Here is a 72,089-nt window from a genome sequence, read left to right as displayed (position 1 = left end):
CTGTCCAGCCCCCATATATAACCTAGGAATCTCGTACGAGAAAATCGACGAAAACCCGTACAAATCCGTAGATAAATACCCAAGTTAACTAGTAAACTTGGGCTAACTCTCAAATCTAGAACACGAAAATAGGTATCGTAACCCACTCTGATACCAAATAAATTGGTATCAGATTATTTCGAAAATCCAACACAAAAAAACTTGACTCGCCACAACTAAAAATACGAAAAATCAAGCATCAGAAACTTGGCTCTGATACCAAATAAATTGTCACGCCCCGGGGGAGTCCCTGCCAAAAGAAATTTCGGTAGCATCTCCCCTGTACGAGTGACAATCTGAGACATACCTACAAATCCTCTGGGCCACACAAACCTCGGCCAATATAGCCGAAATATATATATATAGCACTCACGCAGATTAATAGTAACAACTAAACCTAAGCAACGATAAGGAAATCATCTCAAATATCTTACTCAACTATACCCATAAAACTCAAATCTTATATCCTACTCAACTATACCCATAAAACTCAAATCACCACATACATCCAAACCTACCTCTTCTGCCGTTCGGGCAGGCATGTAGGAAGATATACCAAATGAAAACCCATCGATAATAAAGGATCGTTCAAGATCTAAAGTGACAAAAAGATACAAGTCTGAAAATATAGACGATAACATAATAAGAAAACCAAAGAAAAGATCCAAAACGAAAATCCTCACAATCTGGAGGGGGAACTAGCGACTAGAAATTCTCTGGACAACCTCAACCTGAAATAGTAATATCAACGGGGCGAGTCAACTCATTAACGGGTAACTACTGACATACATAGTAATAAATAACAACTAATAATAAATATGTGTACAGTCTCCTAGATATATATCATATAAAAAAATGTAAAACTGTAAGGAGCAGAAGTATCTGTACTAACCAGGACCTGGGTATAGGGATAACAAGGTCATCAGACCGAGAGTATCATAAATCCTGTATGAAAGTCAAACATAAGCATCCACCAAATATACAACATATAAAGTGCAGCAAACACAAGCAATAAATGCAGTCAATGCATATGATATGTTGGTGCGGGAAGCATCTGACGATCGAACCCAAGTTTTGATAATGGCAAATGAGTCAAAGTTAAGCTTATTTGTGATCTAACATGTCTGATGGAGATTGCAGGAAAGTCCTAAGTGTTCTTAGGCAAAAGTTCTAGCTGCGGTTAGGCAAGGTGAAAATCCTAAGGGGTGGTAACCTTAGATCTTAGGGGGTGGTAATCCTAGGTGAAGGAAAACCTTAAGGGGCGGCAACCTTAGGTCCTAGGGGGTGGTAACCCTAGGTGGAGGAAAACCCTAAGGGGCGGCAACCTTAGGTCCTAGTGGGTGGTAACTCTAGGTGGAGGAAAATCCTACGGGGGAGGGGGGGTAACCTTAGGTCCTAGGGGGTGGTAACCTTAGGTGGAGAAAAACCCTAGGGGGCGGTAACCCTAGGTCCTAGGGGGTGGTAACCCTAGGCAGAAAGTCCAGTCGGTCTGGAGGACCGGACCGGCATCAGGTAATCTCTCCTGAGGGGAGTAGGTGAGGACGCGTTCCCCGCAGAGGGAACAGTAGGCGTCGGGTCGACCTAGAGTTTCCAGTCGGAAATATGAAGTCACACCCAGACAGTCTGATGACTGTTGATCACTTGATTTATAATGTTTATATTTGTTTTAACTTTGTCTTGCAGGGTATGTTGGTGTTGCGGAACTAACGTGTCTTGTAGGTACAAAAGAAACAAACTAAGCCTCAGATGAATAGTGTCTGAGGCGCCTCCATGGAGCTTGGAGGCGCCTCGGGTGCAAAATAGAAGTTGGCTGCGAAGAGGAGATGGAGGCGCCTTGGAGCAGGGCTTGGAGGCATCTTGGACTGGCCATGGAGGCGCCTCAAGCAGGATAAGCGATGAAGGTTTCTGCGCTGATCCACGCGGCTGACTCGGGAGGCTTGGAGGTGCCTTGGATGGTGTTGGAGGCACCTCCAGTAGTGCATAAAAGGGGTGTTCGAGCAGCAGTGAAAATCATCAATTCTAAAGTGCTTCTACTACAACGTGCTGCTCCAAAAGACGCCTTGAAGTGCTGCTATAAGTCCCCGACGACCCGGAGCTCCGAGATTTCAATTCTGTCGTCGGTAGAATTTTTATTATTACTGCACTCATTGTAATACATATTTGTACTATCTTTGCGCGATATAGTTGTTGCCCACAGAAAGCGATGAACAATCGCGGGCCTTGGAGTAGGAGTCGCCCTAGGCTCCGAACCAAGTAAAACCTTGGTGTTCTCTTGTGTGTTTGTTGTCTTTCTTTTATTTCCGCTGTGCGTAATTCTTGATCGTTTTACAAATCCAACGTGTGAAAGCCACGAGCGCTATTTACCCCCCTAGCGCATCTCGATCCAACAATTGGTATCAGAGAGGGGTAATTTTGATTTGGTGTAACTACCAATCAAGCATTCTTTTCGTGGTGTTTTTCCAATTTTTGGAGTCGATTGGAATTAGCATAATTGCTACATTCTGATCTAGTTCTTTTCGTAATCGTATTCCTTTCTCGAAGCTGATGCAACACCACTCGAGAACGTAATTTATTCTTATTTCCATACCACACTACTAATCCAGGACCAAGTCCTGAGACATCTTTTTATTTTTTGTTGTGCATATCCTTTAAATGGACCAACAAGAAGGCTACAGCATTGTCCGTCCCCCGCTCTTCACCGGAGAAGACTTCGGCTACTGGAAGGGCAGGATGGAAATCTTCCTGAAGATCCAGTTCGAGATGTGGATGATCGTCAAGACCGGGTTTGAACTGCCGACTAACAGAGACGGCAAACCAATACCCTGCGAAGACTGGGATCTAGCATTAATCAAGAAGGTGGAAGCAAATGCCAAAGTAACGTGCACCCTCCAGTGCGGATTGACGAAGAAGGAGTTAAACCACGTCAGCCCATTCTCGAGCGCCATGGAGCTATGGGAGAAGCTGATCGAGCTTCACGAAGGGACCTCCGATACCAAAGTAAGCAAGCGCGATTTGTTATTCAAATAATTGTATAACTTAAAAATGCAGGAAGGTGAAACAACCAGCCAGATCCACGCCCGGATACAAGACCTACTCAACGGACTTCATGCGATCGGACAGAAGGTAGATAACTGGGACATCATCAGGTATTCCTTAAATGCTTTTCCGAGGAACACCTTGTGGGTAGGTAGATGCTTACAAGGTTTCTAAGGACTTTTTTTTTATATTAAATTAGATGAGTTATTCTCCAAATTTAAGTTGCATGAGCAGGTTAATGCACGTCCGGCCGAGAAAGGGTTGGCTTTGGTTGCAGGTACAGGAAGAGCGGGCGAATCTAAAACAAAACGCATAACTGAACCAAAGTCAGAAGAAGAACCAGATTCAGACGAGGACGACGATGAGCTCACAACCAAAATAGTCAACCTGGTGAAGAAACTCTACAAAAAGAAGGGCTTCAACAAAAAGGATGTCAGAAAGGTCATCCAGTCCAAAGAAGCCCAACCAAGCTCAAAAGTGAAATTCGAGGTGACATGCTACTGGTGCAATCAGAAGGGGCATATCAAGGTGAACTGTCCAAACCAGAAGGATCCGAAGAAGCCAAGAAGGAAGAAGGCCTTGAAGGTGACTTGGGAAGAGTCTTCTTCCGAGGAGTCTGACGACGAAGAACTCGAGCAGGCAAGCTTCCTCGCGTTGACGGCCCGGGACTACACCAATGAATCTGAAAGCGAGGATGAATCGGAAGCTGAGTCTGAGAGAAGCCACAGATCTGTATCCGTTTCTGAAGGGCCAAACCCCTCTGTAAGTACGAATCATCTTTACAGTTTAATTAATTATTTAATGTGTAAAAGTAGCTAAGTCCAATGTTCAGATCAAGCCACTTCTAAAGGAGGAAACATCCCTCAGAGAAGCGACTAATACCGAATCTTTGACTGAATCTGTTCAGACTGGAACCTCAACTCAAGTCCAAAAGCTTGAGGAAGAGAATTCTAGCCTGAAAATTCAAATCAAAGATTTGAAGACCGCATTGGAATGGTTTACACTGGGTTCCAAGAATCTTGACTTGATTCTTGGAAAACAAAAGGCCGTATACAATCGATCCAGACTAGGATTTAAAGCTAAAAAGAAATTTCGTTCATATCTATCGCTTATTAATAGACCAAATAGTAAGATGGTCCCATCATGGGTACCCAAGTCCAACCTGGTCAATCAAGTTGGACTTGGTCAATATTGGGTTCCCAAGGATCAAGTACATTACCTTGATAGACCATATCGAGGCTATGATCCAAGGGGAGCCAAAAGAAAAACTATATTAATAAAAAGATAAACCATTAAAAGAACATAATTAAATTAATTAAAAATTAAATTAAATTAAATTAAAACTCAAATCTATAAAATTAAATAAAAATCTATATGAAATTATCAATAATGTAGGGGGAGACTATGGGATAACAGCCACCTCCAAAATTTACCTACCCGGCAGGGTAACCCAAACCAAGATAAGCTACCCGGCAATGAATTTATTGTAACGATCCAATTTTCCTCATTTTAAGTTCTAAAAGTCCATAAAAATATTTGGAAATACTTTTAAAATATTCTAGAGATTTTTAGGAATTTTTAGAGTATTTTTACGTAATTTTTGGAGGTCGTTTAGTAGGTTTACAAAAAGAAAGAAGTTTTGACCAAAAATCGTTGAAGGTGAGACTCGAACCCAAGACCTCCGGCCGAACCCGACCTAACTAGACGCGGCCAACCAACTGAGCTGCGCTCGTTTTGTTAACCAAGTACGAAGCGAGATGTATATAAGTTGTAGTTAATAACAGAAATGCCCTAAGTATTATAAGATGGGTTATTTCCTTCTCCCGAACCCTAACCTCTCGATCCCTCTCCTCCTCTCTCGCGAATGGCGGCGGCGACTTCACAGCTCGGGCGGAAAATAGAGACGAGGGTAGGGCATCATCTCCGGTGGCCGGCGAGGGTGTTCTCCGAGGGATTCTTCACGCTGTGGTGATCCTCTTGTCGAGGAGAGATTGTGGGCACGAGGAAGAGCCGGAATCCAAGCTATCCGAACCCTAGAACCTCCTTCTCGGTTGTAAGTGCAAGAACAAGGGGTAAGTACTACTCACCTGCGGTAGGATTGTTTCGGAATTTCCTATTAATTTTGGTTCCGAATTTTCAGAGAAGGTAGTGGAGTTAGGGTTTGCTGCCATGTTTTGCTTGTTCGGTTTCCTCCTTGTTTGTTGAGATGCCTTTCTCGGATTTTGCCATTGTACAGAATCATATGCTCCAATCTGTTAAGATTTGCTGTACCGAGTTTTTGATAAACTAGGGTTGCTGTGCAAATTTTTATGATCCGGGTTTTGCTAAGAATATAGTAATTCAATGATCCAGTTCCTTAACTGAACTATTCTAGTGACAGCTGGAATAACCAATTTCATGATCTAGTTCCTTAACGATTTCATGATCTATGATTCTGTGTACTAGATGGTAGCTTACAGTAGTCATAGTAGCTGAATTCCTATGATCTAGTTCCTTATCAGTAGCTTTTCTTTGCTATTTCTGTGTGTGTACAGTCCTACAATGCCATTATTTGAACACCAGTAACTTCTATTTGTTATCATGTGCACGAGTACAGTCTTCAATGCTATTAGTGGAACAAAGGTAGCTTTTATTTGCTATTAGTTGGACATGTACAGCTTTTTATTGAGATTAGTGGAGCAGCAGTAGCATTCACTGCCACTTAATGAACATGCACAACTTAGTATACTAGTAAGTTTGGATAGATTATTTGTTACTGTTTTAAGGGCAAGAATAACCTTGTTATAACAGTTCAAAGTTAGTTCATTTTGCCCTATTTTACAGCATGGTTAGTAAGCTTAAAGTTGCTTTCTTTGCTCTATTTTATAGCATGGTTAGTAGGCTTGAAGTTGCTTTCTTAGCTCTATTTTATAGGATGATTAGTAAGATTAGATTAGCTTTCTTTGCTCTTATCACAGCATGTTTTGAAAGTTCAAACTAGCTCTCTTTTGCTCTATTCTATAGCATGATTAGTAAGATCAAATTAGTCTTCCTTTGCTCTATTTGTAGCATGATTAGTAAGATTAGATTAGCTTTCTTTGCTCTTATCACAGCATGTTTTAAAAGTTCAAACTAGCTCTCTTTTGCCCTATTCTATAGCGTGATTAGTAAGTTCAGATGTGCTTTCTTTTCCTTTATTTACAGCATGTTAGAAGTTCAGATTTTGCTTTTCTCTTGCCTTGTTGATAACATGCTTAGAGAGAGTTCAGATTTGCTTTCCCTTATGTTATTTTTATATAGCGTGCTTGGTTAGTTGTAATCCTATATTTGTTAGATATATCTATAGGATTCTAATAGGCTCCAATAAAGAATTATAAGAAGCATGAGTAAAGAAGAAGGCTAAAGTCTAGTTAAAAAGAGATAACAAGTAAATTAAAGTAAGAGGCTAGTACCCGACTTCCGAGGTTGTCGTTAAACAAATCCAGGTGACCAATTCCGAGGTCTTGGCCCTGGTAAGACCGAGGTCTTTATACTCATAGGGCTGGAGGCTTGCTACCCCAGTCACTATTAGAGAGCGCGCAAAACAAAGATGGTACTAAGCCTGGGCCCAAAGAAGAAAAGAAGAACAAGAAGAAGAAAGTGAAAGAGAAATTAAAAGATTAATTTCTAGCATAAGAAAAGAAAAAAAGAAAAGAAGAAGAAAGTAAAAGAGAAATTAAAAGATTAATTTCTGGTATAAAGATATAAGAAAATGAAACAAGTTTTATGCTTAGAATCAATAAAAGTTTAGTTCTTTAATTCTAAGCTTACAGTAGTTGTTTCATTACTTTCCTGTCAGTTAGTGAGCATGTTTAGTATTCAGTTTTATTTCTGTATACCATGAGTACATGCAGCTTTGCTTTTAACATTTCAGTTTTAGTATTGTTGCATTCTTTTTATGCACTTCGATGTTTTTGTGAGATAGATTAGTACTTACTAAGCGTTTTCGCTTATAGATCTTTTGTTTTTTTTCCTCCTACCGCAGATAAAGGAAAAGCTAAGATAGGAAAGGAAGGCGACAGGATGGTGGTGGTGATGAAGGTGTGTGATGTCTGGACTGTGGAGAGATCCAGAAGTAGCTGGCAAACTTGTCTAGACTTTCTTTTAGTCCTCTGTTGATGTTGTATTACATTTGGGATTGTAGTTGAGTTTATTTCCGCATGTCTAGCTAGTCTCTTTTATTATTTGTGGAGTGTTGTAGTCATTGCTATTGCTAGAGTAGTTTCTTTGTTTTTATTGTGATTTTTATTACTGTGTGGTTGTGGAAAATATGTTCCAGCCGTCTGTGGCTGCGTATACCATGTTTGTATTATAGATTTGGTCACCGGTACAGGGGAGACTCTGCCGAAATTTTTCGGTAGGGTTTCCATGTGATATTTAATCATACCGGTTAAGTAGAGTTAGTAGTTAAGTAACGGTCATCTTTAGAGAGTAGTAGTAGTAAGAAGGGTGGTCGTTACAATTATAACTAATTAGAAAGGGAACAAGTTTAACTTGACCTATGGTACTGGTGAAATTTTGGATGATAGTACGTTAGGGAAGTTTAGTTTATGCATGTCTAGGAAGATATGCCTTCGGCCTGGTGTATTTGGCTAAGTGAAACTAACCGAAGCTACCATTTATGAATCCTAACCAGTTAAACCAAAGTTTTGTATTAAATTCAGTGGATAGGACTATTTGAAAAACCTCGAAGGCATGGTTACTTTAATGATGTCCAAGTGACTCACCATAGCCCAGAAGTTTATCCAAAAAATACATATTTGTTGAGCCCAAAACTAAACCTGAATCTAACACAAAGTTAACCCAAACCCTATAATTAGACTCAACTCATCTCACAAAATTATAGGATTCCCTGATTTGAAATTTAGATCAGGTGAGATGACTAAGGATTAAAAATTTAAAATCAGATTAAATTAATAATTAAAAATTAAAAATCAAATTAATAATTAAAAATTAAAAAAAAACTAAATTAAATGAAATAATTCAAAATTAAATTAATAATTAAAAATTAAATCAAATTAATAATTAAAAACTAAATCAAATTAATAATTAAAAACTAAATCAAATTGATAATTAAATCAAAATAATAATTAATAATTAAATTAAATTAATAATTAAAAAATTAAGGAGTCAACTTTATCAAACTATCTGTTCCATTAAATATATTCCAATTCAAATACTTTCTGTGTAGGAATTGGATCAATGGAAGTTGGATAGTGGATGCTCCAGACATATGACTGGAGATAGATTGAAGTTCACAAAGCTCAAATTAAAAGGATTAGGATCAATTGCATTCGGCAACAACGGTAAACTAAAGGTAATCGGAAGAGGTAACATCGAACTCAGTTCCGATTTTATTATATAAAAAGTGTTATTAGTTGAAAATTTTAACTTTAACTTACTCAGCATCAATCAATTATGTGATAATGGTTACTCAGTAAACTTTACCAAATCTGAGTGTATAGTTAAATATGTTGAGAACCCTGAAATCATTCTTAAGGGCATTAGGAGAAATAACGTTTATACAATTAACCTACCAACATTCTCAATAAAGTATTTTCTGACACAACAAGAGGAAACTGAGTTGTGGCACAGGAGACTGGGTCACACTCATGCAAGACTCATTTCAAAAATGAATCAAAATGGTCTAGTTAGAGGTCTGCCCAAACTAAAGTTTATTGAAAATTCAACTTGTGATGCTTGTCAACAAGGTAAACAAACCAAGTCAAACCATAAGCTAACTAATCTAAACAGATCTACCTCAATACTTGAGCTCCTTCACCTACACTTGTTTGATTCACACAGAGCCAAGTCACTAAGAAAAAACCAATATTGCTTAGTAATAATCGATGACTACTCAAGATTTACTTGGGTAAAATTCATAAAAACCAAAGATGAAACTTTTGAAGTATTCAAAATCTTTTGTAAGCTAATAGAAAATGAAAAAGATACTCAGATAAAAAGAATAAGAAGTGATCATGGAGGAGAATTTGAAAATTATAAGTTTATTGAATTTTATGAAATTAATGGATATCAACATGAATATTCTTGCCCTAGAATCCCCCAACAAAATGGTCTAGAAGAACGTAAAAACAGAACCCTATAAGAGGCCGCTAGAACCATGTTAAATGAATACAATTTATCGAATCAATTTTGGGCTGAAGCAATTAACACAGCCTGTTATATACAAAATAGAATTTTAATTAACAAATTTCAGAATAAAACACCCTATGAAATATACTATAATAAAATTCCTAACTTAAACTATTTAAAAGTATTCGGGTGTAAAGTCTTCATTTTAAACACTAAAGACTACTTAGGGAAATTTTCATCAAAAACAACCCCAGGAATAATTTTAGGGTACTCAACAACCAATAGAGCATATAGAGTCTATAACAAAAATACCCTAAAAGTTGAAGAAACAATGAATGTAATATTTGATGAATAAAATAAACTATCCGATATAAGAAATGAAAATAATAATACAAAAAATATTAACTCAAGAAATGCAGAAGATGATGACAGAATTCAACCTGAACCTAATGAATCTGAAGAACCAATTCCTAACCCAAGTGTAAGACCAACAATAACAAGAATCAATCACCCATCTGACCAAATTTTGGGTGATCCAACCCCAGGAGTCAGAACTAGGTCATCTTACAGGAACCTAAGCCAAATAGCCCTGATTTCTAAAATTGAACCAAAAACTGTAGATGAGACCTTTTGGGTAGAGTCCAAGAGTAAAACCATGAGGGCTTAGGCCTAAAGTGGATAATATCATACAATTATGGAGATATCTAAATTCTTTTTGATCCTACAATTGGCCCTACCAGACCCAGACTGGATTTTAGCGATGTAGGAAGAGTTAGCCCAATTTGAAAGAAATCATGTCTGGGAATTAGTACCTAAACCCATTAACAAAATAATAATAGATACTAAATGGGTTTTTAGGAACAAATTAGATGATCAGGGTAATATAATTAGAAACAAAGCTAGATTAGTAGCCAAAGGGTTCAACCAAGTAGAAGAGTTAGACTATGATAAGACCTATGCCCCTGTAGCCAGACTTGAATCCATTAGGATGTTGTTGGCCTATGCAGCGCACAAAGGATTCAAGCTAATACCAAATGGACGTGAAATCCACATTTCTAAATGGATTTATTAAAGAAGAGGTAAATGTAGGTCAACCCCCAAGATTTGAGGACTTAAAACATCCAAGTCATATCTTTAGACTGAAAAAGGCACTATATGGATTAAAACAAGCTCCTAGGGCTTGGTATGAACAGTTGTCTAATTATTTATTAGAAAAAGGATTTCACCAAGGTTAGGTAGATCCAATCCTTTTTGTGAAAACCTTAGAAAAAGACCTCTTCATAGGCCAAATTTATGTAGATGATATAATATTTGGATCAACAAATTCAAAATTTTTAAAAGAATTTACAAACCTAATGGAAAATGAATTTGAAATGAGTTTAGTAGGAGAACTTAATTTTTTCTTAGGTTTACAAATAAAGCAAACAAAAGATGGAATTCACATCTTCCAAACCAAATATGCTAAAGAGTTAATTAAAAAGTTTGGAATGAAAAACTCAAAAAATATTAATACACCTATGGCCACTAATATCAAAATTGACTCAGACCTAGAAGGTAAACCAGTAGACTTGAAATACTATTGAAGTGCGATAGGAAGTCTACTGTACCTAACTGCAAGTCAACCAGACATTCTTTTTGTAGTAGATATGTGCGCAAGATATCAATCTTGTGCAAAAGAGTCACATCTAACTTATGTTAAAAAATACTTAGGTATATTAAGGGAACCCTAAATGTAGGACCATGGTACCCTAGGACTTGTACCCTTGATCTAACTGGCTATTCTGATTCAGACTATGTCGGGTACAAACTAGATAGAAAAAGTACAAGTGGTAGCTGTCAATTTCTAGGTCAGAGCCTAGTAAGTTGGTCAAGAAGAAAGCAACACTGTGTTGCCCTATCTACCACTGAAGCTGAGTACATAGCCCTAGGAGAATGTGTATCTCAATTATTATGGATGATGCATACCCTAAAGGACTACCAACTAGAATATCATAACACTAAAATTTCAATTGACAACATAAGTTCAATTAATTTAACCAAGAATCCAATTCACCACTCAAAAACTAAACACATAGAAGTAAAACACCATTTTGTAAGGGATCATGTAGCTAGGGGTGATAATGTACTTAACTATGTTGAGTCCAAATCAAACCTAGCCGATATATTCATAAAGCCCTTACCTGAACTTGAGTTCAGTGTACTTAGAAGACAAATAGGAATGTGTTTAGTAGAATAGAACTTATTTTTGTCAAATCAACTTGCTTTTATTGTTTTTCAAAATTCTAGGAAAAATAATGCTTTCAAAATTCCAATTTTATTAGACTTTCTAAATTTGGACTTAGCTTAGGGCTTACCTTTAGATATCATGTTCCCCTAGATTTAGCTAAAGCATCTCACAAGCACACTAGGCTTACCTTGTTTGTGGTTGAAGAACTTAGAACAGTGAGATGCATAGGGTACGGCCTAGACTTCAGAATGCTTATTTCTGTGCATCGCAGTAAGTCTGGGAGTTAAATACCAAAATTTACATTAATCAAGTTAAGTCATCTAGACCTAGACAAATCTAACTGGATCAATTGACTTAAACTTGACTAACCAAGTGAAAGTTGTTGCCCTCTAGGTAATCAGCTAGTAGCTAAATGGTTAGACATGCGGTCACGAGGATTAAGTGATAAATTTTAACATTTTTAAGTTACTCATGCTTGGACTTTAGGACTTCTTGAACTTATGTGAAAATGGCCTTAGTTGCAACTTTACAAGCTTATGTTGTCTCAAAAACTTTTTAACTTTGTCTTTTTCGAAGACCTTTCAAAATCCAAATTTTCAAACTACTTTACCAAATATTTCAAAAATTGATAAATATCATTTACAAGGTTTCCAAATTTAACTAAGTGTTTTAAAGTTTTTTGCTAAGTACTTTCAAAATTCAATTCTTTTTGCAAAAAGCTTTCTAAACTAAGTATCTTTTACTTCTTTCAAAACTTAGCTAAATATTGTTTTAATTAAGCTAAGTATTTTTTTGAAAATTTTTTTGTCTTTTAAAAAGGCTTTAAGAATTTAACAAAAGATTTCGTCAAAGCCTTTCAAATTTAGTATTTTACAAGCTTACCTAGCTTGTTAAACCTTTCAATATTTTTTCAAATTTAGCTGAGTTACTTTTCAAAGTCAAAATAATTTTACTTGGCTAAAGTCATCTTTCAAACTTAATCAAGAATATTAATTTCTACAAGTTAAAGGTTTCACTTAGCTATAAGTTTTACAATAATATTTTCTAAATATTTTTTGAAAAGTTAAAAACAAGCTAAGGCCATTAATCACTGTTCCTTCTTACTCCCTTGTTTGTTTTGATATATGGAAAAGGGGGAGAGTAGGGAAAATTCAAGGGAAAATTCAAAATTCAATTCACAAAATTTAAAAAGAGCTCTCTTATTAAGGGGGAGCCTTAAAAGTTTAAGTATGTTTTAGCTTAAGTTATGCTTGTTTGCTTAAGCTTGTTTATGTTTCTTACTTAAACTTTGAAGATCGTTTATGCATCTATTTTACTTAACTTTGAATTTCAGTTGCCATAATAAAAAAGGGGGAGATTATTGGTGCGGGAAGCATCCGACGATCGAACCCAAGTTTTGATAATGGCAAAGGAGTCAAAGTTAAGCTTATTTGTGATCTAACATGTCTGATGGAGATTGCAGGAAAGTCCTAAGTGTTCTTAGGCAAAAGTCCTAGCCGCGATTAGGCAAGGTGAAAATCCTAAGAGATGGTAACCTTAGGTCCTAGGGGATGGTAACCCTAGGTGAAGGAACTAGAGGGTGGTAACCCTAGGTGGAGGAAAACCCTAAGGGGCGGCAACCTTAGGTCATAGGGGGTGGTAACCCTAGGTGGAGGAAAATCCTAAGGGGGGTAACCTTAGGTCCTAGGGGTGGTAACCCTTGGTGGAGAAAAACCCTAAGGGGGGGGGGGGTAACCTTAGGTCCTAGGGGGTGGTAACCCTAGGTGGAGAAAAACCCTACGGGGCGGTAACCTTAGGTCCTAGGGGGTGGTAACCCTAGCCAGAAAGTGTAACGCCCGCCCCTTTAACTACACTCCTGCCTAGTGAGGGTGGGGTTACTTTCTTACCCTTAGACTTAGTAAACTTAAAACATTCATACTTACATACAACGGAAGCATATCTATGTTTGCCTAGAATCATATTAAGCATAGAAGCATGAAATAACATGGTTCAACTTCAATAGTCATAGTGTTCCTTTCTAACACGTGCATAGGGAATCATAAAAGACATCACATAACATAACATATTATTCTAAATTCATTTCAGCAGGTCCTTTTATTTCTTTAGCCAGGTCACCATCACACATCTCTTGCCCCTTCCTCTTGCTCCCCTAGTTTATCCATCATTTACCTTTATCTGTGGTACAACGAAAAGTATCTGTAAGCACTCAAGGCTTAGTGAGATCCTTTCCTACTCACAAAAACCAATATATCATTTAAAACCATCATATCATACATCATGGAATAGATGACACTCATATCATATAATTAAAACATATCATATCATGGCATGAATTCCAATAATATCGTAACATAAAGTGAACAACATATCATGGCATAAATCTTATCATGATATAAGCAACATCATATCATAGCATAAATCATATCATAACATAAGTAATTATCATATCATAGTATAAATCATATCATAACATAAGAAATCATCATATCATAGCATAAATCATATCATAACATAAGTAATCATCATATCATGGCATAGGTCATATCATAGCATAGGAAATCATCACATCATGGTATAGATCATATTATAACATAAGTGTTCATCATAGCATAAGTGAAAACATCATGACATTTCTTTTCATAACATCAAGGTATCATATCATAGCATAACTGTAAGCATCATTTCACATCATTTCGTAAGCATGGATGCAAGATGTCCTTTAAAACATGGGTAATGTCATGTGCAATATGCCTTTCAAAACATGATTTATGTCATGGGTGAGATGTCTTAAACAATATCATATAGTACTTGAAAATAATCTCAACATGAAAGAGGCCCGGCTTAGTACCACATACATACATAATGCACGCATCCTAAGTAGACCCAAGGTAGCTAGTCTTGAACCTACTAGGAAACTAGGCCCGTAGCTCGGCCTAGGGGCACGTAAGGAGCCCACCCTTTACTAGGCCCGTAATTCGACCTAGGGGCGCATAAGGAGCCCACCCTTTTGGTACAAGCCATTCAAAGTAAAGTACATGTCATATCATATCTTTATCATATCATAACATATCCGTGTCATTCTTAACATATCCTATTTGTGTCATTCATAGCATATCATGTTCATGTCATTCATAGCATATCATGTACATGTCATTCATAACATATCATGTTCATGTCATTCATAGCATATCATGTACATGTTATTCATAACATATCAAGTTCATGTCATTCATAGCATATCATGTTCATATCATTCATGTCATTCATAAGGTATGCATAAATGGGCACATAGCCATGCATACTTGGGCACATAGCCATCATACTTGTCTTGGGCACATAGCCATCATATTTGGGCACATAGCCATTATAGGTATCATTCTCATGCATGGTTCATAAGCGTATTTAAACTAGCAATATAATACACCATGGAAGGAAAAAGAAAACATAATCATGCATGGATCACAAGTTGACTTCTTCTAATTCATATCATGGCAAGGAAAGTACATATTGGGTCATAATTTAGTTTAAATCCACAACCCACTAAGGGTGGTCGAAACATACATAGGCTCATTTAGGTTACATGAAATCATACAAGCATATGAACCCACATTCATTTCTATAACATTTATCATAAGGAATATCATAAGCATATTTGATTTAGGTTCTATGCTTCCTAGGGTTTTAAATCCATCTTGGCCGAAACATACAAGGTCCAAAACTTAGTTACAAATAGCATGTAAACATGTGGATCCTAATCAATTTCCATGCATTTATCATAGGCATTCACATGAGCATATTAGGTTAAAGTTCAAGCTTCCTAAGTTCACCAAGTGTAAGTGGCCGAATGCTACAAAAGCATAGGTTCTAAGCATATGAGTACCCTATAAATTTCATAGCATATCATAGATAAAAACATAAACATGTTAGGGTTGAATTTAGGCTTGCCTAAGCCCTACATTGCATATTGGCCGAAAGTTCATCATATGATAACCTAACTCTAAACAACATGGAATCTCAAGTGCATTATGTTATCTTCATATCTTTTCATAAGATAAAACATAAACAAGCTAGATTTGAGGTTGAGCCTCCTTAAGGTATTTAATCCCTTCATGGCCGAAACCTTAAGGTAGGGTTCTGCTAGTTCTAAGCAACCTAAAAGTATAAAATATCAAGAGAACATTCATAATATCTTAAGGAAAACTTCATACTTGATACTTCTTCTAGAATTCACAAGCATGTGAGTACTTATAAATTTTCATAGCATATCATAGGGAGGAACATAAACATGTTAGGGTTGAAATTTAGGCTTGCCTAAGCCTTATATTTTATGTTGGCCGAAAGTTTATCATGTGAAACCTAACCCTAAGCAACATGAAATCTTAAGTGCATTATGGTATTCTCATATCTTTTCATAAGGTAAAACATGAGCAAGCTAGATTTGAGGTTGAGCTTCCTTAAGGTATTAAATCCATTCATGGCCGAAACCTTAAGGCAGGATCTTACTAGTTCCAAGCAACATTCAAGTATAAACATCAAGGAAAACATTCATATAACATCATAGAAGAGATCATAGGCATGTTAGTTTTTAAATTGAGCTTCCCTAGGTTTTAAGACTCTTCATGGCCGAACCCTAAGGTAGGATATTACCTAACTCCAAGCCTTGTACAAGCATGAAATATCAAGGTCATATTCATAGCATGTCATGAGGAAAAACTTAAACATATTGGTTTTGATTTTAAGCTTCCATAAACTTTACAAGTATCATGACCAAAATTTCTAAAGGAAACTCTAGGTTGTAAATTCATCTAAACTCGAATAAAAATCATATAACAACTTGTACCACAGGTGAGGGGATACTCACATCCTCTTGCTTGGTCTTTTCCTAAAAGAAAGTACCCTTTGTGAAAAGAAGGAAGAGAGCTTCTCCTCCTAGTGTTCCTTTGTGCTTCTCTTGCTTGTAGGAGGTAGATCTTGAGGGTTCCTTCTTGAGGTTTAGTTTTCTTAGGTAGAAAACTTTAGTTGGATTTTCAGGAAAGAAGAGAGGATGCTCTAGGTCACGGCAATGGTGAGGGAAGGGAAGAAAAAATGAAATCCCTTCTGGTTTTTCCTCTTATGCTAGGTGGAAGTAAGAAGCAAAAAGAGACTTTGCTTTCCCCTATTCTTAACTCATCTTTTATTCTCTTAATGATGAAGAAATGTCTTCATTCATCCCCTTACTTCCTCTCCTCTCCTTCCCTCTTGGATCTTCACGAAAATGGGAAAGAGTGAGGAAGGAAAAGACAACTTGTCTTGCTTCTTAATCAAGAGAAGGAGGAAGAAAGCTACTTGATGTTTTCTTGCTTCCTTCTCTTAATCATGGTGTTATCTTTATCTACAATATCCATTCTTTATTCAACAATAACTCATGATGGTCTAGTGGTAATTCCAAAATCCTTAGCTTAAGAAGGTTCAAGGTTCATTCCTTGACCAATTCTCTTTTATATATATATATATTTTTGGTTCCATCTTGTCTTCTTTTATTCTAAGAGAAAATCTTCACATACTTAGCTTAAGAAATTCGTGGGTGTTACAGAAAGTCCAGTCGGTTTGGAGGACCGGACTGACATAAGGTAATCTCTCCTAAGGGGAGTAGGTGAGGACGCATTCCCCGCAGAGGGAACAGTAGGCATCGGGTCGACCTAGGGTTTCTGGTCAGAGATCTAAAGTCAGACCCGGGCAGTCTGATGACTGTCGATCACTTGATTTATAATGTTTATATATGTTCTAACTTTGCCTTGCAGGGTATGTTGGTGTTGCAGAACTAACGTGTCTTGTAGGTACAAAAGAAACAAACTAAGCCTCGGATGAACAGTGTCCAAGGCGCCTCCATGGAGCTTGGAGGCGCCTCGGGTGCAAAATAGAAGTTGGCTGCGAAGAGGAGATAGAGGCGCCTTGGAGAAGGGCTTGGAGGCGTCTTGGACTGGCCATGGAGGCGCCTCAAGCAGGATAAGTGACGAAGGTTTCTGCGCTGATCCACGCGGCTGACTCGGGAGGTTTGGAGGCGCCTTGGATGGTGTTGGAGGCGCCTCCAGCAATGCATAAAAGGGGTGTTCTAGCAGCAGTGAAAATCATCAATTCTAAAGTGCTTCTACTACAATGTGCTACTCCAAAAGACGTCTTGAAGTGCTGCTACAAGTCCCCGATGACCCGGAGCTCCGAGATTTCAATTCTGTAGTCGGTAGAATTTTTATTATTACTGCACTTATTATAATACATATTTGTACTATCTTTACGTGATATAGTTGTTGCCCATAGAAAGCGATCAATGATCGCGAGCCTTGGAGTAGGAGTCGCCCTAGGCTCCGAACAAAGTAAAACCTTGGTGTTCTCTTGTGTGTTTGTTGTCTTTCTTTTATTTCCGCTGTGCGTAATTCTTGATCGTTTTATGAATCCGACGTGTGAAAGTCACGAGTGCTATTCACCCCCCTTCTAGCGCATCTCGATCCAACATGATGGAACATGTCCTGGTCACCCCTGACATCAGTCAGTCATCTCACACACGATGGTGAGACTGAGTGGGTAGGGTTGTGACAACCGTGCACTCTGCCATCACTGCTCCTGAGTGACCGAGTGGATGAGATGCTGTCGGAGTACACCTATCCTCCTTACCCTAAATCATAAGTGGGGGAGCTCAATGCTCTCATCTCCCTGAGCCAGTTCAGAGGAGGGATCCCTGTCCTGCTACGACACTGTGCCACACTACCCATGAATGGACCAGCGGAGCCCTTGACAAAGCAACCTGCTGCAACACACCCTACCTGATAAAAACCACTAACCCATCAGTGGTTGTGTGTGCAGATCCATGTAACTGGCGATGTGCTCAACAATAATGGAGCCAACAATCACACAGCATGCAATCATGCGAGATGATGCATGACACTAAGGATGGAAATATCCTGATCCTATCGACCTCTACATAATGTGTACCAAAACGGTATATGGATCAAATAAAGTATCCTAGGTACACAAGTCAGGTAAAATAAATCAATGTCCTGAACATAATCAGGCATGGTATGACATTACCTTAAGGACATAAATAATCGAAGGAACATGAATTCAAAAGCAGGTAATAAATACAGCATGCTCAAGTAATAGATAATGACATATCAATGCAGAAATGAACATAAATATTACTACTCGGTAAATATTACTATGCATATCAAACGATAATATCTTAAAAGATAAGTCAAAGTACCCGCCTCCAATAAGAGGATCGTATCCGAAATAGATCCCTCGTTGAGACACCATCTCGAATCAAAGTCTTGTAATATCAAGCATATAATTTTAGCTAATTCCAAATGTAACTAGCTAAACTAAATAAATCGGATCTAACCAGAAGCTTAGATTAAATCCAATATTTTAACCTAATTAATTATAACTCCATGTTCAATTAGGTTTAGTTTCCTTAACCCTAATTATTCCATTTAGATTTAAATCTATATTTAAATCAACCTAAATTAAATAAATTCTAGTAGAATTCATGCTTAACGTTTCCAAGCTTCAACCTACGTATGCAACAGCAAATGAAACAATTCCTCTACTCTTACCTCAACACCAAACCTCTTAATTTAGAGATCTTACCTTCACGTTACCACTGATCTCTGTTTGGAATTGCTGCCTTTTGCAAGGATGCTGGCCCAAATAGTGTAGTTTGGGAATTTGGCTGATGGTTCACGTCAAAGCAAAGGAGAAGTCCAGCATCGACCCTAGAGCTAGGGAATCAGCCAGAGCAAAGGAGCTAGTGGCAGTGGGTATCCACCAAAGGCCAATCTCCTTGACAGAACTACAATAATAGAATGCATCATTCTGCTTAACCTCCCTAAACAACATACGAAATCAGATCAAAGCTACATCTAATACCAAGTATTTCTTACCAAGACCAACTTCGTAACCTCCTCCACAAAGGCAATGTGGTGGTGAACCAGAGCACAGAGTAGCGAGCAGCGGTGAGAGAAGATCGGCTGGTGCCGCGATGAAGAGACACCAAGAGTCGGCGATCTAAGGCACAGAGGGAAGTTCGGCTGGAGGAAATCAGCATCGGGGATGGCTAGGGCAGAGAGAAGGTGGCACTGAGGCGTGAGATCGGCAGAGATGAGAAAGGTGGAGGTTAGGGCATAGACCTGCGGTGGCTGAGATCTTTGCGACGAGTAGGTGATCGATCGGCGCCAGCGCTCGGCCTCATCTCGTCGCCGCAATCACGGCTCGAGCAAGGAGAAGGGTGGCGGTGGAGACAGCTAACTCGTGAGGAAGAGGAAAGGGGAGGACAGGAAGGGACACGAGTGGCGGCGGTAGTGGCGCGTCGGTTGGGGAAGAGAAGGAAGTGGCGGAGACAGGGAAGAAGGAGGGAAAGAAGCAGAAAAAGATGCAAAATCCTCGCCCACGGCTTTAAACCGCGAGGAAGAAGAAACCGTCGCGTGCAGCGCCAGTTAGGAAAAGGAGGAGATGACGTTGAGAAAAGTGGGAGGCTAGGGCACGTGGGAGGAGAAAAAAAATTAAACTTTTCCTCGTTTAAATGGGGTATCCTAAACAGGCTTTCCCGGAGCCCAATATTTGATCCCCTTAAACTTGTCATACGAGCTCCAAAAAATTCCCAGAAAATTTAAAAAAATTTCAAAAAAATTTCCTTATGGTTATTTGCCATTTTTTCAGTATTTTACAGAAAACATCTTTCCTTAATGGAAATTTGCTCGAGGATGTGTATATGACACAACTCGAAGGTTTCACATCTGTCAACAAGAATAAAGTATGCAAGCTTCAACAGTTCATTTATGGACTAAAGCAAGCATCCAGGAGTTGGAATATCCGTCTTGATGAGGCGATCAAACAGTTTGATTTCTCACAAAATCCAGATGAACCTTATGTGTATCAAAAGGTTAGTAGGAGTATAGTCATATTCTTAATATTATATGTTGATGATATATTGCTTATAGGAAACGATTTCTCCGTTCTACAGTCAATTAAAGTTTGGTGGTCCAATACGTTCTCCATCAAAGACATGGGAGAAGAAACTTACATCCTCAGGATGAAAATCTATAGAGATAGATCGAAAAGGTTGCTTGGTCTTTCACAATCGGCATATATAAATAGAATGCTAAAACAATTTAGCATGTCTGAATCCAAGAAAGGTTTCATACCTATGAGGCATGAAATTCAACTTTCAATGTCTATGTGCTCACTCACAGAAGACGAGAGGATTTGCATGGATAAGATACCTTATGTGTCCGTAATAGGATCTATTATGTATGTTATGTTATGTACAAGACCCGATGTATCATATGCTCTGAGTGTTACGAGCAGATACCAGTCTGATCCAGGAATGGATCATTGGTTGGCTGTCAAGATGATCCTTAAGTACTTTAGAAGAACTAAGGATATGTTCTTAGTTTATGAAGATGGTGATATAATCATACGTGGATATACAGATACTAGTTTTCAGACGGACAAGGATGACTCCAAGTCCCAGTCTGGATTCATATTCATATAAATAGAGCGCAGTTAGTTGGAAAAGTTCCAAGTAAGGCACTGTTGCAGATTCTACCTGTGATGCGAAAAACATTGTAGCTTCAGAAGTAGCAAAGTAAGCAGTTTGAATCAAGAAGTTCATTACTAAACTTGGAGTGGTTCCATTCATTGTTGAAACATTACCTGTTTACTTCGACAACACTGGAGTCATTGTGCAAGCAAAGGAACCGAGGTCTCATCAGCGATTAAAACATGTGCTTCGTCATTATCATCTGATTAGGGAGATCATTAGTAGGAAAGAAATACAACTCGAGAAAATTTCCACTAAAAGGAATCTAGCAGATCCTTTGACAAAGGCACAATCATGTCGAAGCATGATCAGGCTCTAATTCCACTATTGGGATATGCCCGATGCGGTGTGTGCTAAAACATGTTTCATAAACATACGCAACAAAAAATAAAATAATAATAATTCCTAAATTATTATATCCCACGCATCACATGCATACAAGGATACAACATGTCAAATATGATCGCATAATTAAATATTTACGGAAAGTAAATTTACGCTAGGTGTACCTTACGGATGACTTGTAACGAGAAGGGCATCAACCGTAACGATGTTGTCAAACCTCGCCTCTATTCGTATCCACACCGAGCTCTGCAAGACAACTCCTTGAGTACAAGCCTCTCCTTCGGAAGTTACTAGCCACGAGCGAAGAAGAGAGATCAAGAGGAAGAGGAAGAGAAACACACAAGGATGAGATTTCTTCCTTGTGGTGGTCATTGCAACAAAGGGAAGGGCCCCCCTTATTGGTGGTGGCAAAGAGAGAGGGGAGAGGGAGAGGAGAAGAGAAATTGGGTTAAGGTTTTCTAAAAACTTTACAAGCCAATTAATAATCTCATGTGTATAATTTTCTCTCAACCATATCAATATATATCCCTCATTAATGAGTTGGATTAGAAAGCCCAAATCCAACTCATTATTCCTTAATAAAAAATTAGTTCATTAATCCCTTGATTTGGTTCATAACTAAACCAAGTTGGTTCATGACTAATTCATGATTAAACCAAATATAGTCCAACTCTTCCATAAGAGATGTGACCCATCCGTGCTTCCATTGCAACAAATATTTCGATATTTGTCTTATGTATGGTCCAACCAAACATTTATCTATTGATCTAAGAATCCTATTATTTAACTTGTTTTACGTCTTTTAGAGACACGTTAGTGCGTGTGACCGAATAAGTTCCTGGTTTATCTTGGTCATCCATAATTAACTACTTAATTATAGAACGATCATGAGTGACACTTATAGTATATCATGATCCCCAATTAGCTGAAAAATTATAGTTGATCTTAGAATTAATTCTAAACCCTTTAGCAGCTACAGTGAATCATGTCTCATTTCTTTCACTCGTCTTATACCCACTTGGTTTAGGACATGGTCTATGTGTCTTGTCCTCACTAGGCTGACTACATCACACCTAGCCCAAGTAATAATTTCCTTATTCTACGGATTCAAATTACTCATACATGTATACAAGAGTCTCACACTCTTAACATGTGATGCTTTGGCAAAAAACTTTGAGTAATAATCCTAACGCGTGGCCATAGGGTATATGTCTCTTCGCAAGGAGCGGTGAATCCTCCGTGGGCTATCTAAATACCTTCGGGCACTTCAACTTAAACACAATCATCCCGAGTTCACACCTCAATGAGATGCTTGCTTAAGATGTCAAAGTATAAGTCTACATGACCAAGCTAACTTGTATACCTCAAGTCGAAGGAAACTTGCACTCGTGCTACAGTAAAAACTTCACAAACATGTATAAATAAATATATATATATATATATATATATATATAGAGAGAGAGAGAGAGGGGGGAACCATATAAAGTCTTACAACGAGTCACTCAATGAACTAGTTATCATAACCAACATCCACGTTTAACTCTCAACATCCAAATGTTTCCAGCCAGTGAGAAAACGGCTATTTGGCCGAACCAAGGAATATAACCCGTGCTAGTCTTACAGAATTGATGATGTCTGAATGCATCAATTCGATAACTAGGGAAATTTTAATATACTTATAAGTACACATGTAGAGATAATCACTAGTTTCGATCCAATCATAAATTCTCTTATGCTATGAATTATATTACGGACATTTAATAGATGAGTTTAAGACAATCAAATATATAATATGCACTCAAATAGTGAATCTATACTTATCAAATAAATAGAAAAAAATCGTAAGGCGATTGTCTTAGGGCATCTCTCAAATTCTAACAACTGGCGACCGGCACAGCCGTCAGCTGATTGTTAGCAGCCAACACAGCCACCAGCATGCGAATGGCGACCAGCAAAGCCGCTAGCCGCGTGTTGGCGATTGGCGGAGTTCGGGAAGGGGAGAAAAGGGCTTGGGAAGGAGAGAACTTATCCGAAGATCACCGAAGAGGAGAGATCGTGCCAGGATCGTCGAAAAGGAGAAAGACGAGCACACGAGAGGAGAAGAGCCAATGCCCTAATTTTATTTTTCAAAATTACCGATGGAATTTAATTTCTGTCAAGAATCTCCAACGGAAATTAGATTCCATCGAAAATTCTGTTATGTTTCCCGATAATAAATGATTTCCATTATTTTATAAACGGAAATTTAATTCCATTGAAAATATTATCGACACAAATTTAATTTCTTCGGTAATATTCCAATATTACCGATGGAAATAAATTTCCATCGGTAATATTTCCGATGGAATTAAATTTTCATCGATAAAATAATAGAAACTAATTATTATCGAAAGATTTTCGATGAAATCTAATTTCCGTTGAAGATTCATGATAGAAATAAGATTTCGCCGGTATATTCCATCAATAAAGCTGATTACTTTTTTAGTGACTATTAGGATCATTATATAACTCTCAAAATATTTCAAAATTATATCAATTTTAAGAATTCATAATTCTCTATCTAAATTATGAAATTTATGTATGGTATAGTTACACTAAATTGGATGTAAGAAATATAATAAATTTGATTCGAAATATTTCTGATACTTCAATAAAAATTTTACTTTAAGAATCTCCTAAAAACTCAGATCTAAAATAGTATTTAAAATACTATTTTATTTATATTTTAGCGTTGTTCTAGAGAGCAACCAATAGAATATTTAGGGTTTGTCAAAAGGTCTTTTTTTATTGAAAAATAAATAATATTTTAGCGATGATAAAAATAATAAAAAATGATTGTTAGGACTATAAAAGAGAGAGGGGCTGGGCGTCTCTTGGGCGAAATTGGGTGGGTTGTGACCTCTCCGCCGATTCTACCCAACGCCCCTCTCCTCGCCGTCGTGGTTATCGCCGGCGGCGTGAAAACTGATGGCTAACCGCCAGCTCTCTAGCACCCTTAAGAACTTAAAGGTGAGACCTCGATATCTTCCTCCACCTCCACCACCAAGCTCTCTCTCTACCTCTTTCACATCCCTTCCACAAAATAATGGGTCTATTTTCTCGTGTTCCCAGTTCATGCAACGGGCATCCCTCAAGGAGGATAAGGTCAAGGAAGTTGAGAAGGATAAGCCCTTGGCAAACTTCGACGTTGTCCCGGCCCCTGCCAGAAGATGGTGCGCTTCACTATGCAATTTTAGGGGGTTCCCTTGCTTGTTATATATATATATATATATATATATATATATATATATATATATATATATATATATATATATATATATATATATATATATATATATATTGCGTATGAATTGATCTTATTAGGCTTGTATTGGAGTATTTTATCGCTGGGATGTCAAATTGTGCTTCTTTTTAGGCTTTGTTTTTTTGCGCACTCGCCAGACTTATGTTGTTACAGTAGCTGATATATTTATGCTTTTTTATTCTTCACCATCTGGAAGAACCTTACCGTGTATATTTATCCTTTAGGGCTTTTTTTGTAGCCGTATCAACATGTTAAGGGCGTCTCATTTGTGGGCTTTTCATGGGAATATAGACTTGGCTGCTTCCTGAACTAAGAATCATGAGCATCGATTCTAATATGGTTTGAGTGGGTGATGCTGCATTTCAGCTGACATTACTGTATGTTGATAGTCTTTAGAGCTCATCTTATGGACCGATAATTGAATTTTGAATATCTAGTTCAAATTAACAATGCTGGTCTTTGGTCAAGGGTATATGAGATGGGTAATCACATGCCAGAGCTGCCTGAACAGAAAAAGGGAAAATTATCCCTTTTCTTCTCCTGGCTAATCAGTGAGCAGTGAGGTGCATTTGCAATTATTATGATGTTGCCTAGTCATGAAACATGTTTGAATCATTTATCTCTTGTTGCCTTGTTGGATTCAGTTTCACATGGCCGATCAAATTTTTTACAAAGGAATGACCGAATGAGCAAGAACATTGGTTCATTAGCCTGAATATTAGGTATGAATTTGAGACATTAGAGTTCTAGAAATAATAGTATGATGTCTATTACCATTTAGAAAAATGACTCAGTTAAGTTTTGTTTCTGAGATTGAAGAGGGCTGAGAGCAGTTCTAGTATACCATAATTCCACTGGTGATATTGGCTTAAATAAAGCTTGGTGGTGGTTAAAGGTTCATTTAGCTGACTCAGATTGTGATGATATTGTAGCTTCTTTTGTAACAAAACTGATCCAATAATTGCTCATGATACAAGAGGTGTCGAGCTTTTCATCAAGCAGAACTGTATTATAGTTATTCCTCTATAATTATTGAAGTATTCCTTCATGAATAAAATATCAGTAGACAATAAACAAAACAGTGACATTACAATTATGTTTTTCCTTTTCAAATTTCAAGTTAGTGACATATACTTTTATATTATGCATGCATGATGTAGTATATTGACTGACTTTTGTCTATAAATTTATGCATGCATGATGGTAGCAGTTTAATTTTGGTGAAAAAATAGCATAATAGGGAAAAGAATGTGAAAATAAGTTAGTGTCCTCCCCAGATAACGTAAGCTATGACCTTGCATCTCTCATTGCAGAAAATGATAGTTACATCACCCAGGAACTTTCCCCGTCTGTGAAAATTTTATGCTACTTTAAGTTCATTTGGTCGTCTATGATTAGACATTAGACAAGATTGTAGCACCTTGTACTTTTGACTAAACTGGAGCTAGACTTACCTGTCAGTATTTGATGTCATCTCCTCTTCCCATCTACTATATCTTGCAAGGTTTTGATGGATGAAGTTCAAGTTTTGATGCAAATAATGGCTAATAATTAATTTATTATAGCAAAAGGTAATTACGCTCATCCCAAGTGCCCCTCACAGTATGTCCCCAGGTTATGTGAATGGTGGTAAATCACAGGGTCAACTTATAGCCGAGTTGGTCAAAGTGAGAGGATTTTTTTTTCCTAGGCATGTGCCGCTGGAAATTGATCCCTTGCCCCATTGTAACAAGTCTAGCACCCTCTAGCCAACTAGGCTAATAATTAACTTATGATGATAGTTTGAGTGGCTCGCAAGGATTCCCATCACACTAATTCATTTACTTAAGCTTTTCATAATTCTTATGTCATTGGATGGAGATGATGCAATCGTTTGGGCATGTTACATTGCTGAAAATTTTAATAATGTCTTGTTGGTTAATGTTGCTTTAATTTTATTGAAGTAACTCTCACTATTAGTGTATGCTAGTTGTGCTGGCAAAGTTAGTGAAACGACTTGCTATTTAAGTATGGATAAGTGTAACATATGATATTAGTTATTTTATAATATGTTTCATTTATGAAATGAAATTGACACAATATAATAGTTGGAGAGTAGAATAGAATAGGAAGAGAATAACACTATCCTTCTTAGTTTGGTTTGCTTTTGTGCATGGAATTGATGCTCTGTTCTCATTCTCATGTGTTCCCATTCCCATGTCTGGTAAGATCAAAATGTAACTTTAGGTCATATCAGAATAAATATTTCTGAGACTGACAAAAGGAATAGATAAGTATTTCTAAAACGATAAAAGAGATAGCTGAACACTATTATGAAGGAATAACAGTTCTGTCGGAACTGGTATTTGTCTCATCTCCTAGTTAGATGCAGGAGGCTAGGAATAATTATTCTTTTAGAATTCATCAATAATGAAATGATTAAACATGCTTTCAGATAATGTGACTTATGGCATTATAATAGCTAGTTGTATATTATTCCAATTCATTAGTTAACTATATATTTCCATCATACTTTGATTATAGTCATTCTAACCTTTTTGTTTGTTTAATTCTGGTCGCTCTAAGGTATTTATGCTCTCTAGTCTTCAGGACTTACTATATTTACTTATTCATTTCTGAGGTTGAGTTATCCATATTTTTGATGTACCGTCATCCTCTTTATTTAACATTTTGAAGATCCACTTCTACTTCATATTTCTTCCCACAGCATTGTTATAATGGAAGGTGATCCTCATCCAGGAGCTTTAAAAGGTCGGATGTCCTTTCAGAGTTTCAATCCCTCAATAGATGTGAGTTACAGTATATATATAAACATGTTGTCAAGTTCTAGGCCTTTCACTACCTTGCTTAAAGGTTTTCTCTTTGCAGAAACTAAATGAAGAGGCTGCAAATAACCAACAAAATGTTGCTACTGCTTCAAATAGCTATGGAGATTCATCTAGGTTTTAATCTTGGTCTTTCCATTTCATACTTCTCAGTTCTGCATTTGCTATTTTTTTGTCAACTATTTCATTGTCTTTTTTTTTCTGCTGTGTCTTTGGTAAAATTATTAATAAGGACCTAGAAATTTGTTTGCTAGAAGTCTCTGTAAAACTTCTTTCAATTTATTTGTGTAATGTTCAATCAGAACAAACAGTGCTCAGAATATCTCCATGAACGAAGGAATTCATAGGCTCTGGTGCTCACGGATATTTTGATTTTACATCATGCATTTGTAATGAAGCTTCAAACATAACAGAGTCGGATAGCCGTTCGAAGTCGTAAAATGAACTCCAGTCATTTTTACTCATCGAAAATAATTTAGGACATGTAGTATGGATGGTATCCTCCGATTGAGTACCATTGAGATTCATGCTCATAAGATTTGCATTCTTTTATACTGATGGTCAAGACTCAGGATCTAATTGAATTTTAAACTCTTTTTTTTCCATCCGGACTTGAGATCGGCATTTGATGGTGCTTTTTTTGTTTCTCTATGAATAAAATCAGTAGCTTCGTGTTTTTTTGCTGATGCAGAGTAGGTGAAGCCACGGCCATAGGCTCCAGGGAGCCGAGAATAGGAAGATCAAACAATGGTTCAGACGTTGGCCTCAAGAGGAAGCAACCTGAAGTGGATAGCGACAACACAACTCCTGAGGAGATGCTTACAATCTATAGTGACCAAGGTAAACAGTCATCCTCTAACAATAGAACAGGTTCTCTTAAGCAACAGAAACGGGGAAAACTTGACTGGAATGTTCTAAGACCCCCCAAAATATGATCAATAGGGTTAGCACATACATTCAAATGTATTTGTTTATTTCTCCCCCCATTGGCTGTCGTTTGTTATTTTTTTCCATAGTTTCAGTGTACTCATTTGTAACAAAATTTAGTAGCAACATGGATCTGACATCGGCGAGCTTCTCTACAATTTGGATGAGGCGGTAGTTTATTTCGTGTTCAGACATTGTTAAAAACTTAAAATTCTGTTGTGTTCTCATATGGAAGTGTTGTATGGTTTGCTCGAGCTTTAAATCTGTCGATCCCGTGGATAAATGTGCATCGATCCTTGACGTTTACAAGTCTTTTGATCTATTAACGTGAATCTATTTGATAAACATGTACAATAAGCATACTTATCGAAGGATAACATTGATGATCACTGGTTGAGGAAACATTCTAAACATGCTACGGAGAGAGGACGAACAAATCATCTTTTACCATATTTATCCATGACAGTGTCAATGGGGCGTCCGGGATTGATCCAAGCACGGAATCATCTTTAAAAAAAATCATATTCATCGAGACCAAATTATGCATGAATAAAGATATTGCCTACCACAATTCAAATATGAATTTACCTTTGCCCAATTAAAAAAACTAAAACTAAGATGATCCAAATGACGACAATTCGAATATGATTTGCACACGGTTCTCGTTCTCCTTCATGAGCCATCAGTGAAATACTCTCGCACCTTATTACTGCTCAAAATCATGTGTCAAGGATAGTTGAACAAGAAAAACTTTAAGCAGTGGTGCATTCCGCTGTCCATATAATTCTAGATAAAAAAGAAACTAACAGATTCCAATCCATTCAACACCAAACTGATGGGCATTAAACTCCACGGGTTGCATCTGGATTTCAGAGAGGAATTCAAACGTGATGACCGTCTTTAAAAGTGTAATAAACTGTATATGACAATCCACGAAAGCTGCGTCCGGCAAAAACATTATTGCATTAGTCAGGATACTGTTATTGCTCTATCCAACATAAAATTGGAAAAATCATATGCCTTTAAAACGTCATTGCACTTAATCGTGAACACAAGCAATGGTCAAGGAATTTATACCAAAAACAGGCTAAATGATGCAAAAAGACCCTCCTGAAGTAATGCTCCATGACCTCCAAAATCTTCTTCATCTACTTTTAGTACATACGTGTAATAGCCATATATAATGCTGGTTGATAGCACCATAAATCTGCAGAAAGTAGAGGTAAGTTAAGAGATTCACTAGATAAGAGAAAAAAATGGTAATATATCACTGCTAGAGGTGGTTGAGGCATAATTCTATTTGCCTATAGATGTGGAAAAAAAATCCATGTTTTAAGGAATGAAGGAATATGCATGAAAACGAAACTAGTAGCTAGGTCAATAGCCCAATGCAAGTTAGTAAACTAAATTGAAGCAGTACATTTTACCTGGTGTGGATGGATATACTGATTGCCACATATTATGATTGCCGCATCGGTTCCATATAAAGATGTAATCATTGCTATTAACAGGAGTGCACAAAAAAAATCAACATATCTGATCCGAAACTGAAGACCATACTTAACCAACTTGTGATTTTTTAAGGTTTTTGGGATACAAAATATTATTTTGAGTTCATGGATGGATTTGGGTTTTGTACTAAAACTGGAAGGAAAAAAAAACAACCCCAACTAGTATTTAATTATTACATAAGACATTTAAGTATAAAATCATATACAATGTAGTTACTTCTTATTAAGTAAGATTAATAAATAAATAAATAAATGACTCATGTATTGATTGTAGCTCACCCACATTGTAAAAGTTCTAAGCTTTTACATAATTTTGCAAGTATAAAATCCAAAAAAAAAATTCTGGAATCCCAAAAAACTCCAAATCCCTGACCCAACATGAAAATTTAAGATTCAGATTTTTTTTTTAATAAAATTGCATCCATGTTCGAATTAGGGAACTTTGTTATCCGCCAAGCGACATCAGGATGGGTCAGAATTTTCTTAAAACCTGAGCAAACCCGACTCGTGCCAACTCATAGTTAACTCTGTTTATTAGCTATTGCTGCAGCTATATTAATCTGTTTTATTTCCACTGAATTTAGTAAAATCAGTCTCGCTGAGTAATCGAGGTTACCCGAGATAAACTTCTATACTAATTTATATGGAAAACTAAGATTAGCATTCACTTGATATACAATTGCTTAAATATGCACGGTAAAAAAGTTATTGGAATAAGAACGACTATTCAAACAATATAATTAACATTCATAAATACTAAAGAAATGAATAGTACTATGTTTTTGGGTTTGGCACATTCATGTCAGTTTTGGATTTTTATTCTCATTTTCTTAGAGCTTTTTATAATTTATAATTGGTAATTCAAATTAGGGTTTGACAGAGTTAAATCTAATTAGGTTGATATTAGATTAAGAATCAATCAAGTTTTCTTGAATTTTCACAATTTTAAAGTATTTTTTAGATGAATATCAAAACCTAAAACATGATCAGACCCAAGAGAAGAAGGTTCAGTAATAGAAGTGCTCAACTATCTCCCTTGTCCGAATTAAATAAGAATTATCTTCTTGATGACATTTCTCTATTTCTCATTTGAATATTACAAATGATATATTTTTGTTTTTTTTTAAGTTGGCAGCAGATATCTAGTTTATGCTGACTAATTCTGAAGGTGACCGGTTCCGCCCCACAAATGTTTTCCACTGACCACTAGGATAAATCAGGATAAATCGAGAAGCGCTCGCAACGAGCGGCCCATCAGCCTATCGTTCTAAGGTCAACCGCCTATTAAGGTAAATTCATCCATTAATTCGTCAAAGTTAGGACTCGATTCTTAGATGTCTGGAAACTAAGAAAGTGTTATGCCACTACACCATTGCCTCGGGGGCTTTTACTGACAGATCATCTTGACCCACAAATGACACATTCTTGATTCATACAGCCAATCCTATCGATGATGATGATGCAGAGTTCAAAACCAACATTTGTGAGTACTAGCTGCACCTAAATAACTACTTACTCTCCAAATCCGTTTCAAGGCTCTCTTTGAGTACTTACTTCTCATATGTTAAAAAGTGTCCATAACTATGTAACCATCTAAATGGATAGAATATGCAGGTAGGTCACAATGTTAAGCAAACCTAAATCTGAACCAAGTCTGATTACAAATAATACTACAGAGCCTGAACCCAATTACAAATATAATATGAATACCCGAATGTGATGCAATAATAGGATTGGGGAATTCACATATATTCCACTACTGTCATCCTTAGAAAAGAATGAACTATTTGTGGGTTGGGGAAGAGTGAACTAAATATCGTTAGATCTACCAAAAACTGTTAATAAAAGGCTAATAGAGCGAGAACAAAAAAGGCTTCATAGACAAATACAGTAGGAAAGTTGAAATTTTCAATTGCAGAAAACCAAAGCAAGCCATTCTGGGGGTGGGTAATGGCAGAACTTACGCTACAATCCAGAAAGCCCCAATCAAAGGTACTGCGCCGCAGAACAACCCGCAGGAAAGACCCAATCCCTGCCGGATCCAATGCAGCGTATCCCCCAAATTATCCTATAACAACAACAACAACAACAACAACAACAAAAAGAAGCACATAGTTAAGGATCGATCTAGACCAGATCTGACGAAAGACAACCCTAAATTTCACGCGATTAGTTAGTTTCTCGAAGCCAAAAAGAAGGGAACCATTCGACGGCAAGTCGGCCTGGATACCTTATCCCACGAAGCCTGGGGATCGAGCAATTTGAGGAATTTAGAGGATGGAGTATGGCCGTTCTGTAATTCCTGCGAAGAAGCCTTGTTCGATTTCGTCTTCTTCATGATCAAGAAAAAGGTGGCCTTCTCGCCTGGATCGGATCTCCGGGGATATGGCAAGCCCCCCTAGGGCTTGCTTTAGCTTGACCGAAAGATTCTACTCGAACGGCGATATTCTCAAGGCGGCGAGTTCTTCGATCACGTACGTTAAATACAGGTAAAATAATGATTAGAAGCAAATTTGATTTTTTTTTACAGGAAATTGTTTTAAACCTCCGTACAAATTTCAACATTTGTATTCATTTCCCTTATCAATATAAATTTATGATCAAATTAATTTATTTATTTCAACTTTCTAATCCTGATAAATTATCATATTACCCTCATTTAAATTTAAAATGCACAACTGCTCCTTTATTTTTCAACATCTGACGCATCATTCTTCGAATTCGTGACTCCAAACCTTGGCAACGCATCCTGCCTCTGCAACTCAAAACCTCGCGACACACTCCACCTCCGCGACTCTAAACCATCGACAATGCACTCCCCAACTTCATCCCTAAACCATCTCCATCAACGTTAAAAGCAAAAATCAGAGAGACGGCAGAACTCGACTAAACCATCTTAAACCCTTGAATCATCGGTAAATAAAATTTGTGTGCCTTCGATTTCGACTAATTTGTTATTCCTCTGCGAAAAGTTGAAGCTTTAGTTCATGGGTGTTTTAGTTCATGAGTGCGTTAATTCATGAGGGCTTTAGTTCATAGGTGTTTTAATTCATGAGTGCATTAGTTCATGAGGGCTTTAGTTCATGAGTGTTTTCAATAAAATTAGATTTAAGTGTCCGCATTGTAATTTTATGAATGAGTTTGTATTGCATATTCTTCAATTCAAGGAACGTGAGGTATGTATAAATTTGGTAGTGATTATCAATAAACTGAGTAATGTACTCAATTTAAGCACTCTGATGTCCAAAATCTACAAGGTTGTACTTTAGGATATGAAAGGATAAATTGTTATAATTATTGGTGTTGTCCATTCTACTGACTCGAATAAAATTAGTTTTGATGTTCTAATTGTATTTTTATAAGTGTGTTTGTGTTTTATTTTCTTCAATTGAAAAATTGAAAGATATATGTTAGTTTTAGGTATTGATTATCAATAAACTGAATAATATACTCAATTTAAGCGCTTTAATGCCCAAAATATTTAGGATTTGTATTTTAGGGTATGAATGGGTAAATAGTTCAAATTTTTGATGTTGTCCAATCTGCTAGCTAGAATAAAATTAGTTTTGATGATTGTAATTTTATGACTGTATTTGTGTTTTATCTTCTTCAATTGAATAATTGAAAGATATATGTTACGTTTGTGTATTAATTAGCAAAAAATCGAATAATATACTCAATTTAAGTGATTTGATGCTCATATTTTTCATGATTTGTACTTTATGGCATGAATTATAAATTGTTCTTATTGTTTAAGTGTGGTTGATTTTGTCTATTTGAATAAAAATGGATTCTAGATTTCTAATTGCAACATGTTTTATGAACATGTTTGTATTTTATCTTCTTCAATTGAATGATTGAATGAGATATGTGATTGTTGTGTAGTGATTATCAATAAACTATAGTTTATGGATGATTGTCTTTGATGCCCATATTTTTCAAGAATTGTAATTTATGGTATGAATTGTTAAATAATTTATTTTTATGCACAAATGGGAAAGAAAACCAGAGCTATAAAATTAAAGGAGGTTAAGGGGAAATTTGTGGAGATGAGCAAGAGCAACAAATAATCATGTTCATGTTGTTCACCGACATATTTCAAAGCTGTATTGGATGAAGTGTTACCTAATCTGGGTAATAAGCAAAAAAGAGAGGATCAAAAACACTCCACTTGCTCCATGGCTCGAGATTTTTGAGATATCAATTAGTAGCATTAGAATAGATTTAGTACTAAATAGATTCCAGCAGTTTTGGCGTTCTTTCTTATTTGGTGACAACATTGTAGTTCCATTCACATTGACCAAGTTTTACATCATCCTTGATTTGCCCCATATGGGGCAATATATTGATTTGGATGTCAGCATGGAGTCCAAATTTGTAGCTTGACTATTTGAAGGAAAAGTCGGCAATGTAAATAGGACTACAATTCATGATAAAATGCTTGTATTAGCTAGATCAGAGAAGGATTCTAAAGTGGATGGTTTTTCTAGGCTGTTTATTTATCTTATATTTAATTATGTTATTTTTTCTGTTGGTAACTATTTCACTCCTCGATTTATTATGTCATACATTGATAACCTAACGAGGTTCTTTGATTACTCGTAGGGAGATGCAGCATACAGATTTGTGTGCCACCAACTTATTTTACATACCGGTAATGGCAATAGGTTGGAAGGAAGCAAAAAGTATGTAGATGGTTGTACTATTAGCCTAATGGTGAGTTTTTAATCTTTGAAGTGTGATTGTGATATATTTCATATTATTGTAATAATATCTTTGTGAATTTAGGTTTGGTTATATGAAAGAATACCTTCATTTGGACAAGCACAGTCTTTATGACGTTTTCCCCGGTTGTTTCATTGGGAAAAGAGTAAGATTTCCATCCAACGTGATATTGCAGAGAAATTATTTACCAACATTGATTTAAGCAAGGTAAGTTACTATATTTTTAGTATGTTTTTTCTAAATATGATTGTATAACTGATGTTTTTTTTATAATTATGAAAATGTATTGGATATAGTAGCATTTCCAAATGAGGAGATTATGCTAAGTGACAAACAAGGAATTTCTTTGGTAAATATAAAAATAATAAAATTATTTATGTTAAATAATGATGTGAAATTATTTATGTTAAATAATGATGATAAGATTTTTTTTTGACTACATTACTCTTATTTTGATGGTAAAAGCATTGTGTGAGATGTCATGAATTAGCTAATAAGAAGATGCTGACTGAACTAAGCTGTGAAGAAAAGAGTAATGATAATGTGGAGGCAGAACCAGTTAGTGAAAAAATAGATTGTGAGAAAGAAAATTTTAATTTTGAAGAGAATAAGAATATTGAAGTTGAAGTCGGTGGTGATACTGAACTTGTCGAGTTATTTGAGTTGAATGTGGAAGTGAATGAAGATCTAACTCCTAACTTGGATGATAATGTTGATTTGATGGTAAAAGATGTTATTTCTCAATTGAATAAAGAAAACACTGGATTGGTAGGATCTGATGGTGATAGATTAGAAGTAGAAAAGAATAGTGGTTCAAGTGAAGAGTATGTTTCTGGTAGTGACGTTGCTACTTCAAAAATAGAGAAGATCAGTCTTTTTCAATCTTCTATTGTAGATACTGTGAGGACTAGGATTGATCGTGTGGCAAAAAGAAAAGCGTCAATGTTTGTGACTCCCCCTAGCTCAACACCAAAATGAAGGAGGAAGGGAATAAAACAGCTAGATGGAATATAACATAGAATGATTATTTTGAAGTCTAATAGTGTTTGTGTGTTATTATATATTGTTGCTAAACATGTATGAATTTTAACTTATATTACTAAATATGTTGCCACATAGATAGAATCCATCGTAGATGTTGAGAAGGATAGCAAGAATCCTACTAAGAATAAAATGGATCCATATATAAGGAGAGGTGATTTCTGTGGCAATGAAAAAGGATTAGAAGAAGAGAGAAATGTGTTGATAGAATTTCTATCTAGAGATGAATTGAAGTAAGTTTAATTTGAAGATGTTAAATTTTTTCTTAACACTTCTTTCTCAATATTTGCAATGGAAATAATTTTTCTATCCATGTAGTATTGTCATTTGGCTTCTTGAGCTTGACTGGACATATATTCTGTCCTTTTTTGTTTGGTAAGCTTGTTGATAGTCAAATCATAAACGTTTACATGAGGATTATGAAAAAACAAAGTCTGACTTATGGATTTGAGATATACTGTATGGATGCTACTGTACAAGTTTGTAGCACAGTTGATATTTAATTGTACTTCTTATTAGATTAAGATGGATTAAGATAACATTTGTACTCTTGTTTTAAATATCTAGCAAGAAGTGTTGTTGCATTTGGAGGTATATGGAAAATAGAAGCAGTTACATAACATGGAATATAAACCTTTTCTTGCCAGGTTGACATGGACCACCAGGGGAAGACTATAGGATCTAAATGAAGATATATTTACAAGATACATATATATAATTTTCCCTATTAATGATAGGTGGCATTGGTATCTGTTGATTTTTGAAGCATCTGAAGGAAAATTCAAACTATGGAATTCAAACCATGATTTCTTTTTAGCTGGGACAACCAGAGTATATGTGAGTTTGACAATATTCTACTCCAATAAATCTTAAGATCGAGTATTAAAGCATTTTCTATTTTGTAGGCACAGTTTTTGGCTAGTTGCATTGCTCATCTTTCAAGTTTAGCCATAGGCAATCAGGAGGTGATTAGAGCAGATTATCGTCATCAAGGTGTCACTCTTGATTGTGGTATCTATGCAGGTCAAGTGTCTATCCTGTGACACTGATGATTTTTGGAGGTTTGCCAATGATGTGAAGATGAACAATTATCGGGCGCATGTTGCATCAATGATATTATCAGATGATAATGAATTGTTGAAAAAAAAATATTTGGCTATTTTTTTCTTCCTTTGTGTTGTTTATGGAAAAACAAATGTGCTAGCTAATTTTTCTCGTACTGTTGGTTTTTATGCTGTAATAATGACAAACATAATGGTTTTTATTCTGTAGAAATTCTATTAAGTGATGACAACCTGAGCACACAATTTATAGGTATAAAAGGTCAAACATCTAGTATACCTCCTGTAACAACTGTCTGACTAAGACCCTCCTTAAAGCACGGGTGTTACTTTTCTCTTTCTCTTTTGTTTTTTTATACCTTCTAAGGACATTGTTATTTGCACCTCGCTTGATTCAGAAATCTAGTCTAAACCTGTTGAGGGGTCTGGGTCGTGTGGCCTTGACAGGTTTTGTGCTCTCAACTGACACAGGGCACGGTCGTGTAAGGAGTCGCACGACCGTGTCACCTAGAAGCGCACGACCGTGTGAGGATCACACGGCCGTGTCCCCTTGACAGAGGGGAGGAGGTGCACGGCCGTGTGAATCTACACGGTCATGTCACCTCGACCGAGAGGGAGAGAGACACGTTCGTGTGTTCTCACACGGCCATGTAGCCTTGGCCGAGAGGAGGAGGTGCACGACCGTGTGTTTTCACACGGCCGTGTCACCTTGGCCGAGAGGAGGCAGCACAAGGCCGTGCGAATCCGCACAGTCGTGACACGGGTCGTGCGGAAGACCCCCTTTCTCCACTAGAAAAGCTCGTTCTCCTCTTATTCACTTTTTCTTGCCATTCAAAATTCATTCCAACCAATTAGTGCCAGTATCTTAAGTAAAGCGGAGTAAAGAAACAAAATCAAAGTTCTACATGTTCCCCAAAATAACCAAATCTCGGATCTCTTTCCATTGTTCCACCACACACACGCACACCCCCAAGCACCGCTCCTGCTGCCTCCTCCTACTCGAGCTTTCCTTTACCTTTATCTGCAGTATAAGGAAATGCAAATCTATAAGCGGATGCTTAGTAAGTACCGTCTACTCACAAAATAATGCATTAAAAGATATCATGCTTTCCAAATTGCTTGTGGAAACACAAAACATGCACTTGTCCATAAATCACCATGTACTACATAACTCGGAAATATGTATATAGCATGCATTTTAAAATCAGTTTATCATGCACAATATCCACTTAAAACAATGCAATGAAAACATAAAATTTGCTGTGCTATAGAGATCAGACCTTGCACTCTCTAACTCAAGTTCTCAACTTAATAATGTTTTCTCTTTACGAAATCAATGAGCTTTGAAAACTTTATCTTACATACTAGTAAAAATAATAATCAACTTGCTTTGGGCCCGACATTGTACCACTTGGTATGCATCCTTAATAAGATCCGAAGTAGCTAATCCCGAACACATTAAGGTACTACTAGGCAGTCTAGGAGCCTAGGGGCGATCTAGGAGCCCACCCATGGACCTTGTGTCCGGTACATGCCTTTCTAAAGTAAAATACTTTCCTTTACCTTTAATTTATTGTACTTGCATGTGCTTGGCATTTAACTAAACACCTTATGTGCGCTTATTTCCCCCTTACTTATAGGGAAGCACTTTAGGCGCTTGATTATACTTCTTAGTCCCAAAACTTAATGGGAAGCAAATCAAGATAATCTAAACATGATCTTAATCCCAAAACTTTTAGGGGCATCACATATATCATAGCATCTATCTTTTCTTTACATGCAATAAACATCTCATAACATGCATCTTCCTTTACATGCTTAAAACGTATCATTCTAAGTAACATCGAAGCAACTTATACTGCAGGTGAGAGATACTTACTTGCTTTCGCTAGATCTAGATCTTACTATTCGAGATGTGGAGAAGACAACCTCTCTCGTACGCTTTAATCTCCAAGGTACCCTTCCCGCGCGAACTACCTCCTTGGGGAATGCCTTCCCTTTGGTTTCTCCCCTTGAAAAGCCTTAAGACTTGACACCCTAGGGTTCTTGGCCGGACTTGCAAGGGGGAAAGAGGGAATTCGGCTAGAGAGGAAAAGAGGGAGATCAAATCTAGGTTTTGATCTCATCCCTCCCCTTTTATACTAAGTGGAAGTTGAAACATCTCTTCATCCAAAATCTGCTTATAAGGAATTGTTTCCTATTACCAATGTGATGCTTTACCACCACCCTAATGGCAACTTTAACCAATCATAAATAAGAGGTGTTGGGTTCAATCCTAACCCAAGGCTATTTATTAATCTATTTTTATTTCTTTTATCTCTTCTTCTACTTCTTTTTGCTGTATTTAAATAGAAGAATTTTTATGGGTGTTACAATCCCCCATACCTTATAAAAAGTTCATCCCCGAACTTAAAACAGTTGTGGATACTTCTGTCTCATGTCATCCTCGCGTTCCCATGTTGCTTCTTCATACTATTGACTTTGCCACAACACTTTTACTAACGGTATCTTTTTGTTCCTCATCTTCTTAACTTCTCGAACTATTATCTGAATAGGTCGACTTTCAAAATTGAGATCCTCTTGAACTTGTACCGTCTGCGGCTCAATCACTTGATTTGCATCGGGAACATGCTTCTTCAGCATTGAGACATGAAAGACATTATGAATAGCTGACATTTCCTGCGGTAGTTCCAGCTCATAAGCTACCTTGCCAACTCTTTTGGTGATCATGTATGGCCCCACATACCGTGGACTCAACTTTCCTTTCTTCCCAAACCGCATCACTCCTTTCATAGGAGCTACTTTGAGAAATACTGAATCCCCAACCTCAAATTCTAGCGGTCTACGGCGCACATCCGCATAGCTTTTCTTCCGCTCTGAGCGGTTTCTATTCTCTGACGAATGTTCTGAATAGCTTTGGTGGTGTCTTCGATGAGGTCTGCCTGGAGTCACATTTCCTTCTTTTCACCACCTTCATACCAACAAATAGGAGATCTACATCTCCTCCCATATAGAGCCTCATAGGGTGCCATTCCGATAGTAGCTTGATAGCTATTATTGTATGCGAATTCTGCTAAGCATAGGTATCGACACCAGCTCCCCTTGAAATCTAAGGCACAAGCCCGTAGCATATCCTCTAAAACTTGGTTCACCCGTTCTGTTTGCCCATCAGTTTGAGGATGAAAGGTAGTGCTAAACCGCAGCTTAGTGCCAAGAGCTCTCTGAACACACTCCCAGAAGTGTGAAGTAAAACGACCATCTCTATCAGAAATTATGGTTTTAGGAACTCCATGTAATCTAATAACCTCTTTCATATACAATTGTGCTAACTGCTCAATAGAGTAGGATGTTCTGATTGCTAGGAAATGAGTAGACTTGGTCAATCTGTCTACTATTACCCAGAGAGCATCATAACCGTTCGTAGTTCTGGGTAATCCTACTATAAAATCCATAGATATATCCTCACACTTCCACTCTGGGATCTGGATAGGCTGCAGAACTCCGCCTGATCTCTGATGTTCTGCTTTAACCCGTTGACATGTCAAACAGGTACTGATGTATCTAGCAACATCTCTCTTCATTCCCGACCACCAGAAGCGTTCCCTTAAATCTTGGTACATCTTGGTGGAACTAGGATGCATCGCATAGGGTGTTCTATAGGCTTCCTCTAGAATTTTCTTTCGCAGTTCTTCTTGATTAGGGACACAAAGACGATTACCATAATATAGCATTCCACGGTCAGATATTCGAAACTCCCCATTTTCTCCTTCTTGTATTCCCTGCTTGATCTTCTGAATATTAGGATCTTCATCCTGCCCTTTCTGTATATCGTCAAGCAAGGTTGACACTAGTGTCAAAGTGGAGAGCTGCCCTGTAATAATTTCTAGCCTAAAATTTACTACTTCGTTCCGTAGAGGTTGGGACATGGCAGATAAGGACAATAAAGTTGCGCAAGATTTTCTACTTAGCGCATCTGTCACCTTGTTCGCCTTCCCTGGATGGTAGAGGATTTCACAATCATAGTCTTTGACTAACTCAATCCATCTCCGTTGTCTCATGTTTAGGTCTTTCTGAGTGAAGAAATACTTCAGGCTCTGGTGATCGGTGTAAATCTTGCTCCGTATAAATAATGCCTCCAGATTTTAAGAGCGAAGGCTACTGTTGCTAACTCAAGGTCATGAGTAAGATAGTTCTTCTCATAATCCTTGAGTTGCCTCGAGGCATAAGCGATGACCTTGCCATTCTGGATTAGTACAGCTCCGAGTCCCAATTTAGAAGCGTCGCTATACATATCGAAGCTCTCGCCATTTTCTGGAAGAGTTAGGATTGGAGCACTGGTCAGTCTCCTTTTTAGGTCAATGAAACTCTTCTCACAATCCTATGTCCACTCAAATTTTCTATTCTTTCTGGTAAGTGTTGTCAGTGGAGAGGCAATCCTTGAGAAGTTCTCAACGAATTTCCTATAATAGCCTGCTAATCCAAGGAAACTTCTGATTTCACTGACATTCCTGGGTCTATTCCAGTTACTTACGACTTCTATTTTTGTCGGGTCTACCATGACCCCATCCTTGGAAATAATGTGACCTAGGAAGGACACTTGATCGAGTCAAAACTTGCACTTGGAGAACTTCACGTACAACTGTCTCTGCTGAAGAATCTATAACACTGTCTTCAGATGTTCAGCATGTTCTTCCTGACTTTTGGAGTATATAAGAATATCGTTTATAAAGACGATTACAAACATATCCAAATACGCTTTGAACACTCTGTTCATCAGATCCATAAATGTAGCCGGAGCGTTCGTCACTCCAAAAGTTATGACTGCAAACTCGTAATGTCCATACCTCATTCGGAATGTCGTCTTCGGTACATCATCTGCCCTCACTTTCACTTGATGATATCCGGACCGCAAATCTATCTTGGAAAAGACTGTGACTCCCTTTAACTTGTCAAATAGATCATCAATCCTCGGTAAGGGATACCTGTTCTTGATGTTGGATCGTGAAAGTCGATAGAGGGGGGAGGGTTGAATATCGAAAAAAATTTCAAGTATGAGTGCGCAGCGGAAAACAAAAAGAGAGAGCATGGCTAACACAGTCGATTTACTTAGTTCGGAGCCTTTATCGACTCCTACTCCAAGGCCCGCACATAAGGGTGCTTTCGTTGGGCAATCACTAATTAATTCAAAAGATTATTACAAGACTAAGTACAGAATTAATTAGGAAAGAAAGAACCGACAATAGAATAAAAATTAAAAACAAACTCGCACTTGTCGGAGAACTTTTTGCAGCATCGCAAGAGCACAAGAGAGTAGATTCTGAGTTGTTGTTGGAGCTTCAGCCTTGACCCTCCTTATATAGGAGGTTCGGGGCGCCTAGAACCTTCAGGGCGCCTCGACCATGACGTAGCCGAGCCAACCAGTGAACTCCACGTGGCACAACGACGTTAGGGATAAAATTCCTCCTCAGGGCGCCCGGGTACCTCCCGGGCGCTCGAACCCTGTTTTCCAGCAGATTCCTTCCTGCAAGAAAAACGTTAGTCCGAGACACTCATATCTCTTGCAAAACAGATTATTAGCACAGTTCATAATTCAAAATAGAAATAGTATGACTTAGATTCCTTCTTTCCGAGAACGGAGTCTAGTCACGATCTCGACTTAGAGTTCCGAAATGATTCTAAGTTGGATCGACGCCTAAGTTCCCTTCCTGAGAACGCGTCCTCACAGTCACTCCCCTCCAGTGACTTACCTTCACTTACCTGCCAGACGTCCGGTCAGCCCTTCGACCCGTCTGGACTTCGCGCCAGCTATCCGGTCAGCCCGTCGACCTAGCTGGACTTCGTGCCAAACGTCCGGTCAGCCCGTCGACCCGTTTGGACTTCGTGCTAGCTATCCGGTCGACCCGTTGACCTAGCTGGGCTTCGTGCCAGACATCCGTTCAGCCCGTCGACCTGTTTGGGCTTCTCCTGCACACTCGGTCAGAGTGTTAGATCAACAACAAAACTAACTTAACCTATTTTTTCATTCATCAAAACCTAGGTCAGACCGTTAGTGCTAACCGCACCAACAATCTCCCCCTTTTTGATGGAATGACAACTTGGTTAAGTTGGTATAAAATGCAAGTAAAACAAGCATTAACAGGTTTTTAAGTTAGTTTTCATTTTCAATTTTGTTTTAGCTAACTTAACCACCTAACCCTCCCCCTTTGGCATTCATCAAATGTAAACATGGATCAAATAAACATAAATACAAAAATATTGCAAAAAGAATGCAAACACAAATCAGATCGATTCAGGGGAGTTTAAATAATTAGAAATTTTGCTTTAAAGAGTTTCTCTTTTCTTTTTCAAAATAGCTAAGAAAGATAACTTAGAAATAGTAATTTTTAACTTTTCCAAAATAGCTAAGTTTTGAAAAATGACTAAGTTAGAAAGATAACTAATTTAGCAGCATATCTTAGTAGTAAGTTTGCAGATTAATTTTCAAACGATAACTATTGCAATCATAAATTTAAAAAAGCTAATTTTTCTAGTATAAGTTTAACGTTAACCAAAAAAATCCAAACTTCCAAACATAAGTTTATATGTTTCAAAAATTTTCAAAATAGACTTGAACTTGAGATATTTTTCAAACATAAATTCTATAAGGATAATTTTACAAAAGTAAAATTTTCAAAACCAAGTAAAATTCAATGTTCAAAATCTAATTTTTCAAAGTTAAGTTTATGAAATCTAATTTGCAAAATTAAGTTTTTATTTTCTTAAATTAATTCTCAACATTAAGTTTGAAAAATCGTAATTTCAAACTAGGTTTGTAACATTCGATTTTCAAAACCAAGTTTATAACATATAATTTTCAACGCCAAGTTAAAAAAATTTAACATAAAACTTAGTTTTTCAAATGTTAGGTTTCATAAACACATTTCTAAAACATTTTTAGAAGAGTTATTGCTCCCCCTGAACTTGACATTATTAAATCTGTCTAACCGGTTAGTTACTTACTGACTATTCAGAAGATAACAACTTTCACTTGGTTAGTCAAGTTAAGTCTAAGCATCAATTAATGTTTGACTATACTGATTGACTTAATTTGATTAATATCTGTTTGGTATTTAACGCTCAGACTTATATCGATGCACTGACATAAGCATCTTAAGTCCAGGTAATCTGCCTATGCATCTCACCCCTTTCTATGTTTGGCAATCACAAACGAGGGAGTCCTACGGTGTTGGTGAGATGCTCAAGTACTAGCCCTAGGGGAACATGATTTCTAAGGAATTATTCTAGTTTAACCTTTTTGAAATTCTAAAAATAGGAGGTTTTGAAATCATAAAAGCGTTTTACCTTAGAATTTGAAAAATAACCGTTTTTGAAAACAATTTTTAAAATTTCTAATCTATTAGGAACATCCCTAATTTTCTACGTAGATTGCCAAATTCACTTTCAGGGAGGGGTTTAGTAAATATGTCATCTAAATTGGACTTTGACTCAATGTATTTGAGTTCAATGTCTCCTTTAGTGACATGATCCCTGATAAAGTGATGTCTAATTTCAATGTGTTTGGTTCTAGAATAATGCACTAGATTTTTTGTTAAATTAATTGAACTAATATTGTCAATTAACAATTTTACATTTGTAAGGTTTAAGTTAAAATCTTTTAACGTGTGCATCATCCATAATAATTGTGCAACGCATTCTCCTATGGCTATATATTCTGACTCAGTTGTAGATAGCGCAACATAGTGTTGCTTTCTACTAAATCAGTTAACAAGTGATGGACCTAGTAGTTGACAACCCCCACTTGTGCTTTTGCGGTCTAACTTGCACCCAGCATAATCTGAGTCAGAATACCCTATTAATTCAAAATTATTAGTTTTAGGATACCAACTACCTACATTTGTTGTTCCTTTAAAGTACCTAAAGATTCTTTTAACCTAAGTTAAATGTGATTCCTTAGCGCAGGTTTGGTATCTAGCACACATACTAACTGCAAATAAAATATCAGGTCGACTTGCAGTTAAGTACAATAGGCTCCTTATGGCGCTCCTATAATATTTTAAGTCAACCGATTTTCCATTTGGGTCATTGTCTAGGATTGTGTTCACAGCCATATGCGTTTTTATTTGTTTAGTATTTTCCATTCCAAATTTTTTAAGTAATTCTTTAGTATATTTTTGTTGATAAATATAGTTTCCTTCATTTGTTTGTTTGATTTGTAATCCTAAAAAATAAGTTAGTTTTCCTACTAAACTCATTTCAAATTCTTGTTCCATTAGACTTGTGAATTCATCTAAAAATTCTGAATTTGTTGACCCAAAGATGATATCCTATGAAAATATCATTTTGTATTAACTTAACGAATAGGGTTGGGTCAATTTGACCTTGGTTGAACCCTTTATAAATTAGGTAAGAAGTTAGTCTTTCATACCATGCCCTGGGGGCTTGCTTAAGTCCATATAAAGCCTTCTTTAATTTAAAGACATAATCAGGGTGTTCTAGATTTTCAAACCCAGGCGGTTGTCCTACATAGACTTCTTCTTTTATTAGTCCATTTAGGAAGGCTGACTTAACGTCCATTTGGTACAGTCTAAACCCTTTGTGGGTTGCATAACTAAGTAATATTCTAATGGACTCTAGTCTAGCCACTGGGGCATATGTTTCATCATAGTCAAGTCCTTCTACTTGACTGAACCCTTTAGCAACCAGTCTAGCTTTATTTCTTGTGATTTCCCCATTTTCACTTAATTTATTTCTAAATACCCATTTTGTTTCTATTATCTTTTTATTTTTGGGTGGTGGCATTAAATCCCAAACTTCATTTCTTTCAAATTGGGCTAGTTCTTCTTGTATGACAATTACCTAGTCTGGGTCAAGTAATGATTCAGCCACTATTTTGGGTTCAATTTTTAAAATTAATAAAATTTGACTTAGGTTTCTAAAGGATGACCTAGTCTGAACCCTTAGATCTGGGTCACTAATTATTTGACTAGTTGGATGATTTGGGTTGACTCTAATGGTTCTGGGAGGTTGACTCTCTTGATGTTCTTCTTCCTCTTCGTGATCTAGAAATTGATTGGTTCCCTCAGAATTAGTATTTTCTTGAACAAATTCAATTGGTTGAAGTTGGGTTTGTTCTTGGTTTTGTTTGGATTCTTCAAATTTTACATTAGTAGTTTCTTCAATTTTTAAGGTAACCTTGTTATAAACTCTGTAACCTCTACTATTTAGGGAGTATCCTACATAAATTCCATTCTCTACTTTAGATGTGAATTTTCCTAAGTGTTCTCTTGTATTTAAGATGAAGGCTGGGCACCCAAATACTTTAAAGTATTTTATATTGGGTTGTCTATTATAATAGAGTTCAAAACAGGTTTTATTATATATTTTGTTTAGTGTTGTTCTATTTTGCACGTAACAGACTGTACTAACAACTTCTGCCCAAAAGTACTTAGGTAGGTTGTATTCATTCAGCATTGTTCTAGATGCTTCAAGCAGAGTTCTATTCTTTCTTTCTACAATTCCATTTTGTCGGGGAGTTTTAAAGCATGAGAATTTGTGATGATAGCCGTTGTCGAGACAAAATTTATTAAAGTTATGATTTTTAAATTCTCCCCCATTGTCACTTCTAATTCTTTTGATTTTAAGGTCTTTTTCATTCTCAACTTGTTTACAAAAGTTTGTAAATATTTCAAAAGTTTCATCTTTATTTTTTAAGAATTTGACCCAAGTGAACCTAGAATAGTCATCTATTATTACTAGACAATATAAACTACCGTTTATCGATTTGACCCCATGGGAGTCAAACAGGTCTAGATGTAAAAGTTCTAATATTGAATTAGTTTGAGAATGATTGATTGGTTTGTGGGTAGATTTTATTTGTTTGCCTTGTTGACAAGCATTACATATGGCTGAGTCTAAGTTAGGTAATTTTGGTAAGCCTCTAACTAATCCATTTAATTTGCTTATATTTCTAAAATTTGTGTGTGACATTCTTCTATGTCATAACCAAGTTTCTTCTTTTTGTGTTAAATAATATTTAACTGAAGAAGTGGTTAAGTTAATTGCATAGATGTTGTCTTTCCTAAATCCTTTTAGGTTTATCTTAGGATTTTCTAGGTGCTTGATTGAACATTCTGAAGCTAAGAACCTAACTTTGTATCCTGTGTCACACAATTGGCTAATACTAAGAAGATTGTACTTGAAATTTTCAACCAGTAGCACATTTGTAATAATAAAGTCAGTTTTTAGCTCAATATTACCTATACCAATTACCTTGAGTTTGCCATTGTTTCTAAAGGTAACTGTTCCTAGACTTTTGTAAGTGAGTTGGGTGAACTTGGTGTGATCTCCAGTCATATGCTTGGAGCAACCACTGTCCAAAATCCACCTAGTTTCCTACAATACGTAGGAATTAAGGTTATTCTAATTTTAGTCTTCTAGAATAATTTTCAAGGTTGATTATTTTATGTAAGAAGTTAATTTTCAAGCAAACAGAATTTAAGTTTAATTTTTAAGTTTTTTTTTTAAAATTAAGTTTAAAATAAAATAAAATTTTAAGTTTTAAAAACAATTAAGTTTAATTTTAAAATAATTTTTTAAGTTAAAAAAAAATAAGTTTAATTTTAAAATAATTTTTTAAGTTTTATAAAAAAATTTAAAATAAACTTTTAAGTTAAAAAAATAAGTTTAATTTTAAAATAAATTTTTAAGTTAAAAAAATAAGTTTAATTTTAAGATAACTTTTTAAGTTTAAAATAAATTTTTAAGTTTAAAAAAATTAAGTTTTAAGTTTAAAAAAATTAGTTTAATTTTAAAATAAATTTTTAAGTTTAAAAAAAATTTAATTTATTTTTAAAAAAATTAGTTTAAAATAAATTTAAAAGTTTAAAAAAATAAGTTTAATTTTAAAATAAATTTTTAAGTTTAAAAAAATAAGTTTAATTTTAAAATAACTTTTTAAGTTTAAAAAATAAGTTTAATTTTAATTTTGATTTTAATATTTTAATTTAATATAATATATTAAATTTAATTTTAATTGAATTTAATATTTTAATATTTTAATTTTAATTTAATTTAATATTTCAAATTTAATATTAATTGAATTTAATATTTTAATATTTTAATTTAATTTAATTTAATATTTTAATTTTAATTTAGTATTTTAATATTTTATTTTTAATTTAATTTTAATTTAATATTTTAATATTTTAATTTAATATTTTAATATTTTAATTTTAATTAAATTAAATTTTAATTTAATTTAAAATTTTAATCGAGTCCTTAATCATCTCACCCGATTTATGTTTTCAATCAGGGAATCCTATAATTTTGTGAGATGAATTTGTTTCAATTTTAGGGTTTAATTTAACTTTGTGTTAGATTCAGGTTTGGCTTTGGGTCCAACAAATAGGCATTCTTTGGATAAACTTCTGGGCTATGGTGAGTCACTTGGACATCATTAGAGTAACCATGCATTCGAGGTTTTCCAAATAGTCCTATCCACTGGACTTAGTACTAAACCTTGGTCTAACTGGTTAGGATCCATAAATGGTAGCTTCGGTCAGTTCCACTTAGCCAAATGCACCAGGTCGAAGCCGTATCTTCTTAGACATGCATAGACTAAGCTTCCCTAATGTACTATCATCCAAAACTTCACCAGTACCATGGGTCAAGTTAAACTTGAACCTTTTCTAATTACTCTTTATTACCCTGCCGGGTAGATTGGTTTGGGTTACCCTTCCGGGTAGGTTAGTTTTGGAGGTGTCAGCTATTCTGGAGCCTCCCCCTGAATTATTGCCCTTTATTTTTGGTTTTTAATTCTCGGTTTATGTCTATTTCTTTTATAGATATTTAACTTCATGGTATTCTAAATTTTGGTGGGTTTTAAAATGTTTAGTTTTTGAATTATCTGATTTTATATAGTATATTTTTTCTTTAGGTATGTAGTATTGGTCCTACTTGCGTGGTTAAGCACTCTTTCGGAACCCAAGCTTTTCTTGTTGGTTTGTGTTGGGCTATTAATGAATTAAATGTTTTATTTGAACTTGCCTTATAGCCAAGTCCGGTTTTGTTGTAAGTTGCTTTTTGATTATTTAAGATTAGATCTAAGTTCTTAGATCTTGTTGTAAATTTTTTGAACATATCTTTTAATTTGTTAATTTCTAATTTTAGTGTCAAATTTTCCTCCTCAAGTGTTAGATCTTGAGTTGGATTATTATTTGTAATTTGTTCCTTGAGGTTTTGATTCTCCTCAAGGAGCAATTTATTTTCATTTTCTAATTTAACTAATTTACTATTTAAGCAAGAAATAGTTTTAAAGAACTTTTTATTTAACTTTAGGTATACCTCTTCGGGACCTTCGGAAATGAGTACGGACTCGTGGCTCGATTCGGGTTCAGACTCGTCTTCCGATTCGTCCTCCGACTCTACTTCGCGGGCCATCAACGCGAGGTAACTCTGGTTCTTCTGAACTTCGTCCTCCGATTCTTCCGAAGACGAGTCGTCCCACGTTGCTTTGAGGGCCTTCTTTTTGGTAGCTTCGTTTTGTCATTCTTCAATCTCGGACACTCGTTCTTGTAGTGCCCCTTCTTGTTGCATCCGAAGCACGTCACGGTCCTCGGTTCGGTTGGAGAACTGATCTTTTGTAGATCCTTTTTGCTGAAGCTCTTCTTCCTCCTGGTGAACATTTTCCTTACTAGGTTCACCAGGTACTCTTCGTCTTCAGAATCCTGATCAGAATCTTCTTCAGGTTCAGGCTTGTTCTTCTTTTCTTTGGAGGAACCTGCAAATAAAGCAATACCTTTCTCAGCCCTAGCGTTAATTTGCTCGTGTAATTCTAATTCGCAAAATAGTTCATCTAATTTTAATTTCGATAAATTTTTAGAAATTTTGTAGGCATCCACGATAGATGCCCACAAAGAGTTACGCGGAAAAGCGTTTAACGCGTACCTTATTAGATCCCTGTTTTCCATCTGGTGGCCTATCGCGTGGAGCTCGTTGAGGATGTCCTTGATCCTCGCGTGAAGATGGCTTGCCGTTTCTCCTTCTTGCATTTTTATATTAAAAATTCTATTTAATAGCAAATCTCGTTTCGTTACCTTGCGTCGCTGGTTCCTTCATGCAGCTCGATCAACTTGTCCCACAGTTCTTTTGCGTTCTGGTGCAGTCCTATCCGGTTCAGCTCTTCCCTTGTTAGTCCGCATTGTAGCGTGTTGATTACCTTGTTCTTCGTCGATGCTTTCTTCTTTTTATGTCCGAAGTCCACTGTTCCGGATCTAGTGGATTTCCAGAGTTGTCGACTGGTGTTTTTTAGGCTTTTGTGACGCTGAGCCATTGGTCGAAGTCCGTCTTCAGGTAGACTTCCATCCTTTTTTTTCAGTACAAAAAGTCATCCCCGTTGAATAGGGGAGGACGTACCGTACTGAAACCTTCGATCTGAGACATGATGACCCTGCACACAATAAAGCAACGACAAACAAAATCCCAAGACTTGGTCTTGGATTAGTAGTGCAGGAAGAATTAAGAAAAAAGAACTAAATTGGTGTTGCACCAATTTAGATTTAATTGTAATGAAAAAAATTTCTAAAAAGGTAATAATACCAGTTTGGAATTATGCGAAAAATTGAAAGCCGAAAACGAATAAAAGAAAAGTTTCACCCCCTTGTCTGATTGGTGGTTCCACCAAATCAGAGCGGTACCTGCTCTGATACCACTTGTTGGATCGTGAAAGTCGATAGAGGGGGAGGGTGAATATCAAAAAAAATTTCAAGTATGAGTGCGCAGCAGAAAACAAAAAGAGAGAGCACGACTAACACAATCGATTTACTTGGTTCAGAGCCTTTATCGACTCCTACTCCAAGGCCCGCACATAAGGGTGCTTTCGTTGGGCAATCACTAATTAATTCGAAGGATTATTACAAGACTAAGTACAGAATTAATTAGGAAAGAAAGAACCGACAATAGTGTCACGCCCCCAAAGGAGTTCCTGCCAGACAAAAATCCGACAGCATCTCCCCTGTACTGGTGACAATATGAAGTATCACTACAAACAAAATATACATCAGCCACATGCGGCTGGAATATTTATATACACAACCACGCAGTTATAATAACAGCTCACTCGGCTGGAATGAAACAATTACAACCACGCAGTTATATATAAAACAGCCCACACGGCTGTACTAAAACACAGTGGAAAAAAACGAAGGAAAGCCCACACAACACAAATAAATACAATGCATGCCGGCACTGCTTAAACACAAATACAACACCAAAACCACAAGATAGCCACATGGCTACACATAAATACAATGCCAAAAATAATAAAAAGATATACAAAAGAAAACAAGCGCGGTCTTCGGATGTGACGTAGGACTCGGCAGACAGGATACTCCGAGCTACCTGAAAACATAAATGTATACATGCGGTGGTGAGTATAGGTAACTCAGCGGGTACTAGATAAGATAGTGCATGGTCCATAAACAAACATGGAGATCACAAGTATACAGTCTCAGTAGGGAATAAGAACATGATCATACTATCATAATCAATGCATCTGAACATACCTGACATAATAACCTGACATAAAAACTGTACAAACCACAACTAACATAATGACAGATACATACCCAATCTGGAATCGACACATGGTACAATGATCAGTAAACTCACCGGATCTGCAACAGATATACCCGTGACACCTGTGCAATATAAGTACGACTGCATATACATGTAAAATAAATGACATGTATGCAGTATGACAATCAAATGCAACAACCATATCTCAATCAAATGCAACAACGACAATCACATGCAACTAGTATCTACTAGGCATGTATGCAAATGCAGATGCACCGCGCATCAAATGCAAGAATAATAACTGCGAATGCATGCTCCATGGTCACCCCCGCCACCTCTCCAGACACCACGACCCCTGTATGGCCGAGAGGCTTGGGTCTGTGATGACTGTACTACCCTCCAGCCCACTATATAGTGGTCGAGGCGGACAGTCCACTAGTAACTATCTAGCTACATAGTATCACAACGCCGGATCTCACTAAACCTCGTGATCGGGTGGCACGACAGGACTAGCAGCAACTGCTCCAACTACCACTACCCATGAGTGGCCGAGTGTGCGGTGCTAAACCAAACCAACTGATGACTCTCTCACCACAAGGGAGACAATGATCATCAGATGCAATGAATGATGAACATGATATATATATATATATAATCATCATCCATGCAACAACCCCAAACCTCATAAATACCTCCAACATGAGTATAATCGTCATGATACCTCCACGTATCCCACCAAACATATGTACCCGCTACACATGTATAATCAACCACAAATCTCCAATAATCCCACCAGACACATGTACACAAAAATATAAGTACAATCAACATGTATCCTCCAATAAAAACACAACGGACATGTGTATATACTCCAAACATACAATCAACACAACTCCTCCAAAAGTACATGACAAATACGTATGTACACACCACATGTAAATGCAAGGTCAACAAGATGACTCCTATAACACATACCCACCTATGTACAGTCCACATCATATACTCAATCAGCATGGGAATACCAACAACCCGACAATCCCTACAAGACGTACTCTACACGTGTAATCACAACAGAATAGATATCAAGAGTGGAGACTGTATATGAATTAAATAGATCATCACAAGGGTCAAGCATAAGTATCATGCAGGAAAACAACAACCGATCATGATATAAGATAAAGCAGCCTAATTCATCCAACAATAACCATGCACTAAGTACAAGAAAATCTACATAGAGCCAAGGAAGAAATACCCGCCTTAAATCTGTCGATCGTGATCCGGAAATCCCTCGTCGAGACACTCGTCTCAAACCAAAGTCCTGCAATCATATAATGTATTTAGCTAGTTACATATGAAGTAAATAACTAAACAACTTTCCCCCCACCTAATTAGGATAACCCTAATCAAACATGATTATGGATTAATCCTCCAACTAACCTTAATCATAATATAACCTAATTAGATTAGGTTGTGCATGATACATCACCAAAACTCCTCCAAAACAATAATCTAATTTTATCCAACATCATAACAATAATTCCAATAATGTTCAATCAACACATCTTGAACTCAACTCACATAATTCATAATCAATCGATCAACCGTCCATTAATCATCAACTAATCCAATCCAAAGTAGATATAAAATCGTCTTAAAAACTCATCTATATCCGTGTACTTGCTGTTAACACACCAATAGAGCACCCACTGCTAGAAAACTGTGGCTGGAACTAAAGTATCACATAGTCTTCAAATCTAACACCCTATATCACAAATCATAATTATTCCACAACTAAAATCGAATCCAATTCATATAGGAAATTACCTCCATGACTTATCCAAATCTGATGGCACTGTTGTTAAACCCACGGACGGAGAAACTTGCCACAGCGAAGCTATTACCGGCTGACCCAATAATTCAATCAGCAAATCTTCATATCCCCAAACAAATATGAAATCACAACTATACTAATCCATACCGAGAAGGACTTACCCCTGAACAATCTCCATGATCCCTCTCAGAGGAAATCAAGATGCTATGATGGCAGTGAGCCAGGGCAGAGAAGGAACGCCGACGGCTGGAATTGACACCATCAAAGGGGCAACATCGCCTGTGCTCACAGCGACCAGATGATGGATCGGCAGTGAAGACGCAATGGCTATTCGACCAATGGCAAGGAGGAACAAAGGTGGATGAGTAGGGCACGGACCTCAGCATTGGATAATCTCCATTGCGATTGGGAAAGAGGTGACGACGAGGTCAAGCTGCTTCAACCTCGATCAATCGGGAGAGATGGCGACCAACCAAAACCAAGAATCGGGAATCAGAGAAATCGCAAAGAAAGGGCAAAAGGCTCAAGAAACCTACTGTTACCGGCTCACGCGCTCGGTTTCCGGCGATTTCCTGGTGTCCCCGACTAGGCTGGAAAGACAACCGCCAGATCAGAGCTCGAGTGGTCCGCGCCGAGAATCTGAGATAACTGACATCGATAGGGCTAAAGAGGGGAGAGGAGTCAGCGTGAGGGGGAAGAGGCTCCACACCTTGAGAGGGAGAGGGAGGAAGATTCCACGCCTAAGGAGGGAGAGTGGAGAGGAGGCGGTAGCGCGAGGAGATGGCCGTTGGCGTCGATGAGGTGAGGAATCGCCGGAGTGTGGGTTTCGGGCAGAGAAGTTGACGAGGGAGGAAAATGAATCGGGGAAAGAAAATAAAGAGATGGGATTTAAACTTAGGTTAGACTAATTAAACTCTAAGTTCATTCCCAAATCAACTCCCACTTAAATGGTGTTCCAAACAGGCCTTCACTGTACCTCGAATCCATCCCGTCTAAACGAGTCATACAGACTCCATTTAAATCCCGAAAAATTTCTAAAAATTCTTGAAAAATCCAATAAGATTTTTCATCTAATAACGTTTATTATTTAATTTTATGGTATCTTACATTCTCCCCCACTAATAAAAATTTGGTCCCCAAATTTACTAGTCAACTTAGGGATCCTCATCCAAGGGTAACAACTAAACAACATACTCATATACCGCTCCATCCAAGTATCATGAACAAATCTCCAACTCTAAAGGATGTCTCTGTGAGTTATAAGCTCACCCTACTTTCGCTACTTCCACTACTCCCACACTACTGTCTAACCAACTGTGGCTAAATCAACTACCTCTGAAATCCAAAATCCATTATTATCAGATCCTCCAATATCTATATAGGGCGATCAAACTATCCATCAATCTGAGGGCAAAAATTCATACTAAAACAAAGCTCCTAATCCAAAGTCTGCTGTAATCACAGTCAAAACCATGATGTAAAATCACTGATCTCCATCCAAAACAATACTCAGAAATACCATAAGGTCCGATAATCTCTCTACAGTATAACCCTAATACTCAATCCAAAAGAATTCGTCCTACGAATAGATAACTAGGAAGTGAAGTCATCAACCAATCAATGATTACCCAAACCATTATATCCTCTCCGAGTCTTGGGTAATCCCACAACAAAATCCGTCATAACATGCTCCCAACTCGACTCTAGTATCCAAATCAACAAAGACAATCCTACTGATCTCCGATGTTCAGCCTCCATTTGCTGACATACTAGACATCAAGCTACAAAATCCACGATGTCTTCCTTCATGAAAATCCACCAATAAGAACACTCCAAATCTCTATACAACATGTATCACAAATCTAGATCAATGTGTTTCCTGCAGTAACTTCTCCCGGATAAGAAGTGACTCGGAAACACACATAATCTCCCATGAAAATCAAATAATCTCATTCCCATCACACGATAATTCAGTATACTGGCATGAGACTGCTCCGCTCTTGCTATATCGGAGCTGCACCTAACCCCAGGTATGATACATCTGTGTAGAGTGCAAATCCGTCTACACTAGAAAGCATCGCTAAGACAGATGCAGCTATCTACACTGATCTCGCAGGCATCTATCCAGAAAAATTTCATACCCTTCCTAGACAATCCGGTCAACTGCATAAATGCTGGAGAAAACCCTCAACTAATCTCCGATAATATCCAGCCAGACCACAAAAGGAACAGCGAATCTCCGGTATCGACTACGCCTACTCCCAACTGATAACCACCTCTATCTCCTGTAGATCCACCGATATCCTCTACCAAACACAACGTGTCCTAGAAATCTTGCAGAAAACAATTACAATACGCACTACTAAACTTCACATGTAGATGTTCCCGTCGAAACATCTCTAGAACTATGCGAAGATAGTGTGCGTGATCCTCCTCGGATCAGAAATATATCACAACATCGTCCATGAAACATCTAGGGCACATTATACCTACATGGTAACACCAAAGTCTCAGAATATACGTACAACGGGCTCACTCAATCGTAGGATCCCCAACAACAAGTCTGTGATCGGATCACCAACTACAAATCATCAAATCCATAAATATCACATAAGTGCTACTCCTCATGTCTCTATCTACATCAAATACTAAATAATAGATCATCAAATCAAATATCCACTAATAGATCATCAAAAGATAACATATCACCACATCTGATCTCCCAATATCCACCAAACTCTAATCATCCTCAACATCAATCAATCATACCAGATAGTCCTCTAAACAAAGATAGAGTAAAAGAAAAGCATCCAACCCTCAACACCTATTGCCAACAACCTAAATGTATCCATAAAGTCTGTCAAATCTCATCATCTCATCCTTTCTGATAATCAAATATCCATAGTAAAAGAATATCAATCCAAAGTCAAAGGGTCACACAATCTCCTGACTAAGAGTCTACCTATCAAGAGAGTATCTCCACCACCCTCATAATCATCCTATATATGTCCCTCGACAAATATCGATAAAAGGTCAAACCCTCTAATATGGGATATAGACTATAATATATGGTAAAATGATCACGTGGTCAAGGTCTTGAATCACCTGATAGAGACAATGTTAGCTGAGTCGTCTAACCATTGTCTTGTACCCCCATCATACTGTGATCGCTCCATCTGAGGTTCAGTAACCTCCAGTATCAAGCAATGAACACAAAGATAGAGGAACGCTACCACTAAACAACTGATCAAAATATCTGTCAATCGACGCTCTACCCCTCGAAGATCATCATATCCGAATGTACTCTCCAAGGTATACCCTTGTAACGGTTGTATCTCAAAGTGTTAAGCACGTAGCTTTATACTTTTCCACACCGTGCGGTATCCTATCTGAATGTACCTTCTAAGCCCCCCAACCAGGTACAGACAATCCATAGTCAAAGTTCCCATGGAATAGGATACATCGATCCTATAGACTGACTAAGACGATAATGGTATACGGCCAATTCAGTCCTTTCTAAACTGGTACAAGTCAAAATATCTAACCAAGTATGAAACATCCCAAAGATAGGAATCTCTAAAAATAGAGTAAGTCAGCCCCCTACTAGTCGGACCAATAAAATAAATCGATCAACTACTATCCAATCCAACAAGAGTAAACCAATCATCCACTGCTGAAACTAAGGTAAATCGATACCCAACTACACAAGTCAACCAGGGTAAATCAGTCCTCGGTCCTCTACAGACATAACCAAAAAGAATCTAAAATAATCCTCTACTGACCGAACTAACAGGAGCACGAAGCCGACTAAAGTAAGTCAAACCATAATTACACAAGTTAACCAAGTAAATCAATCCTCACAGGAGTAAACCGGTACTCTACTAACTAAGTCAACATGGGTATACAGATATCATCCACTACACAACTAATGATCACCGAAACTGGTATACGACTCTAACTCTCAACCAACTAGTAGTAATAGACACTAAACTACTGGTAGTATGATATGATGAATCCCCTGAGACTGTAATCCTTGATCTCCAGTAGGTCAACCGTGATCAGTGATTGACCCAACACATGACATGCATGGTACAAACAAATAGACAAGTACTAACAGAAGAGTACTAACATATGTCCTAAGAAACTATCATGAACAATAGTACATATACCAACAGAAATGTATGATAATCATATGCAAACATACCTCCTATAGCTTGGAGAAGTCCTGATGCTGCCTGATCCCAAAACCCAAAGTCACATCAACAAAAATCGAATCCCGAAATCCAAAAACACGAATAACAGGCATCGTACCTGCTCTGATACCACTAAATTGGTATCAGATAAATCTCGAAAAACCAGAACACATAGCAAGACAGGTATCGTACCCGCTCTGATACCACTAAATTGTCACACCCCCAAAGGAGTTCCTGCCAGACAAAAATCCGACAACATCTCCCCTGTACTGGTGACAATATGAAGCATCACTACAAACAAAATATACATCAGCCACATGCGGCTGGAATATTTATATACACAACCACGCAGTTATAATAACAGCCCACTCGGCTGGAATGAAACAATTACAACCACGCAGTTATATATAAAACAGCCCACACGGCTGTACTAAAACATAGCGGAAAAAAACGAAGGAAAGCCCACACAACACAAATAAATACAATGCATGCCGACACGGCTTAAACACAAATACAACACCAAAACCACAAGATAGCCACATGGCTACACATAAATACAATGCCAAAAATAATAAAAAGATATACAAAAGAAAACAAGCGCGGTCTTCGGATGTGATGTAGGACCCGGCAGACAGGATACTCCGAGCGACACCAACCATCTACAAGCTACCTGAAAACATAAATGTATACATGTGGTGGTGAGTATAGGTAACTCAGCGGGTACTAGATAAGATAGTGCATGGTCCATAAACAAACATGGAGATCACAAGTATACAGTCTCAGTAGGGAATAAGAACATGATCATACTATCATAATCAATGCATCTGAACATACCTGACATAATAACCTGACATAAAAACTGTACAAACCACAACTAACATAATGACAGATACATACCCAATCTGGAATCGACACATGGTACAATGATCAGTAAACTCACCGGATCTGCAACAGATATACCCGTGACACCTGTGCAATATAAGTACGACTGCATATACATGTAAAATAAATGACATGTATGCAGTATGACAATCAAATGCAACAACGACAATCACATGCAACTAGTATCTACTAGGCATGTATGCAAATGCAGATGCACCGCGCATCAAATGCAAGAATAATAACTGCGAATGCATGCTCCATGGTCACCCCCGCCACCTCTCCAGACACCACGACCCCTGTATGACCGAGAGGCTTGGGTCTGTGACGACTGTACTACCCTCCAGCCCACTATATAGTGGTCGAGGCGGACAGTCCACTAGTAACTATCTAGCTACATAGTATCAGGGTCCCTGACTGCTCACAACGCCGGATCTCACTAAACCTCGTGACCGGGTGGCACGACAGGACTAGCAGCAACTACTCCAACTACCACTACCCATGAGTGGCCGAGTGTGAGGTGCTAAACTAAACCAACTGATGACTCTCTCACCACAAGGGAGGCAATGGTCATCAGATGCAATGAATGATGAACATGATATATATATATAATCATCATCCATGCAACAACCCCAAACCTCATAAATACCTCCAACATGAGTATAATCGTCATGATACCTCCACGTATCCCACCAAACATATGTACCCGCTACACATGTATAATCAACCACAAATCTCCAATAATCCCACCAGACACATGTACACAAAAATATAAGTACAATCAACATGTATCCTCCAATAAAAACACAACGGACATGTGTATATTCTCCAAACCAGTGTATTCAATAGCGGCGAATAGCGCGCTACGACCAGCGAACGCTGCAGAGCGTTCGCTGAATCACGATTGTCCCGAATAGCCCACGCTATTCAGGACAAAAGCGTCGATAGCGCACATAGCGTGCGCTATCATGCCCTAGTGCCCCATAGCGGGCACTAAAATTACAAATTGCTGACCAATAGCTAGGGCAAAGGTGAGTCGAATCGTGACTGTGGCAGAGGCGAAGGTAGGGCAGACTGCAGAGGCGACAGGCGGCGATCGGCGAGCAGCGAGCGGTGACCTGTGAGTGGTGGCGAGGGACAGCGATTGGAGGTAAGCTTTTCTCCTTCCTTTCGTTTTCTTCGTTTAGGTTTTCCTTCTCGTTTTTTTTTCTCGAAGGAGCAAAAATGATTTCGCGATTTCCAGAAGTCGGGCATCTGGATCGATCCAGCGATCGATCCAGGGTCGAACAGAAAGGATCTGGATCGATCCAGCGACTGATCCAGATCCTTTCTGTTCGAAATCTGGATCGGTCGCTGGATCGATCCGGACCCTGGATCGATCGCTGGATCGATCCGGATCGATCCAGACGCCCGGATCGATCCAGACCCTTTCTGATCGAACAGAAGGATCTCAATCGATCACTGATCGATCCAATTCCTTGGATCGATGTAATGATCGATCCGATGCCTGGATTGATTTTTTTTTTTTCTAATTAATTAATTAATTATTCTGATTTTTTTTCTAGGATTTTGATTGTCTAGTTAGAATTTGCAATGTCTACGAATTTATCAAAAAAGATAAAAGATATTGGTTGGAAGTATTGTTATCAAAATGAAGGGAAAAAATCTGTTCGGTGCAAATTTTGTCATCATATATCGAATGGAGGGATTACTCGCTTGAAGGAACATTTAGCTCAAACTCATAAAGGGGTTGCACCTTGTGTTAGTGTTCCGGATGATATTAAGAAAGAAATTAGAGAATCACTTGACAAAATTAGAGCATCTAAAAGTAAACAAACTGAATTATTACGAGAGATCGGTGAAGGTCCCCAAAGTATGAGTACACAATCATCGAAAGTTGGAAGTGTAGGGGGAAATTCAATTGGATGTTCTGGATCTGGTAGTGGTGAATCAAAAGGTAAAGGTACTCTTCATGGGTTTGTTAGTTCCGAACCTCGACAAACAACCCTAAATTCGACATACAAAAAAGATTTGTTGGTTGATGTGAAGCGTAGAATTGGTCATTTTATTTACTCTGCCGCACTTCCGTTTAATGTTGTGAATGATCCTTATTGGCTGCCTATGGTTGAGGGCATTGCGGAATATGGAAGAGGGTTCAAGCCTCCTTCAATGCATGAGTTAAGAACTTGGATACTTAAAGCTGAGGTTGATGGCATCAACCTAATATATGAGGAGCATAAAAAGGCATGGAAAAAATATGGATGCACTATTATGTCCGATGGTTGGACGGATGGAAAGAATAGAAGTTTGATCAATTTTTTAGTAAATAGTCCCGCCGGCACTTTCTTTTTGAAATCTATTGATGCATCAGATTCTATTAAAAATGGGGAATTGATCTTTAAATATCTTAATGATGTTGTTGATGAGGTGGGAGAGGAAAATGTAATTCAAATTGTCACGGATAATGCTTCGAATTGCATTAAGGCGGGGAAATAAATTATGGAGACTAGACATAGAATTTGGTGGACACCTTGTGCGGCGCATTGCATTGATCTAATGTTGGAGGATATTGCAAAGTTGAAGATTTTTTCTGACACAATTGAGCATGCTAAGATGGTTGTGAAGTTCCTTTATGGTCATGAGACTATACTTTCTTTAATGAGAAAGTATACAAACGGTAAAGAAATTCTCCGTCCCGTTGTTACTCGCTTTGCTACTTCATTTCTCACTCTTCAGAGTATGTATAAGGTTAAAAGGCCACTTGAACAAATGTTTGCTTCCGAAGATTGGGTTAGTTCACCACTATCTCAAACAACTCAGGGGAAGGTCGTGAAGAGAATTGTTATTAACGATCCCAACTTTTGGCCACATGTTGCATTTTGTGTTAAGAGTGTTGTTCCTCTTGTAAGTGTGTTAAGGGAAGTTGATTCGGAGGAGAGATCGGCCATGGGATATATTTATGAACTTATGGATAAGGCAAAAGAGACAATAAAATTTAATTGTGGGGGAGTTGACAGAAAATACAAACCCATTTGGAAAAAAATTGATTCACGATGGACTCCACAACTTCATCATCCTCTACACGCGGCCGAGTACTATTTGAATCCGCAATTGCGTTATGAAGAAAGATTTTCTTATTGTGATGAAGTTAGAGATGGATTGTATACTTGCATGGATAGGATGTTGTCTTCTGATGATCGTCTTAAAGCAGACATCCAATTGGACTTATATAATAAAGCTGAAGGAGAATTTGGAACTCCAATAGCAAAACGAACAAGAATGTTGCGAACTCCGGGTAAAATTTTCTTCTTGTAACCGTTCTTGTAAAATTATACTAGCATTCATATTTTAAAATTATATACATTCTTGTAATTTTTTTTATTACTTATTAGTCTCGTGGTGGGAACGTTTTGGAAGTAAGACACCCGAGCTTACTACATTTGCAATTCGAGTGCTTGGTCTCACTTGTAGTGCTTCGGGATGTGAAAGAAATTGGAGCACTTTTGAATCGGTGAGTATTCTAAGTTTCTAACTCTACTTGAATTTTAATTGTTTTATAATTTTCATATCATTGTTTATTTTTATATATATATGTTTTCTTTTTTGTAATATTAGATTCATACAAAAAAGAGAAATAGGCTTGAACATGCAAAGTTGAATGCGTTGGTGTTTGTGAAATATAACTTCAAGCTTAGGGAGAGAAGTATTAGGAGGAGAGACAAGATTGATCCCATTATAGTTGATGAAATTAATTCAGATGATGAATGGATAACTGAGAAAGAAGGTCCAGTTCTCCCCGTAACTACTAAATGGCTTGAAGATGATGAATTATTTGAAAGTGATCCTATTGTGAGTGTGCCATCTGCTACTTTTGAAAGTCTTTTCGACTCAGATAAGCGAGTCGAAGATGTTGAGGATATAGTTGAAGTTCCTCCTACGAATTCAAAAAAAAGAGTTGCTGAAAATTCAAGTAAGCACTAAGCAAATGCAAATTATTTATTTATATCTACTTCATCTATAATTGATTCTTAAATGTTGTATCTCTTATATAATAGGTGGAAGCAAAGACAAACAAGCAAGGTTGAGTCTTGTTGATGTGGAAGATAATCATCTTGATGCTGAAAATTATGGAGTAATTCCAACTTTTGATAGTGGAAAATTTCCAACCATAGACACTATTGATGATGATAGTGATATAGAGTTGGATGATACTGATTATTTTTAAGTTATGTTGTTTTAATTATAAGACTTTTTAAATTGTTGGTATGGGATATTTTGACATGTAATGAATTATTATGATTAATTTTAGGTTATGTTATTTTTATTTTACTTATATAAGTATATTTTATTTTTTAAAATTTAAACATTGACGTGCACGAAAAGCTTGCGCTATACGCTACGCAATGACAAGACAAAAACGCTATGAACCAACGCTACGCAATTTAAAACACCGCTCCAAACATACAATCAACACAACTCCTCCAAAAGTACATGACAAATACGTATGTACACACCACATGTAAATGCAAGGTCAACAAGATGACTCCTATAACACATACCCACCTATGTACAGTCCACATCATATACTCAATCAGCATGGGAATACCAACAACCCGACAATCCCTACAAGACGTACTCTACACGTGTAATCACAACAGAATAGATATCAAGAGTGGAGACTGTATATGAATTAAATAGATCATCACAAGGGTCAAGCATAAGTATCATGCAGGAAAACAACAACCGATCATGATATAAGATAAAGCAGCCTAATTCATCCAACAATAACCATGCACTAAGTACAAGAAAATCTACATAGAGCCAAGGAAGAAATACCCGCCTTAAATCTGTCGATCGTGATCCGGAAATCCCTCGTCGAGACACTCGTCTCAAACCAAAATCCTGCAATCATATAATGTATTTAGCTAGTTACATATGAAGTAAATAACAAAACAACTTCCCCCCCACCTAATTAGGATAACCCTAATCAAACATGATTATGGATTAATCCTCCAACTAACCTTAATCATAATATAACCTAATTAGATTAGGTTGTGCATGATACATCACCAAAACTCCTCCAAAACAATAATCTAATTTTATCCAACATCATAACAATAATTCCAATAATGTTCAATCAACACATCTTGAACCCAACTCACATAATTCATCATCAATCGATCAACCGCCCATTAATCATCAACTAATCCAATCCAAAGTAGATATAAAATCGACTTAAAAACTCACCTATATCCGTGTACTTGTTGTTAACTCACCGATAGAGCACCCACTGCTAGAAAACTGTGGCTGGAACTAAAGTATCACATAGTCTTCAAATCTAACACCCTATATCACAAATCATAATTATTCCACAACTAAAATCGAATCCAATTCATATAGGAAATTACCTCCATGACTTATCCAAATCTGATGGCACTGTTGTTAAACCCACGGACGGAGAAACTTGCCACAGTGAAGCTACTACCGGTTGACCCAATAATTCAATCAGCAAATCTTCATATCCCCAAACAAATATGAAATCACAACTATACTAATCCATACCGAGAAGCACTTACCCCTGAACAATCTCCATGATCCCTCTCAGAGGAAATCAAGATGCTATGATGGCAGTGAGCCAGGGCAGAGAAGGAACGCCGACGGCTGGAATTGACACCATCAAAGGGGCAACATCGCCTGTGCTCACAGCGACCAGATGATGGATCGGCAGTGAAGACGCAATGGCTATTCGACCAATGGCAAGGAGGAACAAAGGTGGATGAGTAGGGCACGGACCTCAGCATTGGATAATCTCCACTGCGATTGGGAAAGAGGTGACGACGAGGTCAAGCTGCTTCAACCTCGATCAATCGGGAGAGATGGCGACCAACCAAAACCAAGAATCGGGAATCAGAGAAATCGCAAAGAAAGGGCAAAAGGCTCAAGAAACCTACTGTCACCGGCTCACGCGCTCGGTTTCCGGCGATTTCTTGGTGTCCCCGACTAGGCTGGAAAGACAACCGCCAGATCAGAGCTCGAGTGGTCCGCGCCGAGAATCTGAGATAACCGACATCGATCGGGCAAAAGAGGGGAGAGGAGTCAGCGTGAGGGGGAAGAGGCTCCACACCTTGAGAGGGAGAGGGAGGAAGATTCCACGCCTAAGGAGGGAGAGTGGAGAGGAGGCGGTAGCGCGAGGAGATGGCCGTTGGCGTCGATGAGGTGAGGAATCGCCGGAGTGTGGGTTTCGGGCAGAGAAGTTGACGAGGGAGGAAAATGAATCGGGGAAAGAAAATAAAGAGATGGGATTTAAACTTAGGTTAGACTAATTAAACTCTAAGTTCATTCCCAAATCAACTCCCACTTAAATGGTGTTCCAAACAGGCCTTCACTGTACCTCGAATCCATCCCGTCTAAACGAGTCATACAGACTCCATTTAAATCCCGAAAAATTTCTAAAAATTCTTGAAAAATCCAATAAGATTTTTCGTCTAATAACGTTTATTATTTAATTTTATGGTATCTTACATTCTCCCCCACTAATAAAAATTTGGTCCCCAAATTTACTAGTCAACTTAGGGATCCTCATCCAAGGGTAACAACTTAACAACATACTCATATACCGCTCCATCCAAGTATCATGAACAAATCTCCAACTCTAAAGGATGTCTCTGTGAGTTATAAGCTCACCCTACTTTCGCTACTTCCACTACTCCCACACTACTGTCTAACCAACTGTGGCTAAATCAACTACCTCTGAAATTCAAAATCCATTATTATCAGATCCTCCAATATCTATATAGGGCGATCAAACTATCCATCAATCTGAGGGCAAAAATTCATACTAAAACAAAGCTCCTAATCCAAAGTCTGCTGTAATCACAGTCAAAACCATGATGTAAAATCACTGATCTCCATTCAAAACAATACTCAAAAATACCATAAGGTCCGATAATCTCTCTACAGTATAACCCTAATACTCAATCCAAAAGAATTCGTCCTACGAATAGATAACTAGGAAGTGAAGTCATCAACCAATCAATGATTACCCAAACCATTATATCCTCTCCGAGTCTTGGGTAATCCCACAACAAAATCCGTCATAGCATGCTCCCAACTCGACTCTAGTATCCAAATCAACAAAGACAATCCTACTGATCTCCGATGTTCAGCCTCCATTTGCTGACATACTAGACATCAAGCTACAAAATCCACGATATCTTCCTTCATGAAAATCCACCAATAAGAACACTCCAAATCTCTATACAACATGTATCACAAATCTAGATCAATGTGTTTCCTGCAGTAACTTCTCCCGGATAAGAAGTGACTCGGAAACACACATAATCTTCCATGAAAATCAAATAATCTCATTCCCATCACACGATAATTCAGTATACTGGCATGAGACTGCTCCGCTCTTGCTATATCGGAGCTGCACCTAACCCCAGGTATGATACATCTGTGTAGAGTGCAAATCCGTCTACACTAGAAAGCATCGCTAAGACAGATGCAGCTATCTACACTGATCTCGCAGGCATCTATCCAGAAAAATTTCATACCCTTCCTAGACAATCCGGTCAACTGCATAAATGCTGGAGAAAACCCTCAACTAATCTCCGATAATATCCAGCCAGACCACAAAAGGAACAGCGAATCTCCGGTATCGACTACGCCTACTCCCAACTGATAACCACCTCTATCTCCTGTAGATCCACTGATATCCTCTACCAAACACAATGTGTCCTAGAAATCTTGCAGAAAACAATTACAATACGCACTACTAAACTTCACATGTAGATGTTCCCGTCGAAACATCTCTAGAGCAACGACAAACAATAAAGCATCCACGTACCGTACTGAAACCTTCGATCTGAGACATGATGACCCTGCACACAATAAAGCAACGACAAACAAAATCCCAAGACTTGGTCTTGGATTAGTAGTGCAGGAAGAATTAAGAAAAAAGAACTAAATTGGTGTTGCACCAATTTAGATTTAATTGCAATGAAAAAAATTTCCAAAAAGGTAATAATACCAGTTTGGAATTATGCGAAAAATTGAAAGCCGAAAATGAATAAAAGAAAAGTTTCACCCCCTTGTCTGATTGGTGGTTGCACCAAATCAGAGCGGTACCTGCTCTGATACCACTTGTTGGATCGTGAAAGTCGATAGAGGGGGGGGTGAATATCAAAAAAAATTTCAAGTATGAGTGCGCAGCAGAAAATAAAAAGAGAGAGCACGACTAACACAGTCGATTTACTTGGTTCAGAGCCTTTATCGACTCCTACTCCAAGGCCCGCACATAAGGGTGCTTTCGTTGGGCAATCACTAATTAATTCGAAGGATTATTACAAGACTAAGTACAGAATTAATTAGGAAAGAAAGAACCGACAATAGAATAAAAATTAAAAACAAACTCGCACTTGTCAGAGAACTTTTCGCAGCGTTGCAAGAGCACAAGAGAGTAAATTCTGAGTTGTTGTTGGAGCTTTAGCCTTGACCCTCCTTATATAGGAGGTTCGGGGCGCCTGGAACCTTCAGGGCGCCTCGACCATGACGTAGTCGAGCCAACTAGTGAACTCCACGTCGCACAGCAACGTTGGGGATAAAATTCTGCCTCAGGGCGCCCGGGTACCTCCCGGGCGCTCGGACCCTGTTTTCCAGTAGATTCCTTCCTGCAAGAAAAACGTTAGTCCGAGACACTCATATCTCCTGCAAAACAGATTATTAGCACAGTTCATAATTCAAAATAGAAAGAGTATGACTTAGATTCCGTCTTTCCGATACCGGAGTCTAGTCACGATCTCGACTTAGATTTCCGAAATGGTTCTAAGTCGGATCGGCGCCTAAGTTCCCTTCCCAAGAACGCGTCCTCACAGTTACTCCCCTCCAGTGACTTACCTTCACTTACCTGCCAGACGTCCGGTCAGCCCTTCGACCTGTCTGGACTTCGCGTCAGCTATCCGATCAGCCCGTCGACCTAGCTGAACTTCATGCCAAACGTCCGGTCAGCCCGTCGACCCGTTTAGACTTTGTGCCAGCTACCCGGTCGACCCGTTGACCTAGCTGGGCTTCGTGCCAGACATCCGATCAGCCAGTCGACCTATCTGGGTTTCTCCTGCACACTCGGTCAGAGTGTTAGATCAACAACAAAACTAACTTAACCTATTTTATCATTCATCAAAACCTGGGTTAGACCGTTAGTGCTAATTGCACCAGCACTTGATTGTTACTTTGTTCAACGCTCGGTAGTCCACACACATTCGCATGGACCCGCCCTTCTTCTTTACGAACAACACCGGAGCTCCCCATGGTGAGTGACTAGGGCGAATGAAGCCCTTGTCGAGTAGCTCCTGTAGCTGTCCCTGAAGTTCTTTTAATTCTGCCGGAGCCATGCAGTAGGGTGTTTTTGAGATTGGATGGGTACCAGGGATGAGTTCAATCTCAAATTTAATTTCCCTATCCAGCGCTAAACCTGGCAACTCCTGGGGAAACACTTCCGGGTAGTCACACACAACTCTAACTCCCTCTAGCTCTTTATTTCTTTCTTGCTGGGTATTAATCACCTAAGCTAGAAACCCAACACATCCATCGGCTAACATCTTCTGAGCTTTCAGGGCCGATAAAAACTTCTGGGTTCTCTTTTTTGAATCTCCGATGAACTCAAACTTAGACTCTGCCTCAGGTTGGAATAGAACCCTTCGCCTACGGCACTCAATGGAAGCACCATACTTGCTCAGGAAGTCCATCCCAAAAATAACATCATAATCAGACATGTTCAGCAAGACCAGGTCGCTGTACAGTTCTCTGTCTGAAATTTTGACTGGGACAGCTCGCAGCCAGTGCGTAGATGTCATTATCTCTCCTGAGGGTAGTGTCATCAAGAATTGTCTGCTTAGGACCTCCGGGAGTATATCTATTCTTCTAGCAAATACTTTGGAGACAAACGAATGGGTTGCCCCGGTATCAAATAACACAATTGCATATTGACTAAAAACACATATTTGACCTGTGACAATGGTGGAGGCATTTGCTACCTCCTCTCTGGTAAGGGAGAAAACTTGAGCATTTGTAGAACTTAGTGGAACTTCCAGTCTACCTTGGCTAATATGAGAACCCTCCAACGCGGCCTGCATTTGGTGTAGCTGTGCCTGCTGGCCTCCATATTGCACAGGTTGTGCAGGAGGAAGGTTGATCTTGGTCGGACAATTCTTGGCCATATGCCCCTCTTGACCACATGTATAATAGCCACTCGTGCCCTTGCGACAGATTCCAGGATGCATCTTTCCGCAGGTGGAACATGTGGCATACTTAGGTTGCTTGTTTACAGATCCTCCCTTCTTATTACTCCACTGCTTCCTCTTGGAGCTCCCTTTCCAGGTTGACCCATGACTCTGGGGTTTCTGAGTGTTAGAACTCCCTTGACCTCTGTTCTCCATCAGTACTGGCTTCTGCTGCTCGATACTGTTCAGATAATGCTCCGTGATCAAGGCACTACTAATCAGTTCTTCTGCAGTCTGCGGTCTGTTAATTCCGCTAGCTACATTCAGAGCTATCTCAGGCATCAGCATCTTGAGCATTAGTCTTACCCTTTCTCTTTCTGTGCTGACCAGCTCGGGACATAGGCGAGCCAACCTATTGAATTTCTTCACGGCTTCATCTACTGATAAACTTCCTTGTTGGAATTCCGTGAACTCATCGTAATGTTTGTTCGTGACTCGCATATGGAAGAACTCTTCGAAGAACTCAGTCTCGAAGTCAGACCAGGTCATTTGATCTACTTTTCATTTTGCCTTGACTCGTTCCCACCACATTCTTGCATCCCCAGTAGAGCAGAAGGAGGCACACTTAATCTTTTCTACCTCCGGCCAGTCCAGTAGCTCCATTATACTCTCCAGGGTTTTGAACCATGCCTGAGCATCCCATGGTTCATTGGTGCTAGAGAAATTCTCTGGTTTCAGTTTCTGCCACTGGATGAGGTATGCTTCTTGCCTCACCACCTTTGCTGGGACTACAGGTGTAACGGATGGTACTTCAGCTATAGTAGTGTTACCATATTGACTTCCGATGGGACTACAGGAGGGGCTTGCTGATTAGCAGTCAGGGTGGCAATGACCTGCTGCTGCTCCGCTAATTGTCTTTGCAGTTGAGCTACTACTTCTAACAGGTTCGGCTGGGGTGCAGACTCATTTCCCACCGGTTAAGGTTCATTCACTCTCGGCTGTCTGGCTAGTCGTCCTCTAGCCATTCTACACATCCATAGACCAACCATTAAGATATTTCATCGGCCTATTATCATTCTTATTTACTATTATTGGCACTTCCCTGTATAAGCATACTACTTCCTATCATAAGCACTTGATAGCATTTTCATGTATAAGCATGCTAAATCCGAACAAGCATTCTTATTAATTATAACAGAACTAGATGCATAAAAGTTATGAAAACTGGAATTTCTTACTTGGAGGCTACAGGATCAATGCTTGAGGTGTGTGACAGAAGGATGGAACTGGCTTTGATACCAAACTGTAACGACCGCCTGACTAGGGCTCTCCTTAGAGCACGGGCGTTACTTTACTCTTTCTTTTTCTTTTTTTTTTATACCTTCTAAGGACATTGTTATTTGCAGCTCGCTCGATTCAGAAATCTAGTCTGAACTTGTTGAGGGGTCTGGGCCGTGTAGCCTTGACAGGTTTTGTGCTCTCAACTGACACAGGGAACAGTCGTGTAAGGAGTCGCACGACCGTGTCACCTAGAAGCGCACGACCGTGTGAGGATCACACGGCCGTGTCCCCTTGACAGAGGGGAGGAGGTGCACGGTCGTGTGAATCTACACGGCCGTGTCACCTCGGCCGAGAGGGAGAGAGACACGGTCGTGTGTTCTCACACGGCCGTGTAGCCTTGGCCGAGAGGAGGAGGTGCACGGCCGTGTGTTTTCACACGGCCGTGTCACCTTGGCCGAGAGGGGACAGCACAAGGCCGTGCGGAAGACCCCCCTTTCTCCACCGGAAAAGCTCGTTCTCCTCTTATTTACTTTTTCTTGCCATTCAAAATTCATTCCAACCAATTAGTGCCAGTATCTTAAGTAAAGCGGAGTAAGGAAACAAAATCAAAGTTCTACATGTTCCCCAAAATAACCAAATCTCGGATCTCTTTCCATTGTTCCGCCACACACACACGCACACCCCCAAGCACCGCTCCTGCTGCCTCCTCCTACTCGAGCTTTCCTTTACCTTTATCTGCAGTATAAGGAAATGCAAATCTATAAGCGGATGCTTAGTAAGTATCGTCTACTCACAAAATAATGCATTAAAAGATATCATGCTTTTTAAAAGAGAACATGCTTTCCAAATTGCTTGTGGAAACACAAAACATGTACTTGTCCATAAATCACCATGTACTACATAACTCAGAAATATGTATATAGCATGCATTTTAAAATCGCCACACACACGCACACCCCCAAGCACCGCTCCTGCTGCCTCCTCCTACTCGAGCTTTCCTTTACCTTTATCTGCAGTATAAGGTAATGCAAATCTATAAGTGGATGCTTAGTAAGTACCGTCTACTCACAAAACAATGCATTAAAAGTTATCATGCTTTTTAAAAGAGAACATGCTTTCCAAATTGCTTGCGGAAACACAAAACATGCACTTGTCCATAAATCACCATGTACTACATAACTCGAAAATATGTATATAACATGCATTTTAAAATCAGTTTATCATGCACAATATCTACTTAAAACAATGCAATGAAAACATAAAATTTGCTGTGCTATAGAGATCGGACCCTGCACTCTCTAACTCAAGTTCTCAACTTAATAATGTTTTCACTTTACGAAATCAATGAGCTTTGAAAACTTTATCTTACATACTAGTAAAAATAATAATCAACTTGCTTTGGGCCCGACATTGTACCACTTTGCGCGCATCCTTAATAAGATCCGAGGTAGCTAATCCCGAACCCATTAAGGTAGTACTAGGCAGTCTAGGAGCCTAGGGGCGATCTAGGAGCCCATCCATTGACCTTGTGTCCAGTACAATGTCACATCAAAGTAAAATACTTTATTTAAATATCGCTTTCTTATACTTGCACTAGCTTGTTATTTCAACAAACACCTTGTGTGCACTTAATCCCTCACACTTATAGGGAAGCACTGTAGGGCACTGGAATATACTTCTTAGCTCCAAACTACATGGGAAGCAATCCAAGACCCTCTAAACATGCTCTTAATCCCAAAAATTGTAGAGGGCATCTTACATAACATGTCTTATATCTTCTTTACATGCATATCTCTTAATCATGCATACAACCATAATAACCCACAACAAGAAGGTTCATACATGCGTAATCGAAGCAACTTATACTGCAGGTGAGTGATACTTACATCCTTTCGCTAGATCTTACTATTATGGAGGGTGTAGGGAAGAAAATCCTCTCTTTTGTATGCCTTGATCTCCAAAACACCCTTCATGTTCATATGAACCTTGTGGAATTATCCTCTTAGATCCTTCCCTTGAAGACTTAGAATTTTAGAAACCTTAGTCCTAGATCTTGGCAGAAAACCACAAGGTGAAAGAGAGGATTTCGGCTAGAGAGGAGGAGAGGAAGAGGGAGATGAAAAGTTAGGTTTCCATCTCATCCTTTCCCTTTTATACCAAGTGGAAGTTGAAACATCGCTTCACATATATTCTACATATAATGAATTGTTTCCTATTGCTCATGTGATGCTTTACCACCACCCTAATGACAACTTTAACCAATCATAACTAAGAGGTCTTGGGTTCAATCCTAGTCCAAGGCCATTTATTAATCTATTTTTATTTCTTTTATCTCTTCTTCTACTTCTTTTTGCTGTATTTAAATAGAAGAATTTTATTGGTGTTACA

General features: G+C 37.9%; 3 protein-coding genes and 1 long non-coding RNA gene across 4 annotated transcripts; 3 read left to right on the top strand and 1 right to left on the bottom strand.

Moving 5' to 3' along the window:
• The first annotated feature begins 24,197 nt into the window (after positions 1–24,197).
• Positions 24,198–28,614, top strand: LOC122045359. Its single transcript, XM_042605551.1, has 5 exons — positions 24,198–24,338; positions 24,441–24,541; positions 27,341–27,422; positions 27,502–27,575; positions 28,150–28,614. The coding sequence occupies exons 1-5, from the start codon at positions 24,297–24,299 to the stop codon at positions 28,391–28,393; spliced, it is 543 nt and encodes a 180-aa protein (XP_042461485.1). The 5' UTR covers positions 24,198–24,296; the 3' UTR covers positions 28,394–28,614.
• A 453-nt stretch (positions 28,615–29,067) lies between these two features.
• On the bottom strand, positions 29,068–32,387 carry LOC122045358 (respirasome Complex Assembly Factor 1-like). The gene is made up of 4 exons (XM_042605550.1): positions 32,127–32,387; positions 31,861–31,964; positions 29,463–29,592; positions 29,068–29,324 (listed from the first exon to the last, which is right to left on the bottom strand). The coding sequence occupies exons 1-4, from the start codon at positions 32,232–32,234 to the stop codon at positions 29,286–29,288; spliced, it is 381 nt and encodes a 126-aa protein (XP_042461484.1). The 5' UTR covers positions 32,235–32,387; the 3' UTR covers positions 29,068–29,285.
• Positions 32,388–60,699: 28,312 nt separating this feature from the next.
• LOC122048162 lies at positions 60,700–61,715 on the top strand. Its single transcript, XM_042609758.1, has 2 exons — positions 60,700–61,495; positions 61,672–61,715. Exons 1-2 carry the CDS (start codon positions 60,700–60,702, stop codon positions 61,713–61,715), a joined length of 840 nt encoding a protein of 279 aa, XP_042465692.1.
• A 228-nt stretch (positions 61,716–61,943) lies between these two features.
• LOC122045357 lies at positions 61,944–62,524 on the top strand. The gene is made up of 2 exons (XR_006129974.1): positions 61,944–62,170; positions 62,256–62,524. It is a non-coding gene; the product is annotated as an uncharacterized LOC122045357 (long non-coding RNA).
• The last annotated feature ends 9,565 nt before the right edge of the window (positions 62,525–72,089 follow it).

This window comes from Zingiber officinale, chromosome 2B, assembly GCF_018446385.1.
Source record: "Zingiber officinale cultivar Zhangliang chromosome 2B, Zo_v1.1, whole genome shotgun sequence".
In the NCBI taxonomy this organism is placed as follows: Eukaryota; Viridiplantae; Streptophyta; class Magnoliopsida; order Zingiberales; family Zingiberaceae; genus Zingiber; species Zingiber officinale.
The sequence above is the reverse complement of the archived record's forward strand: the minus strand, read 5'-3'. Positions and strand labels throughout refer to the sequence as shown.

Bases quoted from the DNA above. Each gene is read 5' to 3' on its own strand.
- LOC122045359 (XM_042605551.1), top strand. From the start codon at position 24,297: ATGGCTAACCGCCAGCTCTCTAGCACCCTTAAGAACTTAAAG. The intron at 24,542-27,340 runs GTGCGCTTCACT...TTCTTCCCACAG, and splicing joins CCGGCCCCTGCCAGAAGATG to CATTGTTATAATGGAAGGTG. The intron at 27,423-27,501 runs GTGAGTTACAGT...TTCTCTTTGCAG, and splicing joins GTTTCAATCCCTCAATAGAT to AAACTAAATGAAGAGGCTGC.
- LOC122045358 (XM_042605550.1), bottom strand. From the start codon at position 32,234: ATGAAGAAGACGAAATCGAACAAGGCTTCTTCGCAGGAATTACAGAAC. The intron at 29,593-31,860 runs GTAAGTTCTGCC...TACTTTCTGCAG, and splicing joins GGGGCTTTCTGGATTGTAGC to ATTTATGGTGCTATCAACCA. The intron at 29,325-29,462 runs GTATAAATTCCT...TGCCGGACGCAG, and splicing joins CATCATTTAGCCTGTTTTTG to CTTTCGTGGATTGTCATATA.
- LOC122048162 (XM_042609758.1), top strand. From the start codon at position 60,700: ATGGAGACTAGACATAGAATTTGGTGGACACCTTGTGCGGCGCATTGC. The intron at 61,496-61,671 runs GTAAAATTTTCT...TCTCACTTGTAG, and splicing joins AAGAATGTTGCGAACTCCGG to TGCTTCGGGATGTGAAAGAA.